General features: G+C 47.5%; 1 protein-coding gene across 2 annotated transcripts; it reads right to left on the bottom strand.

Annotated features, from left to right (window-relative positions):
* Positions 1–12,990: 12,990 nt before the first annotated feature.
* Grhl1 (grainyhead like transcription factor 1) lies at positions 12,991–58,532 on the bottom strand. 2 transcript variants are annotated; one of them, XM_028777761.1, is made up of 16 exons: positions 58,362–58,532; positions 54,787–54,973; positions 52,939–53,009; positions 49,453–49,843; positions 48,184–48,260; positions 46,667–46,823; positions 46,130–46,241; positions 44,866–44,960; positions 27,359–27,517; positions 22,708–22,759; positions 22,236–22,375; positions 20,674–20,711; positions 18,509–18,600; positions 18,157–18,242; positions 16,155–16,219; positions 12,991–14,858 (listed from the first exon to the last, which is right to left on the bottom strand). In XM_028777761.1, the coding sequence occupies exons 1-16, from the start codon at positions 58,379–58,381 to the stop codon at positions 14,744–14,746; spliced, it is 1,857 nt and encodes a 618-aa protein (XP_028633594.1). In that variant the 5' UTR covers positions 58,382–58,532; the 3' UTR covers positions 12,991–14,743. The 2 variants fall into 2 exon arrangements, with proteins under 2 accessions (XP_028633594.1, XP_028633595.1); XM_028777762.1 differs by lacking the exons at positions 52,939–53,009; positions 54,787–54,973; positions 58,362–58,532 and adding an exon at positions 50,416–50,468.
* Positions 58,533–71,504: the final 12,972 nt, after the last annotated feature.

Below are 71,504 nucleotides of genomic sequence, written 5' to 3'. Positions count from 1 at the left end.
TGATTTTGGGCTACTGGCTCTCTGAAGGGAGGTGACCACTCTTTTGGGTCTCTGTGGATGATAAGTCCTCAGTATGGTTTCCTTCCTGCCTTCCTTTCCACAGCCTAGCCTGGGTCTCTCATCCTCACAGTGAGGTTAGCTTGGGCCAGACATCAGTCTAGGATAGGGGGCCCTGCAAGTGTGGATCACACATGAGCCTGAAACTCACGGCTAAACTGTGGCTTAGCTATCCATACAATTGGGGATGTGACAATGGAGAACAGACCCTGTGTCGAGCCAGTACACTGAGCTAAGTGAATGTCACCTAAACTCGAATACCTCATCCCATGGGCTGGGGTCCAGACTGAATAAAAAGCAAGCTGACTATCAGCATTGTCTCTCCCTTCTTGCTGACTGCAGAGGCAGCGTGAGGAGCCACCTCAGTGCCTGTGTACCTCCCCATCACATTAGACTATTGTCTTATTTAGGGTCACTATTGTTATGGTGAAACACCAAGACTAAAAGCAAGTTGGGGAGGAAAGGGTTTATTTGGCTTGCACTTCCACATCACTGAAGAAAGTCAGGATAGAAACCCAAACAGAACAGGAACCTGGAGGTAGGAACTGCTTCCTGGCTTGCTCTCCATGGCTTGCTCAGCATGTTTTCTTATAGAACCCAGGACCACCAGTGCATGGATGGCCCCACCCACAATGAACCAGGCTGCACTTATGGGGCATTTTCTCCATTGAGGCTCCCTCCTCTCCAGTGACACTAGGTTGTGTCAGGTTGACATAAAACCAGCCAGGACCCACACGAATAGACCACTGATAACATCCCTGCTCACTGCCTTTCTCTAAGCCTCAGACCACTCTGCCTCCTTATCCTGTCAACAGTCCCAGATGTTAAGCACATCTGGAGGAGGAGCGGGGCCTCTGACCTGCAGGCTCAGCTCTCTTGCATGTAAGTTCTTTGACTTTAACAAAGTGTTTTGCTTTGGTGACTGGTAAATTCAGTCTGGCTCTATTACAGATGGTCTTAGGTTAGTTTTTCTTTTGATTCATTTTGTTCATTTTGGTCGCTGGCATCAGGCACTTCTGCTAGGCATCTCAACTGCAAAGTGGTTTTTCTTATAATGTGAATGAAACTGTAGAAGTATTTAGTGGGGAGGTATTTTGAAATTGCATACATTTCTCATCACAAATCTAATTTGTATATTAACATCATGTCCTGTTTATTCTGCGATTTATATATTTAGAATAATTTATTTATTGAAAATTAAATTGATCCCTTCCCCGCATCCTGCCTTTATGTGTTTATAACCCCTGTGTGAATTAATTACGATTTGAGAAAAAAAAATTCCAAACCAAAAAAAAAAAAAAAAAGAAAATTAAATTGAATATTTTGGGCCGGGCGGTGGTGGCGCACGCCTTTAATCCCAGCACTTGGGAGGCAGAGGCAGGTGGATTTCTGAGTTGGAGGCCAGCCTGGTCTACAGAGTGAGTTCCAGGACAGCCAGGGCTACACAGAGAAACCCTGTCTTGAAAAAAAAAACCAAAAAAAGAAAGAAAATTAAATTGATTTATTTAACATTTTGTTGTTGTTTTGGTTTGTTTTTTTGAGACAGGGTCTCATATATCCCAGGTTGGCCTCAGACTAGCTATGTAGCTAAGATTGACTTGGAGCATCTGATTTGTTTTGCCTCTACCTCCCAGGTGCTGACATTTCAGGCATGAGCTACCTGTTTATGCAATTCTGGGAATCAAACTGAGGGCCCTATGCATGTTAGACTATCACTCTACCAACTGAGCTGTAATGGTTGGCTTTTGACACACGGTGTCATATAGCCCAGGCTGGTCTTGATCTCATGACCTAGTAAAGTCGACCTTGAACTAATTGATTGCTCTTTCCTGTGTCCACCTTCCAGGAGCTGGGATCACAGGCACCAACACCATCTTCACACAAACCCTTGAGGTTGGATATCTGTGTCACTGTCAAACTGCGGAAACTAGCTCACAAGTAGGGGGGCCAACTCACCAGTCACATGGCCAGCAGGAAGGGACAGTTTTCAGGCAGCCTAGCTCTATGTATCTTTGGATACATCTCTCTGAGCCCTTGAGCTTTGAAGCTTCCTCCTTGGGTATAACAAGGTTTTAGATCAGAAGCCTTCTAAGGTAATCTCTCAAGCTGGTGCTCAAACCCTGCTCCTAGGCTGGACAGTAGTAGGCCATCTCAAGAGGGACAGCCGCAGGTAGACTAACACTGAAGGCAGCCCAGGAGCCTCAGCCTGGAGAGGCCCAGGTGCCCAGAAGCTGGAGGTTAGGAAGGCCTGTGGGGAGCCCCTGAGATAGCACTTCCTGGGTTGCTTGCTGAGATCTGCCTCAACTGAAGCATGAGAACTGCCTCTGGGCAATGGGGTGATGGGGAGGTGGTGACTGTGTCTGACTCGGGCCCTCTTACTCTGTCACCAGCGTGTCCTCACCATATCATTGTGCCATCATTATGGCATTATCCTGTTATGACATCTCCATGGTACCACCAGGCTATATCACACAACTCTGGAGACTCCAGCTGGGGTGGAGAGTTAGTTTCCTTTCACACCCTCTTGTCTTCTCTCTTCCCATGTCTGTGTATCTGTCTGTGTGTCTGTCTGTCCATTCATGTGTAGACATGAGTGGAGACTAGAGGTTGAAGTTAGGCATCTTCCTTAATTCTTCAATTCATTTTTAAAATTTTTAATTATTATTATTAGTTTTTTATGATTCTCATTGTGTGTGTGTGTGTGGGGGGTATGGTGCCCATGTGGCGGTCAGAGGAATATTTACAGTTTGTTCTCTCCTGCCACCTTTGTATAGTTCTGTGGTTGGGCTCAGGTATCCAGGCTGTGCAGCAAGGGCCTTTACTGGCTGGCTGAGCCATCTCTCTAGTCTTCTTGTTGTTGTTTTGAGATAGGGTCTCTTACTGCACCCAGAGCTCACCAATTTGGCTAGTCTGTCCTGCTCAGCCTGTGCTAGGGACCCTCCTGTCTCCAACCTCCTAGTTCTGGGATTACAGGTATGCACACCTGCAGCCATCTTTTCCCTGGATGCTGGGGTTCTCAGTCAAGGCTCTCCTGTTTGTGAAGCAAATGGATTTCCAACAGAGTCATCCTCCAGCCATGTGTGGACTGGCTTCTACCCATGACCTTCCTAAGAAAAAAGAGAAGAGAAGAGGAGAAGAGAGGAGAGGAGAGGAGAGGAGAGGAGAGGAGAGAAGAGGAGAGGAGAGGAGAGGAGAGGAGAGGAGAGGAGAAGAAAAAAAAGAAAAGAAATGGCACACTCCTGTCCTCATCAGAGGCCCTTGCTGATGAAGGCATGAGTAGGAGACAGTTGCTTTGGTGCCTAAGCAGACTAGAGTCTAGAGTCTCAGGTGGATCCTCCAGTGAGGACAGAGCCACAAATATAGTGGCATTAGCTTGAGGCCCTGGCTAATGACATCTAGTCAGAGCTTTCCCCTCACCTCAAGGCTGCCTAGGGTGGAAAGCAGTGGTGTTAGAGTGGAGCTTAGGGCGGAGGGCTTCTGAGATCCCTTGCAGGTAGGATGCCGTGTGCCCAGCTCAGACCACTGCCCAGCCCTGCAGGTTACTCTTGTCCTGCAAGTGGGCCTTGCCTGCTGTGTGCTGTTCTCGAGCGCAGCTTGCCAGCCCAGAGCCAGGAGCAGGAACGGGTGGGAGGCCTTTGTGCCAGGAACATGTGATATCTGCAAACTTCAGAGGCCAGACTGCAAACTTCTGGAGACCAGAGCAGGAAGTAGGAGAAAGGTCAAATGTCTTCCAGCTGTACACCCAGGCCAGTATGAATAAGGCAGTCACTACCCAGTTGGCCCATACACTCACAGGCTAGCTCCTGGCCTGACTGTCAGCTACTGGGAAGGTTGTAGTTAGCCCTGGCAGGTCAGCTGGTCTCTGGACTGACAGGCAGGCTGGGCCATGTGTGGAGGACCCCTCTTTCTCCTTGCATGGATGGGGCTCCTCCAGGCTACAGCCCTGACTGTGCTAGTGGAGAACATGTTGGGGTTGCTGCTGTGCTCTAGAAGGCAGAACAGAGGATCTAGCTGCCTGGACAGGGTTCCGATGGGTGTGTAGCCTCCCAGAACATAAGCTAAGTTCCAGTACTCCTTACCTGGAGCCAGAGGCTCTTAGAGATGCAGATGGAAGATACAAATGCTTCCTCTATCCCTCAGGCCCATCTGGGCCTATCAAAACAGGCTGTGGCCAGGGGCCTGTGGTGGTATGTCCATATGCCTACTAGGAAATAGGTCACTGGGTGACCAACTTATGACCTAGTTATAAGATATTCTAGTTATCTTTAGTTGTCCACGTAGCACAGCCTAGAGTTGTCTGAGAAGAGAATCTTAATCCAAGAACTGTTTGGTCTGTGGGTATGTCTGTAATATCTTATTAGTTGATGGAAGAGGGCCAAGTCCACTCAGGGTGGTCCCATCCTGGGCTGTGTAAGAAAGCTAGCTAAGCATGACCTGTAGGTGAGCCAATAACTGTGTTAATCCACGGGTTCTGTCAATCTCCTGCTTGAGTTTCTACCCTGACTTCCCTCATGGATGGACTGTGACCTGGAAGATGAAAAGAAGCCTTTCCACTCCCAAGTGGCTTTTGGTCAGATTGGTTTTGTTTGTTTTGTTGTTGTTGTTGTTGTTGTTTAATCAGAGAAACAGAAAGGAAAGTAGACCACAGGGCCTCCTGCCTCTCATATCACGTCTCCCCCACCAGGCCAAGGCGCCTTCATCTCAAGGGCCGTGGCTACACTGCTAGATGCCAAGCCCTTAGTGACTGGTTGTTCCCACATTTGCTGAGTTTTCTGAGGTTGACAGATACTTAAGCCAGACTCTCCCAAAGTACTTTTTGGAATCTAAAAGAGAAAGCCCAGCCTTCCTACATTGCCATGACAGAAGATTCTGGTATGAAGAGGAATGAATGGGGTCTTGGGAGAGCACAGGGCTGGGCCTGGGCCATAGTTGTGAGGTTTCAGATGAGTGGACATGGAGTAGGTAATGCTAGCCAGGGAGAAGGAAAGAGGGGGTTATGGTGGAAGATACTGGCCAGGCCAACTTTTCTATGGAAAAGGCCCAGGGGCAGGTAAGGGTTAGGACTTGGGAGGGAGCCTAGTATTAGCCAGGGTCTTGTGGACTCTGGATGAGGGAGGCTGGAGCTGTGAGTACTGTGGTGGGGTAGAGGGCAGGAGTCAGTTGTCAGTAGGCAGTAGATCTAACTTTCAAATACCTTAACTTGCTGGACACAGTGGTGCACACCTTTAAACCCAGCATAGCGAGGCAGAGGCAGGCGGATCTCTGTTGAGTTTGAGGTCAGTCTGCTCTACGCTGATTTCCAGAAGGTCCAGGACTCTACAATGAGACACTGTCTCAAGTAAAATAAAACAAAGCCAAAAATTAGCAAAAGGTAGCTTAGCTTTAGTTACATAATTACGTATAAAACTGCTCTTATTAAGTGATGTGATTTGGCCAACTTTAATGAGTTTTGTCTTATCCTGAAACTATGCTTCCATTCAGGATGAACTGTTCCAGACAGCTACAGATCTTTCTTTAGCAGTAGATGGGTTTGCATTTCCTAGGATTTTATGTGAATGGGACTATTCAATACGTTCGTTCCCTTGCTGGTCTGACTTAACTCTTGAGGTCCATCTGAGTCTTTGTGGTGTCAGTTCTTTGTTCCTCCCTTTATGGCTGTGTCGTAGTTCATTGTCCTGTCAGCTCCCAAGGGCCCAGCTAGCTACTAGAGTGGGAAGGCTGGGCTGGAACTCCGAGAGAGCTTCAGTTTGGGAGAAGAGTTATCATTTGACTTGTTGATGGTTCTCTGGAAACCCCACTGGCAAGGCTGCTTTTACTTGACCCAACTTGAAGCTCACCTGGTATTCCCCAGAGAACTTTTGATAAAATATATTTCAAAGTGGCCTTATTTTCATGGTTATGTGACAGAGCATACTCTAGACTGACCAAGAAGCATAAAGGGGTGGGGTGGCGGGGGTGCTGGGGAAATGGCTCAGTGAGTAAAAGCATTCGTCATGCAAGCCTGAGGACCAGAGTTCGGATACCCAAAACCCGTGGAACTGCTGGGCGGGTGTAGGAATCCGCTGTAATACCAGGGCTTAGGAGGAAGAGATGGCTGTCTAGCTACTACTACTGAGAATAGCAAGCTCTAGATTCAAGTGAGAGACTTTGTTCCAATACACAAGGTGGGGAGTAGTAGACAGAGACATATGTTATCAACTTCTGGCTTCTATATAACAAGGCCACAGGTGCACATGTACCACCCTCACATGTGTGCCCCTATACATTTAAACACACCTACATGCACACCATGTTCACATGTAAAGAGAAGCTAAAAAGGGAAAGCTGGACAATGAAAGGGGCATGGGTGCTTTGCAAAGCTCCACCACGGTTCTGGGAACCTAGAAAACCATGCACATTCACGAGGCACATGGTCAGGAAAGGACCCTGGGAGGCCCTGAGATCCCACCTCTAGCTGACCTTCAAGCCCTGAGCAAGAAGAAATCAAAGGCTAGGCGGTGCTGTCTGTGGCTTGTGCTCTGTCCCCCCACAGAGCTCTTTAACAAAGCTCAGGAGACTTCGGTGTCTAAGCCTACGAGTCGGCTAGTGAGCAAGATCCAGCACAGGGAATGTGGACAGCTCAGAAAAGCCACTTGGTGAGCAGACATGGCACACGGAGAAAGGGAGGAATCTCATTCTAGAGGTGCCACACTGGTCAAAAAGACCCAGTATGAAAAAAAAAAAAGACATAAAGAAATGAGAAAGTGTGGCCCATTCAGAGGTTGGAAACAGGAGACACCGATCTGAGACTTCCCAGACTAACTACACAAACTCAGGTCTTCACTCATACTTACAAGGCAAGAAGTACTTTACCAACGAGGCCACCTCGCCAGCCTCACCAACAACCTGTTTGGATGCTTGGCACGTTACTCCTAACCATTCACCCTTTGAAAGCTGCCTGAACATGGCTGCTAGGTTGAGAGGCAGGCTGGGGAGGCTCCGTAAGTCCCCTCAACAGCTAGCCTGGTGCCCACAGAGCTATGGCAGCAGCCGTAAAGTAGTGATGAGACAGAGGGATGCCTTGCAGTGTTTATTAGACTGAGCATGCATTGTTTGGAGGGTGGGCTCCCAGAGAATAACAATGGGAAAAGAGCCAGCTACTGTGAGAAGATAGACGCCGAAAAGGACACTGTGTCTTCACGAGAAGGCTCAGCCGATGGTGAAGTGATGACAGCTCTGGTTGAGTGACAAATATGGCCCCTGGGGATGGAGATGACCTTGTTCAACCACCCTGTTTCTAGACTCTAAGGCAGAGCTGATAATGGACACAGGCTTTGCTCTCTCCCCTGGAGACTTCCTGGATGGAGGCTACTGGTCCCAGGAGCACTGCTGTCCTCTGGAGTCACAGCCTGCAGGATGTTTGCTTAGTCTTCTCATTAGCAGCCATGCAGATGAAGTGTGCCGTGCTGGTCCCTGGTAACAGCATGAGCGCAGGCTACTGGGTACATCACGTACTCCGTCTGCACTGGCAGAGCAAGAAGTCTATTCTCTTCCTGGTATAACAGAGACCTGGGGGTGAGGCTAAAGAAGAATCCGGTCCGTTGGGGTGGGAAACTACAGAAAAGAGGGATCCTGAGGCTCCAGGAGGCCAGACAGGGGGGCTGTGGAGAGCAGGGCTTCCACCCGTACAGCGGAGCCAGGCCCCAGGTAGCCTAAGCACGTGCAGCATTTCCCTTGCACACAGGGTCACCCCTACACACTGTCTAGGCTAGGAAGTAGGCAGGAGGGCTGCTCAACTGGACACGAGATCTCTGTGACTTCTGATGCTCCAGAGAAGCAGAATGAGTAGGAGTTATTGAACTGAGATCGAGGGGAGATTTGATAGATGATAGACATCAGTGATAGATCAATTGATAGGTAGATAGGCTACACATGGGTAGTCAATCCCATCACTGAAATGTCATCCCACAGGGGAGACCACAGAGGAGATGTAAACAGTGGCTACCCTTCCTCCTAAGGCCACCAGTCACAATGCAAGGTCTGAGTCCACCGAGGTTCGCTTGAGTTTGTTGGGCTTCCTCACAGAGCATCAGTGAGGGGCAACTTAGGAGTGAGGGTGTTCCTTCCACAGGATGCCACACTTGAAAGTCTTCATCCAGCAGGGATAATGATGGCTTTTCCATAGCTGCACAGATGGAGCCCCCTCAGACACCTCCCCCAACTGTATACTCTAGCTCCTCCCTGAGGCCACGTGATATGGGGTAGATACTCAGATGAGGGTCCTGTGACCTCACTATCCATCACTGAAGGGAAACAGTAAGTCCAGCTGGGTGATTGTTACCTGTTGCAGAGGTATAAAAAAAAAAAATCTGTTTTCCATTTTTTACACCCTGCTTCCAGAATGACAACTCTGAGTTTAATTGTTTATTGTTAAGTGCCTAAATTTTGGCTCATTTCCTGACTAGCTCATAATGTATTTAACCCATTCAAACGTTTTCCACATGGTTAGTTACCTCTCCATCAGTCCTAACCTGCTTCTTCCACAGCATCTCTCTCAAATCTTCCTTTCTTCTCTCACTATTTCCCACAATCCTCTCTCTTCCTGCCAGTGTCCCACCTCCTATTTCCTGTCTCAGTCCATTGGCCACAGGCTTTTTTTTATTGACAGGTGATGCTTATAAGAGAGTCTCTCTACACAGAGGACTATAGAAGTTAATTCTGGTTCTTCCCCCTAGTCCCATGCTTTCAGAAATAAGACTTGAGACTCAAAATATATTTATAAATACCTTAGTCATATAGCTAGGCTCTTCTCTGATTAGAATAGTATCTAAAATAACCCACTTATCTTAACCTACATTTTGCCACATAGGGTTTACTTGTGTTCAGGTACCATGTATCCATCTTGTCACATCTTCCCGGATGACTCCTGTGCCTGGCACTATCCTAAAATTCTCTTCGCCTCCCGGATGTCTCAACTTCTATTCTACAGGTGATGCATCCACACAATACATAAGGGTCTCCCCACAGTGGACAGGCCTGTTCATCTCTATATAATCATATGTAGTTATCGTCCACAGGCTCTTTAATGCATACACACACGTAAGGGGGGCTAAGGGTGGGGAACCACAAAATTATCCAGGCAGAGTTGTTCATTTGCTTACTGGAGACCCAGGGGAGCTAATTTGGTCTCAGTCCAGAGGTGGGGAGGTAGAAAAGGCTGAGCAGTAGTGTCAGTGTTGGTCTGGGTTTGAAGGCCTGAAAACCTGGAGCGGGGTATCTGAGGGCAGGGAAAGAGGCAGCTACACCAGCCCAAGAGGAGAGAGTGGATCTCTCCTTCCTTCACCTCCTGTTCTACTCAACCTCTGATCCCAGAGGGCTGGATGGTGCAAGCCCACATTGGTCCACTGATTCATACAGTACAATGTGGGATGTGACTAGTTAAGGCCACACGTAGCCTAGACTGGCTTTGAACTCACCATGTACCAATGACCTTAAACTGTTGACCCTCTTATCTTCCCCTCCCAAGTGCTGGGATCACAAGTATGCCTCCATATCCCCAATATTCTTCTAGAAATGTCAGAGGCTGCTGGACGTGATGTTTTGCCAGACCCCCGGGAAATCTTAGCTCCTGTTCACCCTTTGACAATTTAGTAACCAGACTCACCACCTTAAGCCGCACTTCATCTCCAGACAAGCCATGCTTCTTCTCACACAGCCCAAGATAGCCTAATCCCCTCCCCCAGAAGGTGACAGCTTTGAGCCATGTATACTCTCTTAATAATCCATACCTTAAAATACTATGTCAAAGTGCAATTCTCAAAGACCAAAAAAGTCACTACATCTTACATTATATATGTATATGTGTATATATATATCTGTATCTGTATATGTGTGTGTGTATATATATATCTGTATATGTATATGTGTGTATATATATATATGTATATATGTGTGTGTGTGTGTGTGTGTATAGATAGATAGATGATAGTACAGGAGTAAGCAAGGAGAGGAAACAGATTTGCATCACAGTTGTAGTTATGATGAGGAATTATGGCTATCACAGTCCTCGGTTTGGCTATAGGTGGTAGCTGGCATTTATATATAAACTACCTTCTACATGTTCTGTATTTGCTCGGACTGAGCCATGTACAGAAAACCCTTTCTCTCCTCAAGAGTCTGGGCCTTCATAAAGATTAACTTTGTCAAGGGTGAAGGAACACCTAAGGCACTGATGAGGTAAACCACATCTAGGTGTGTCTGTGAGGACATTTCCAAAGAGCATTAGCCGAGACGGGAAGAACTGTCCTCAATGTGGGTAGCTCCATCCATGGGCTGTCTGAGTGTCTTAGTCAGGGTTTCTATTCCTGCACAAACATCATGACCAAGAAGCAAGTTGGGGAGGAAAGGGTTTATCCAGCTTACACTTCCACATTGCTATTCATCACCAAAGGAAGTCAGGACTGCAACTCAGGCAGGTCAGGAAGCAGGAGCTGATGCAGAGGCTGTGGAGGGATGTTACTTACTGGCTTGCTCAGCTTGCTTTCTTATAGAACCCAAGACTACCAGCCCAGGGATGGCACCACCCACACGGGGCCCTCCCCCCTTGATCACTAATTGAGAAAATGCCTTACAGCTGGATCTCATGGAAGCATTTTCTCAACTGAAGCTCCTTTGTCTGTGATAACTCCAGCTCGTGTCAAGCTGACACAAACCCAGCCAGTACACTGAGTAAAATGCTAGGTGGGAGCTGTCCTGTCCAGCTCAGTGGACTCCTGTGTGTCTTTGCCTTTGCATCTAAGACAGACGGAGTCAGCAGGGCACAGAATAACAGAAACAGGAACAAAAGTTTTGTTTTCATTTTTCAAAAGGCTTTAAAATATTTTATTTAAAAAACTCTGTGTATGTATGTGTGTGTATGCATGAGTGCCGTTAGCCACAGAGGCTAGAAGAGGACCTGGAACTCCTTAGAGCTGAAATTACATGTGGCAGTAAGCTGCCAGTGTGGGTGCTGGGAACCAAACTTGGGTCCTCAGCAAGAGAGATGTACACTCCTGACTGCTGAGCCACCTCTCTAGTTCTTTGTTATTTTTTGATACAGGATCTTGTAGCACCGGCTTGACTATCTATGTAGCTGAATCTGACCAAGTCCTCACTCTCCCCCCTCCCAAGTGCTAGGATTAACCATGTGCCACCATGACTGGACAGAAAGCAGTTTTTCTGGGAGGTCACAGTGGTACCATTGCCACTTCATCCTTTGACTCCTGGATGGGAGGGATCTTGATATAGCAGAAACCTCAGCACCTGTCCCCATGTTGATCCAGAGCAAATGCAGCTTTCTGGAGAACCTTGTTTTAGCCCTGTAAGGACTAGGTGGCCTTGTAATGGAGTCACCAAAGGGACAGTATGCAGTTCTATTAAGAAAGCCCTTGGTACAGTGAGGAACATGGTGAGACATGAGGATTCTGTGAGTGCAGGCTCACTGGACGATGTCTTTGGCTGTGGAGTGGGTGTTTTGATCAGAGGCAATGCTGTGTGGAATATCGTGATAGTGGACAGGGCACTCTGCAAGCGTGCAGGTGGCAGTTTTAGCGGGAGCATTAATCATAAAAGGAGGGTGAAGAAACTCCAGTCTGGATTCCAGTAAGCATCAAACACTGTCCCTTCTATGATGGAAGACGGTGTTAGCGCTGGCCTGTGCTCGTGGTTGACTGGCACTCAGCAGTAGCCACAGCTACATGAGTCTTCGGCTCCTGCCAGCCCAGACCTAAGAGCTCTGGGTCTACATGGCACCTGCCCTAGGTCTCTGGATCCCAGAACACATCTTCTCCTCCATCCTTTTGTCTCTTAAGACCAGACAGACACCATTCTATTTCTCGGCTCGTGCACAGCCACTATTCGCTCTGTGTTTAGAAGCACTCACCTGAGTGTCCAGTGGTGGGACTGTTCACATTCCCACTCAGTTCGCGCCTCCAGTGTTCACTGCTATGACCATGGTGGTGGAATCAGTGGTATCTTTAGCCCTAATCCCATTAAAAGAGCTCACTCCAGAAACTCTTATCCCACAGGGCCTTCTCAGTGTTCCTCGTGGAGGACTTGGAGGTGTCTAAACTCCAGTCACCTTCTCACAGAGCCGTGATGTTCATTCTGGTAGCTAACTGGATTTTTTTTAAATGTTATTTGCATTTGATTCAGAGATTTGAAGCATGTAGTAGCTACAGGACTTTGGGACCAGGGGGTCATGTGCTTAGAGTTCCGGATCAGGAGTCCTCTGCTTAAGACAGAGGAGACCTGAGCACAGCTGGGATCCCCTCTGAGCACTGGGTTTAACCCCCAGGAGGCAGGTGTCAGTGATCAAAGCCTGTCTGCACTGCTGGTGACCTCAGGTGGGGTGCACATGCCACCATCATGAGATGATAGTCACACAGTTCTTTCCTGGAGCACTTGCAGCCATAGAAATAAAGGACACCGTGCACCCTGTCAACACTTCCAAGGCACAGCTGGTTGTCCACGTGCAGGGACCCACTCAGCCTTCCTCTCAATGCCCACCCTCCCACTGGGGTCTCTTGCTGGAGACCACTCTCTCAGGTATCTCTGCTTTAGCCATTGCTGTTCACTGGACAGTTTTTACCACGTGGTCCAAGTCCTGCCCAGGCTCATTTCTGAGCGAGAAACTCCATAAAACCCTCTGCTTGTCTAAAGGTAGGAAAAGTTACTACTATCAAGTTTCTTGAATGTCTACCAGGTGCTGGGTAGGGAGGCTGCCTCTTGGGCAATACCAGGTTCCAAGGCGTAGGTCAGAGTTGAGTGGGGAGTTGAACCAGGGGCAGACTGGGGGCCGGGAGGAAGGGTTCCTCAGGCTGGACCTAAGCCACTGATGGCATAGGCTGCACTGTGGGCCTAAGGACGTAGTTGGGAAATGCTTAGAAGTTACAGAACTCTTCCAGGCCAGTTGACTTCATTAACTGCATCATGTTCATTAAAAGCATATTTTACACATGGTGGTACATGTATGCAATTCCAGTGCTGGGGGTGGGGGGCTGAGGCAGGAGGTTTATGAATTCCAAGTCAGTCTGAGCTTTACAAATGATGCTGGGAGTGGCGGGGCGTGCCTTCAATCCTTGCACTTGGGTTGCAGAACTCTTGAATCCTAAGCTGTCTGGTCTACATAATAAGTTCTGGGTTAGTCAAGACAAAGGAAAGGGACGCGTGAAGGAGTTACGCTGGATAACAGGATCCGGCATCTTATGAGACAGACATATAAAATTCAATCCCTTTGGTTTAAAACACGTTCAATGATACAATTAAGACAAGTAAAACTGATTTCATAACACAAAATAGAAAATATTGTTATATGACCCGTATCCCGTGTCTTAGAAAACCAGCTATTTTGTTCACATACTTTCATTAGAGTATTTTCACCTAAGTATACAGTTAACAATCCCACTCATACAATGACCTATTCTAGTTCCCTGAACCTAAAGAAACCCGCAATTGTATTTCTGTTACAGGATTCATTATAAAATTACATTGTAAAGTTTTGTTTTTAAATATTTAAGTGTGTACAAAACATTCCCCTGCCACAGTAATGTAAATCCATGAATGCTTTCTAGTTAAAACACACGGTAGCTGACGCTTGGAAGCTCTGAAACTCGGCACTTGTAGAATCGGCCCATTTTGGTTTGCATCGCTGGCGCATGATGACAGCTGTGTCTCTGCATGGGCACAGCTGGCTGAGACCCGCAAACACACCTCATATCGTAGCTGCAGTCCAGTCTTCCATCAGTTCCACTCAGGGTGTAGAAACCCACACAGTGACAACATTCACAAGAGCAGATGGCTCTGCCACACGAGATGGCTTTTTTGCTATGCTAGGGAACACTTGCTTGTGTTTTGGGAAAACAGTGTTCTACCTGCTTGGTCCATGTTATCAAAAATAACTTAACCTCTTCTCTAAGAGGGTTTTCAAGGTAGATCTTCCTGTTTGCCTTCACTATCTGTACACAGACACCGTATTTATATATTATATATTTATATCAGACATATATGTACACATTTACAGGCAGACCTTCAAAAAAGATATTGCACTTATATACAACACAGCTTTACCTGAACTAACTTCACACTGTCACTCATGTAAGTTCTTCATCAGAAAGGCAGTCAGTATGTCCAAGGAAGTTGCAAGGGAAGGTTCCAGTAATGCACCCTATTTAGTAAACACTGGAGGAGGAGAGGCGGAGGGAGAAAGCTCAGCCCTTTATTGCTGAGGGCTGGGCCCACTCCTCAAGGCAGTCAGAGTTAGACTGAGGTCAGGTGAGAACACAAAATCCTCAAAGACAAGCTACCGCCTTCCCATCTCTTGCTAGCCGGCAGCCCACTGCTCTCATGGACACAGGCAGATTTTGACAGGTAGTGTAGCAGATAACCCAAAGGTTCCCACGGCCTGTTAGATCCGGTACAAAGTTCTCACGCTCCACTTTCTAAGCACATCAGAAATTCAAACAGCAACGACAACAACACATGGATTTCTAGCACAAGGAAAACATCAACACAGCACGGAGTACACAGTGCCATTTCCTACGTGAAAGGTTCCTTCCCTGATATTTAAGGTTCTGCAGGGTAGGTGCCTGGGCTCCTCAGCTGGCCAACTATAAGATATATGGAACACTTTCACCAAACTCCCACGCCTGGGGGCTGAGTGCCCCCCACCTTAAATCTCCGTCAGGGTGAGCTTGTACGACCCGCCAGCTTCTTCGATCTGCAGCTGGAAGGTGTCTTCATTGGAGTAGTGCTTCACAATATTGTCGTCCATGTTCACCAGGATCCTGGAGAAAGAGAGGGCATGGGTCCCCATCATCCTACTTGGCTATGGAGCTAGGCTTAGATTTGCTCATCATCGGGTACTGACTGGCTGTGACTTGTGGGGACACTGCCCACACCCTCCCCTGCTAGCAGCTGCCTCATCCAAAAGACAGAGAGTCCCATGGTGCCTGTGGCCAGGTAAAGGATCCCAGTGGTGGAAGCAGGTGACAGACAGGAAGCACTGCCCATTTGATTACTTCTGGCCTAGAGTGTTCACTTACTAAGTGGTACCCGATATGGAAATATAAACCTGCAGACTATCTGTAGTTCTCTACTACAGAGATTCAGTTGGACTCATCTCCATGGTAAGCTTCCTGAGAAGCTACCCTCCAAGTTTAAACAAAGTAGTTAAAGCTTAACCCTTCCTATCAGACTTATCTAGAAAATTCCAACAGATCTAAAAATAGTAATTTTTCTGGGGCCAGAAAAATGGCTCAGCAGGTAAAGGTGCTTGCAGCCAAGCATGGACCTGTGTTCCATCCTTGCTACCTACATGGTAGAGGGAGAGAACTGGCTCCTGAAAGTTGTCCTCTGACCCCACAAGTGCACTGTAGTATGGAAACACACACACACACACACACACACACACACACACACACACACACATGCAGGCGCGTGCATACACATAAACAAACAAGCAAGCAAAATTTTAATTCCTAGACAAGAAGTAATTTTCCACAGCTTGAAAATACAGCCTATGGTAGAGTGCTCAAGAAGAAAGAGAAAGGCTGTGGATCAGACAAAACTGGTTTGAGTCAGCCCCGCATCACCAAACCACGTGATCACAGATAAGCCCTCAGACGCCTCATTTATGAACACTCAAACCCATCTCAAAAACTAGGTGAGAGGCACGGAATGTGCTAGCCTCGACCTGGCTGGTAAGGGGATGGAAGGGTCTGACATCCTTAGTCAGGTTTGTCATACTCCCTGGAATGTGCAGCAACCTCATGCTGCCAGGCTTGGGAAGGGCAAACATATGATCTCCAAACGAAGATCAATATTAGTAAGCAATTTAATAAAAGAAAGAAAGAGAGGCATGATGTTTCACACCCACATTCCCTGCACTGGGGAGGCTGAAACAGAAGGACTGCCATGAGTTCAGAGTTAGCCTGGGCTACAGTGTAACTCTGACCTGCTCTTCCACTTTTTCCCGGCTTTACCACTTGCACCTTCCTGGAGGCCTCTGGACGAGTGGCACGGAAAGCAACCGTGCTGCGGATGACTGTCTTCAGGGTACACAGGACACCGCCAGTACTCACCCTTTTTTGCACTTCTTAAATATTTTCCCAATCTTGTCATGGGGGACATCATACTTGTCTGAGATCTAAAAGAATAGGAGAGAAAGAATGCTGTTGCCAAGGCTTCAAAAGACACCCACGATCGCACTCATCTTTCCTTTCACCTTGTTTTCTTTTTAAGATTTCTTTTTACTTATGTGTATGCCTGTGTATGTGCATTAATTTTACACTTATGTGTATGTGTTTTGCCTGCAGGTGTACCTGTACACCACATGATGCTGGTACCTGTAGAAGCCGGAAGAGGGCACTGGATCCCTACAGACAGCTGTGTGCCATCATAGGGGTGCTGGGAACAGAACTCAGGTCCTCTGGAAGAACAGCCAGTGTTCTTAAGCACTCAGCCATATCTCCAGTGTGTGTGTGTGCGTGAATAAGTCAACTGAAAGAACCAACCATAGCTAGGACCCCGTAAGAGGCGGATACGGCAAGGCTTAGCTTGGTGACAGAGGCATGTGTTCACAGGGTGGATCTAGTTTCCTGTGCAAACTCCTTGATTTCTTCTGTCTCACCTGCTCTACCCAGGAGCCAATGCTGGCTCAGCTTTGCTCACTCAAATCCCAGTGTACACCAGGCCTGCACTGTGCAGTTCACGGTGCTGATCTGAGAAACGCATTCATCCTTGAGAGTTATGGAAACGACATGCAGGTATGAACTGAAAGTTTGTGTCATCTTTAAGGAATGCAAAAGCCGGCATTATGGGCCTGCCTGTAATCCTAGCACTCGGGAGGCTAATGCTGGAAGATCACTGAGCTGAGGCCAATCTACACAGGAAGGGTCCCCCTGAGGGGTACCAGGACCCACTGTCACCTCAATTGATTTATGCTCCTTCACTCACTTCCTGTATCTGAAACCTTACCTATGAGTTTCCTGCTTATTCTGCTCCCTTCTGTTTTCCCAGCTGGGTAACCTACTCCATGGCACTGTGTCATTACTCTGGTGGTTCCAGGGCCTACAATGGCACCAGGAAAAAGCTGAGTGTGGTTGCCTGAAACCCCAGCAATAGGGAGTCTGAGGGCAGAATGGGCTATATAGAAAGTTCTAGACCAGCCTGGACTACACAGTGAGACCTTGGTTTTTGTTGGTTTGTTTTTAAAATATTTGTCAAGAGGCTTCAGCACACCACAGTTGTCAAAGTGTCAAAGTTGTCAAAGCAGAGGGACACTTCTAGTCCAATTCAACTATGCTTCACTTTGAGATTAACATGTCCATGATCTGTAAGGGTTTACGGTTGGAAAATGTCAGGACATATCACTGATAATAGAAATCTGGCCCAGACAAGTCAGAGGGGAAGTCTGAATGCACCTCCCTCCTGTGTTCCTCCTACTGACACCTCCACAGGGACAGGAGCTCGGCTGAGTGCAGTCTCTGCCAGCTCCCAGGGCTGGAGGTCATCACAGGTCACACCTCTACCTCTGCTCAGATGAGCTCTGGATGAGGTCTGGCACTGTTGGCAGAGACAAGGAGGAAGCTGGGAACTGGAGTTTTTGTTTTGAGACAGCCTTGTCTCTAATTCTCAGTTTCTGCCCTGGCTTCCTGAGTTTTAGAAACTACAGATGTTGCTATCAAATCCAACTGAGCCACTATTTTATGGATGACATCTTTAAGGTTTTACTACTGTCAACTTCTAAGTGGTTTGCTACATGAATTTTCTTTTTACTCAGGAAGATAAAAGTTAAATTCCCCCCTCCCCACCCCCACTGGGCTATTACAAATTCACTGAATGTGGCAGAGTATACATTTCAGAGCGATTCACCTGCCAACTCCAGGCCAGTCACAAGGGACAAGACAGACCTGCAGTCAAGCGAGGATGCCCAAGGCAGGTCAGATGCAGGCAGTGCTACAAGTATTCACAAAGCATGGCTGGGAAAGAGGCCAAGGTTTCAGTGTGACAGAGAAATAGGGTCTAATAAAATGCTTCAGTGGGATGCTATGAGGCTCTGTAGAGGGTGGGTCTCCTACTTACTGCCTCCATCAAGCCCTTCAAAGATGGAGTCTTGAGCATCAGGGCATCGAAGACTTCTTCTGATTCCTTTCGGACATAGAGGAGCACTGTGGGTGGTTTGGGGAGGAGGGAGAGAACCGTTAATTCACATGAGCAAAACATGACAACAGATTACGGGTACCAGTACCATAAGGGATAGCAACATACAGCACGAGTGTGAGCCCCAGGATCTAACTGCAGCTTCCCCGAACGCTGCCTCCCCTCATACTCAAGGAGGTGGTGGCCTGAGGGGAACATGTAGGGGTGAAGCCAGATAAGCCACGTCCATGAGCTCACTACTTAGCACTCCCACTTGGCACAGCAGCCAACACACCTCTCTTGGGTTCTTCTGTCCGAGACAGCTTAGCAGGGGGAGGAACTCCAAAGTCATCTTCGGTTCCGAATGGCCCCCTTTTCAAGACAGACCTGTGGGTGAGGCAGAGTTAGGTCAGGCGTTTCCAGTCTGACTGACTGTACAGGCAGGAGTTCTTTAGAGCAACAGCTACACTCTAGACTCTGACTCCCTTCATTCTCTATGTGGGCCAAGCCCGACGACAACCAGGGCAGGGCTCATGAGTGGCAGGCCTAGGCCACCCAAATGACATGCAGGATGGTGCCCACTGCTGGACCTCTTCCCACTAACTCAGCACCCAGTAGGAGAACACAAAGGCTTGGACAGAAGACAGCCTAGGCGGCCTCCTTTGTCTGGCTCTAAGGAATCATGGGTTTTATGTCATGTCAGAGGGAATTTCTGCAACTTTTGTCAGGTGGACGGCTGTGCCCAAAGTATGTGGTCTATGTATGCTGCAGTGAATTCCAAGCCCACAGGTAGGACAGCGTATTCCAGGGCTTGAGTGACAACCACAGTGTGGCTTCTAAAGCCTTAACATACTGTGGTGTCCACAGAACACCAGGGGACAGTGAACAAGGAGTGCGAGAGGAAGATGTACAGGTCTGAGCCTCTGCTAGCAAAGGCATGTATACTGGGGAGAGCCTGTGAGGCAAGAGCGAAGGAAGAGGTAACCAGAAATAAGGGCAGCAATGCTTATTCAGAACAGGCTGGAAAGCACCAGTGTATCTCAGCTTCATGCTCCCAACAGGCACTTGGTGAAGGTGTCTGCAGGAGCCATGTCTGAAACATGTCTGAACCAGTGGCACAGGTCGAGGAGTGGGATAAACTACAGCCAGCAATGAATGTGTGCTGAGGGAGTCAGAGAGGGAGGAGAGCAAAAACAGAACCAAAAAGCCAGGCATGGGGCTGCAATCCCAGTACTCAGAAGCCCGAGGCAGAGAGCTCATGAGGTGGAGTCCAGGCTTGGCTACACAGTGAGCCTTAGGCAGCCTGGGCCAGTGTACGGCCCTGTCTTAAAAGGCCAAAGCCAAAACACTGAGATGAAGGGAGAGAGGGCAAAGGATGGGCTGACAGTTGGGCGTTCCAACTCGATGTACTTTTGTGTAAGGGAAAAATGTAATTACCAAGGCAGACTCTCCTGTTCTTCAAAATCCAGCCCCAAAGCCACAGTGAAGGATGAGCCAGGTGGGGTCTGCTGTAGTTAACTGCAGGGGACTTCTGGGTACACAGCCCAAAGGAGTAGGCAGGTTATTTACAGAGAGGAGTGCTAAGACCTCAGAGAGACATCTGGGATTCCATCCTGGATGCTACAAACTACCTCTCTTAGGGGGAACCAGAGACAAAGACCTGGGGCTGCTCCAAGGGAAAATAGCTCCAAGGTAACAGAGGCCATCAGTGACTTCTGGTGACCAGCAGTGATGGGCTCAACTTAATGTAAGAAATGGAGTCCTGTCCTATATAAATACTGAGGAAACGGGAAGTCTGGAGGTGAGTGAGACATTCACAGGGTACAGTGCAGTCTCCACAGCACTCAAAACAAGAGGGGAGAAATCTAAGCAGGGAGGCTCAGTCATGTGGTCACTGTGGGCACAGGAGTGAGATGAACTGAGCTGGATGCCAAGTGGAGGAGATGTCAGGGGGCAGTGTGGCCAATCCGCACAGCTGGAGTACATGGCAAGGCCTCAACTGAAGACGCCCTGAAGGTTAAGTAAAACCAGGTTGCTTCAGACTGGGAATGGTGTTACTGTGCAGCCAGTGAGACCTGAACAGAGTCTGCAAACGAGTCAACAGAGCTCCCTTCCATACTGTGGGATCCAGGCCAGGTCCTTGTTTATAGGAGACAGGTACCTGATACTCAGCAATGGTGGGCTCTCGGTTGGCTGTTTATTCTTCTATTGGAAAGAGGGTCCTACTATAACATGCTAGCCTGGAACTCACTGTGCAGCCCTGGATAGCCTCAAACTCACATCCTCCTTCCTCAGTTTCAAAAGCACTAGGATGGCAGGTGGCCCTACCCCTGGCTGAGAAACATATGCTTAAACAGCTAGGAGGAAAGCACGTTCTTATTGTATCTCAATGGGTCTGTAAGTTTGAGATTATTTCAAAGCCAAGTGAGTTTACTGGAGTGAGACAAAGGGGGACCTTACCCTTCACCTTCCAGTTCTTCAGAGGGCAGGGAAAGAACCTAGGAACAAACACACATTCAGATTGTTTTCCAAACATGTTCAAATATCTCAGAACATAATTAGTCCTAAAACAGAGATCATTTTGCATGTGACCAGTCTAACTCCAAAACCTTCTTTCTAAGAGACACAATCCTACAGCCATATCTTTCTCTCTCTCTCTCTCTGTCTCTCTGTCTCTGTCTCTGTCTCTCTCTCTCTTTTTTTTTTTTTGGTTTTTTGAGACAGGGTTTCTCTCTAGCCATGCCTGTCCTGGAACTCACTCTGTAGACCAGGCTGGCCTCGAACTCAGAAATCCGCCTGCCTCTGCCTCCCAAGTGCTGGGATTTAAAGGTGTGTGCCACCACTGCCCGGCTCAGCCATATCTTTCAATGCCCAGATTTCTAGTTTTCTTCAACTTTGTTGAACCAGGCTGGTCTCTGTGAATGTGGGCTAAACCTGCAGGAGGCCAGATGACAGCATCTAGTAAGAAGACGCCCCGCTAGCCAGGCGGAGGTGGCGCACGCCTTTAGTCCCAGCACTTGGGAGGCAGAGGCAGGTGGATTTCTGAGTTGGAGGCCAGCCTGGTCTACAGAGTGAGTTCCGGGACAGCCAGGGCTACACAGAGAAACCCTGTCTGGAAAAACCAAAGGAAAAAAAAAAAAGATGCCCCTCTCGCTCATCCTCTGTTTTAGGACTAATTATGTGTGGCTGTTTCTGCAACAGAATGTCAGAGTGAAAGAGCCAACAGGAGACGGCAGAGATCAACAAGTCTCAGGTATTCACTGCTACAGGCCCCTTCAGACTCCAGCTCGCCCTGAGGCTGCTCACTAGAACCACAGGTTGGCAACATCTCTGAAAACTCATTAGTCCTTACAAACCTGTCCAGTGAGCGCATGACAGGGTCTCCTTTGTGATATTTACCTGACCTGGGTATAAAAAGAAAAGCCACATTCTCTTGAAACTCCTGTACCACAAAGCAGGGTGCAGCTAGTTTTTAAGTTTAGCATGAATTAGCCAGGAGGTGATGGCAAACGCCTTTGATCCCAGCAGTTGGGAGGCAAAGGAGGCAGATCTCTGAGTTCGAGTTTAATCTGGTCTACGTAGCGAGTTCCAGGGCAGCCATGGGTATACAGAGAAACCCTGTCTTGAAAAACTAAAACAACCATCATACTAATGATAATAGTAAAATTTAGTCTGAGTTGCTAAGCCATGGCTGCAGGGCACATGTTGATGACATACAGCAATGGTGACTACAAGAAGAGGGCCTTCAGACACAGGTGTCACCCAAGCTGAACTTACAGACGACAGGTTCAAACCCTAGTTGTGATGCTATTCTCAACACTTTTGCATGAGCTACAACATGGAAGAATATAAGGGGAAGCCAGGTGACAGACTCGGTATTGTGTATGGCATCACTGTGACTGAACGTTTCAGAGAACTCAGTAATGGGTTAAGTGCCACCGTGGTCTCATTCTATGAAAAATGGCATGGAGCTTCTTTTTTTGCCAAGCTTAGCAGCCTCTCCCCGGAGGCTGGTTACCTACATGACTGCCCCGCTGCAGGTTGGTAAAATGCACATCAGGAATGAAGAGGACAGGCTGAGTGTCGAGATCCAGGAAGGGCTTGAACACTGTGATGTCCGTCCGTTTGTGTGAGGGAAGGAGTTGCACTTTAACATCAGAAACTGGAGAGAAGAAACAGAAGCCACCGAGAGATTATAGTTATGGACTGGCCAGGTATGGTGGTAAATGTCTTTAATCCCAGCATGTAGGAGGCAGAAGCTGATCTATCTCTATGACTTGAAGGCCAGCATCCCAAGAACCTGAACAGAGGATAACCCACGACATGGGCCTGCAGTTCTATGAGCGGGGCTCTGCCCTCATCTGCCCAGCAGCAAACCACAGGGCTCTTGCTATGTCAGCACCATCTCTGGTCTAGCCTGTACTCTGCAGGGCACAGCAGGTCACAGCAGGTCACTATTAGGCATTTCCTGGGAACTGGGGTCAGGGCACTTGCCTTTTCTCTTGCTCTGTTTTCGTTCTTCATCCCGAATTTTCCGTTCAGCTCCCTGCAGACAAAGGAGACAAGAGTCTGATCAGATCCTCTGGGAACTGCTCGGCTCTCTCCCCTATGGCAGTGAGTACCAGCATGGGCTTGCCACATCCGTTTCCTCTCAGAAGCCCACCCCTCTCATTGAAGAACATCATAAGCTTGTATGGGAATGTCACTCGAGAAACTCCTTTTGACAATTAACATATCCAATTACATTTTAAAAACGTCTTAAAATCATTTCTAACTATCAATCCCAGCAAACATCTATTTTAAACACAAACTGAAATTCCTCTTCATGATAGACGTGGCCAGGTTAAAGGTAAAGCTTAGAGAACATGCTAGCATACTCCGATGTCCACCAAGGTGTGGGTGCCTTCTCCCTACCTCATAGGAAAGGACCATGAAAGAAAAAAAAAAATAAAATTTGGCCCTGTGAATATTCCCTGTGGAGCGAACGTTAGCACAGAGAGGGGTGAATCGGTCCAAAGTCATGGTGCCTGTAAGTGACAGAAACAATCAGGTGTCATTCACAAAAACAAAGATGACACAAGAAGTCGCTGTGCTCTGTGTCCTATAAAAGGACTTATATTTGTACCATGTATGTCAACTGCTGAGTAGCAGTGTCACGCATCTGAACCCACAAACATATTCACAAAACCTCACTAGTGAAACCATGACCTGAAATGGGATAGCACGGAGCACATTAAAATGTAACACTGATTCCCTCTGCGTTGTTGAGCGACAGTGTCTCTGCGTGCTGAGGATGACTGTTCAGTGGCCCAGCCAGGTAGGAAGGGTTGGCTTAGGTTTCTGATACACACACTCTCTGATAGGAAGGAGGAAGTGGAGGGCCTCTCGCTGATCTCTGACATCATTACATGATAAGATCAGCTCTGAAAGCAGAACACAAAGCCTCCTGTCTGCTCTAGAAGGTGCTAAACACAGCATGCTAAACATGCTAAACACAGCATGCTAGACACATAGCCTGCTTATGATTGCTGTATATGGGACTGGAGAGATGGCTTGGCAGGTAAAGTGCTTGCTGTTCAAGGGTAAGGACCAGAGTTCAAATCCCCCAAACCCATGGAACTGTGGGTGGGCACTGCAGCCCTGCCTACAAACCCAGTGAGCTGAAGGCAGAGACAGTGCATCCCTGGAGTAAGGTGGCTTGCTAGAGCTGCCAAACTGGTGATCTGGGTTCTCAAGTGATTCTGCCTCAAAATATATGGTGGGAAATGAATAAATAAGATATCCAACATCAAACTCTGGCCTCCTCACACACTTGCCCACACACAGCCTCTCAGATGAGCAACCACACACAAACAACGACAACCTAACAACCTAACTGTAACTTCAGTCAGAAGAGAAATCACACCTCTATCCCAAAGGCAGCTACACCAAATGTATTATCAGCCGTATCCAGGAATAACAAGGAACTCAGCTCCTGCCAAGATAGAGACTCACACTCTACTCTGAAATGATGGAACCTTGCTAGACTCAGGAACCAAGCATTCTGATGGCTGCTGCAGAAATGGAGGGAGCAGGGCAGGCCCTTTACCTGCAGGCCCTGGTGCCTCCAGGGTCCCAGCTGAAGAGGAGGAAGGACAACGAAGTACCAAGGAGACTCAACCCAGACAGCACAGCAGCTCCCAGGTCCTCTGGTGCAGGGGTTGTTCCAGACCAAAGAGAACACACCCCAGCAAGTGGAACACCGTCCAAAATACAGGGTAAACATACTGTCTGTTCTCACCAATTGGACTAGAAAAACTTTCCTCTCACTGGGCACTGAGCCAACACCCAGGAAAATCCTGCTCACTGGTGTAGAATAATTAGCCTGACACGGTGTGGCTGCAGAGTAGCCTCTCAGATCAGAAGATGACATCTGAACAAAGCAAACCATTTCCAAGGAACTTAATAGGGTCTCAGGATGAACCTGAAGAAGAGTTCCAGGAATAAAAATATCACCTATCACTCAGCAAGGCAAAATGCACAAGGTTCAGCACCCTGCAAGACAGTCAAGCAGTCTCCAAACAGGGAGGAAATCAAACCACTGAGGGGAACCCAGGCACAGACATTAAGCCAGTATCCCAACTTTATCCCATATGTTCAAAGGCTATGGGAAAGCTACACCTGGGCTCACTGTGTGGCTCAGTGGGACAGTAGCTGCCTAGAGACACGACCTAAAAAGGGTCCCGCCTAAACTTTCAGGGATGGAAACTGCCATGTCAGAGATGCAAACACCAATGGATGGAGTATAGTTCAGCAGTTCAGACCTGGCCACAGATCACCAACCTAAGGACAATGGAAACTATCTGAAATGAAGTGAGAAAAATCAAACAACAATAATGCTAGGCCGTGGGTGAAAGCATCAAAGCATCACAGACGTAACTGGAGGACCTGAGGGGAAGGAGCAGGCATGTCTGAGGAAACAACAGCCAGACATTTTCCAAACCCAACGGCAGCCACAAAAACACAGATGCTCGGCAAACTCAAGAACACGGAGCCTCATCAGACTCAACTGCTCACAACCAGTGGAAGAGAAAACCTTGGAAAGGGTTATAGACAAGAGGATCTTACACACAGAATAGACCTGGGTGGCTGCAGTCTCCTCAGCAGTACCAGCTCCAAGTCCGTGCCGCATCTGTGACCTGACAGCTGGACCTCACACCAGCACCAGAGCCGAGGGAGAAATGAACACTTCTCATGCAGAAAAGCTGAAGGATTCATTCCTAGTTCACAGATACTGCAAGATGTTAAAGAAAGTGCTGGAACAGTATCGGGACATCTGACCATAAGCTCTTCGGACCTCTCTCTCTCATCATCACCTGCTGGGAATGTGCTTGGGCACAGCACGGCTTGTCTCAGAACATTAGCCTAAAGCCCCTGCAGCCTGTCAGGGCTAAGATGACTATGACCCTGACAGAGACTGACTTCTGTTCGGACTGTATGAGATGGCAGCAGAGGCCTTAGGCACAGAGAAACAGACAAGAGGGTCAGGAGTTCAAGGCCAGTCTTGCCTCTATAATGGGCATCAACTACATATGACAGTATCTCAGAACCTAAAGGGGTGGCCCAGGGGGACATACGAGCTTATGGGAAAAGCAGCCACCAAGTTCCATCTTTAGAAATCCAAACTTTGCCCTCATATTCTCTAAGAATGTGCTGAGTAGCACATTCTAACAGCTCCTGAACGCGAAAACCTGTCATTTATCAAATGACACTGTCAGTTAAGCAGCTCAGAACAAAGAGACAACGAAGTGCAGCTTCCTTAGGAAAGAGGTACACTGTGGATACACCAAAGGAAACCCCAAAGTGCCCTACTTAGGGTTTCTAATGACAAGTTGAGACAAGACTCACAAAGTGAGCGTCCTGAGAGCCAGGAGCGGGTGACCAAAAGACAAGTGGCGAGTGGCAAGTGGGCCAACCAGGGTCAGGGATACGGGTGGGCAGCAAAGAGCCGAGGCCTTACTAAGAATAAACCTTCTCGGCACTCAGAAAAATGAATGCGTGAATTCTCAAGAGTGTGTAGGAAAATTATTAGCCAGGAAAGATGTAACAAAAACATCAGATGTGGAAAAAAAATGTTTGAGTAAAAGTGCAGTTTCTCTAGTATTATAAAAAGAGCACAAACATTCTGACAGTTCCTTCTAAGGTGTTTTTGCTTTGTCATTGTTTGAGGTGGGGTCTCTGTGTATAGCCCAGGCTGGCCTCCACCTCCCGATTCTCTTGGCCTTCCAGGTGCTGGTGCCACACACCTAAATCATCAAGGTTTCTCGGGCACCAGAGGAATGTGGTCAGCTGGGAAGAGACTGGCCTAGGTCAGAGGTACTGGTGCCCACTAGCTGTGAGTCACTGTTTTCAAGTGCAGCCCACGGGAAGCACCTGTGTTCCAGTAATCCCCACACCTGATCCTGGGGCTGGAGAAGGAGCAGGTTACATGGCAAGGGGGAGGGAAGGCTGGAGGTGATCACAAGGGACCAGGAGGCACAACAACCAGAGGCAGTCTAAAGATGCAGAGGAGACATCTTTAGCAAAGGAACGCTGCTCACACCTTCAATGTTGGCCCAGCAACACTGAGCTGTAAACCACTGACTTTGTGATAATTTGTTACAGGTAGAGACCCTGGCCTGTAGATGTGTCCAATCTGACAGGCTGTTGAGAAAGGTCTCTGAACTCAAAGGTTCCAGGCGCCCTCCAGTGGTCAGATACAACAGCCCTTCCAGAGTTTCTGTGATTTGACAGAGAAACCTTGGCTCTGCACCTGGTAAAAATGTGTTTCCCAGGAAGAAGGAGCTGCAACATAGAAATCTGGGAGATGGCCTGCCAAAGAGCCTTCAGGGCAGTCAGTCAGGTGGGCAGTGAGTCAGGTGGAGCGTGATCAACACAGTAGTTACTGATCTGGGCCCAGGACCGGGGCCACATCCTTTTCTTTATCAGACACAATCACAAAAGGCAGCATCAAATCTTCTGTCTTTTTTAGTTCAGTATTTCCCCTTCCTTCTACAGTGCTGCTTTCCCCACAAGGCTAAGACAGTAAGCGCCATTAGAGGTCAGCTGCTCTGTGTGGAAGGATGAGCCTGCATCAGGTGCCCTTCCCTGAGCCTGCTGCTCTCACCTTGTCACAGAAGACCTTGATCTGGCAATAGGCCCGGTGTACTGGCTTGTTGCTGCGGTTGTTATAGCTGTACGTGTCAATTTGGATGTTGAGCGGCAAGCCCTTCACACCCTTCTGAGAAGAGAAATCTGTGCTCAAGCAGTTCACAGAGATGAAGACCTGTGAAGGAAGAGAAGGCTCCATGAGGGGTAACTCCAGAGGCCCAGCCTTGCAAATGCTGACATGACAGACACTCGAGACTCTCCTGAAAGCCGCCATTTAGAGGCATCGAAGGACCCTTCTAGAGAGGAGTGAGCATAGGCGTGCAGAGGAAGAGAGGACCATGGAAGCTCTGTTTATTCCCAGGATCACTCTTGGGCATCAACCAGGACAGCGGACAATGAGGCTGTCGTGGCTGATGTCATCTGCCTGGGACACCGTAATATGTCTCTTGGCTGCTGGGGACACTTCTGCACACTCTCTAGAACTGCCTGTACCTTTGGGGTCACCTTTTAGGATAGTCTGTAGCAGCCTGTGTCCTTTTTAACAAAAGCCGAGTCTCCTAATCTATAGCTTGACCGTAAAATTTCAGCAGAGTTCCCTTGCAATCCAGCCCACTCATATGAAAATACCTTCATTTCTTTTTCTTGGAGGTGTCTGGTAACAGAATCACATTGGGCCAAGTCCTCAGAAAATAATTTAATTCCAGTGATGTCTAAGACACTCCTTTCCAGGTGGCCTTTCATAATTTAAATATAATTTGGATTCACCACATGTTTAGGTAGCCACTGCACTTGCCAAAGTTTTTCACAGGCTTTAATTTTTATGCTGGTCTACTGAACAGTCACAAAACACTACCACACTCCTCACTGAAGGAGGCCCCACAGACATGTGGTTGAAACCTACGAGAAGCCATGAAGCCACTGTGCTGATGGGGGGGGGGGCCTCTACACAAGGGAGACAACTGTAACTGAGTCAGCCATCTGTGGCCATGCTTCCTCCAGACAGTCACGGGGCACTGCAGAGGTCACACCTGCCGGTTCACAAGTCCGTTTCCTTTCACCAGCATCTGAAGTACCACTGACCCACACGGTCAGCTCCACGGAACAGCCGGCCTGCCCTTGAGCCACATACTAGATTCTCCTTTTTGAAGGGGAAGCCGGAAGGTGGCCCACCCAGCCCCACCCTGTGTCCTGTCTCCCACTCAGTTACCCCATATTCACCTTCTAGCGAGTTTCCTCAAAGGTTTAAACAAATGGAGACGCACAGTCGGTGTGGTACAGCAAACTGTTACTCGGTGCCAATGGTGGAGCTTTGTGTGGTTGGCGAGCACGCTCCATTCCCCACCTTTATAGTTCTAAATTTTAAGATGTCTAACATGTTCAGGTGCTTTTGGTTTCCCAGGCCACTGGCTTTGGAATATTTTTTTTAATGGTTACCACACAGTAAATAGTATTAGAATCAGTTTTTTTTGTTTTGTTTTTTTTTGTTGTTTTTGTTTTTTTTTTGAGCAGTTTCAGAGATTCAAGACCCTTGTACCAGATAACCAGGATTCCTTCCAATGCCTAGGCCCCAACAGTCAAGGGCAGGTTACCCAAGGAGCACTGTTCAGCCTTGGGTTGTAAATGAGTATGTGGTGGGGACTGTGTGCTATACAGGGGGACTGAATGGAAGAAAAGCTGAACAGAAGAGAATTAGCCCCACAGTAACGACGAGCAAGTTCTAGACGCTGTCCAAGTGGAGAAAGACCAGACATCCTAAACAGACTGGGACATGTTCAATTACAGATCTGAGGATCACCCCTCTCTTGTTCTCTCACCAACTCCCCCCAGATCTTCTTTCTCACGGTCCCTGGGCACTGTCAGTCCCCTCTCGGCTGACCCTGCCAGCTCCTTATTGATCTGGTCAGGTCCGCCCCACAGCCCTCCTCTGTCTCCCCAGGTCTGCAAGGGCCCCGTCGGATCCTGTCCTCCATGTAAAACTTGTCTCTTCAGACAGGCCCGGGCAGCTGCCACACATGTGCTTAGGACCATGCTGGGCTCTTTAGACACTCAACAGAGCTATCCCTATGTCCAGAAGAGGGCGCTGTCCTTCCACAGTTGAAGCTCCAGAACTGATAGGGCTGTCCCAGGTAAAAGGTGAAGATGCTTTCCTACCATGGTGAAGCAATGGCTCATTCCCACAACCATCTGTTTCCACAGACTGTATCCTCTGGTTGGATACAGTCCTCTGAATGGAGGATGCCCAGGTGTGCCCCTTTCTCTAGACTGTCCACACCCTGGCACTGTGGTATCTTGCTTCTAAATATTTTTCTAATCATTTCCAGTAAATAAACAAAATCAGAGGTCCTGAATTCAATTCCCAGCAACCACATGGTGGCTCACAATGGGATCTGATGCCTTCTTCTGATGTATCTAAAGACAGCTATAGTATACTTATATACACAACATAAATAAATAATTCTTTTAAAAAAGTGTGTGTGTGTGTATGTGTGTGTGTACACTTCAGGTGTTATCCTTTGAAATACCATCTAGTACCTTTAAGATAGGTCTTCCATCGGCCCAAAGTTCAACAATTAGGCTAGACTAGATGGCCAGGGAACCCTCAAGCATCTTCTCGTTTCTGCTTCCCCAGCACTGGGAGACAAAGGCACACTACCACACCCTGCTTTTTCCATGGGTGCAAGAGGCCAAATTCAGGTACTCGTTCTTGTGAGGCAAGCGTTTACTGACTGAGTCACTTTCCCAGCTCCTGCTTTCAGTTTTTTAAGACTTAAGTCTAGATATGCAAGCAGGAAGTGGCTCGCGGGATTTCTGAACTGCTTTGCAGAAAGATCTGTGCTTTGACTTGACACCTTCTTGTACATAAATATTTAAAAGATGTTTTATATTAATCCATAAATATGTAAATGAGACATAGGAGACAGTCTACAGACCAGGGGCCATTGAGACAATTCATCATCAGGTAAAGAAAGGGACTTGCTGCTAGGCCTGATGATCTGGGTCACACAGTGAAAGGAGAGAAGTGACTCTGACCTCTGACCTCCACAAGCATTCTGTGACATATGTACATGTGCATACACACACACACAAACAAACAAACGAACAAACGTAAAGAGAGACAGAAATCTGAAAGGGGAAAAAATAACACTAATAAGAAAAAAAACGTTTTTTAAAAAACCACAGTCTTTGTAAACAAGAAAAGTTATTTACTAACCCATTGTATAGTTCACCTTCCAGTCAGATGGAAAATCTAAGCCTCTGTCATTCTGGACCACGGGACACAATTCCTAACTCAAAAATGGCTGCCTGAGAAAGTACACTCTGGTGCACCAATCCCAGGAAGTCTCTGACCCAAAGTGCCATTCCCCTGCCAAGAGGATTTCACAGTAATCCAACCCAAATCTGCCCTCCCCCCTGATTCCCGGCTACAAGTCTCTGCTCAAAGCAGAAGCCAGACGCCAGGACCAGCCTGAGTACAGAGCCTCTGGGAAGAACGCCTCACACCAGAGCCTCCATGTTCTCAGACACTTCTGCTTCCTATTTATCAAAGTTCCTCTCAACTTAGGAAACTTCAAAAGTTATCAGGAAGGCTGACTCATCCGAACTGGGCATTTAAAAACTGCCCCCTCAGTCAGATGGACACACAAGCACACCAGTGAGTGGGACCAAGGGATCACATGCACACTGTATGAAGGGCAGTGAAGACCTCAAAGAAAACAACAGCTCGTGCAGTAATACAATATCATGGAAGAATGTGCTGGGCCATCATGGGCATCCTGGGCTAAGCCAAGTGGTACCCATGATGGTGTAGGCATTCACCGAAGGCTAGCGAGAACATCAGCATCTCCCCTACCCTCTGCTTTCTGCTGGGCAGGGTAAGATGGTCAACAGAGGCAGATTTGATCTGAAAATCAAAGCAACCAAGTTTGACACCAGCTCTGTCCAGTAACTTGCACTGTGACCCTGGACCCTGCTGTCACATGACCAGCTAGGGCAGAAGAGCTCCAGGTGATGTCCAACTCCAGTCTCTGTGATCGTCTCTGTGCATAGTGGATGAGCCCCAAACCTTACTGTCATGACTGCAGATAAAATGATCTGAGTAATTCAGGTGCCAGCCTAGCAGCACTCATGAAAACCGAAGTTTTATTCACACCACACACTTAAAACCTGGGCATGACATCATGGACTGTAAGTCCAGTGCTGAGGACACAGAGTCAAGAGGATACTTGGGCGTCTGCCCACCCTCAGCCAGATTCAGTGAGAGACTGTCTCAAAATATATGATGGAAAGTGATTGAGGGAAATGCCCAGTATCAACCTCTGGCTTCCACACACATGAGCACACATGTGCACATAAACACACACACACACACACACACACACACACACACACACACAAAGATATAAATATACATTTACCAGTCTACTTTCTATAAATGCTGTTACTTTAAAGGATGTAACCGCATTCACCTTGGCCTGGGAACTTGGTAGACATGTAGATCGCTTGCCTCCTGCCTCCTCCCCACAAACACTTCAGGAGAACCACTGTACACAAAAGCCCTGGGAGCTTATCTCTCCAACACTGCTTCATACCACAGCCAAGCCAAACCCCTTACATCCCAAACCCACAGGGACAGGCCATGGGCTGGGGATTTGGGACACCTCAGCTGGGGTAGTTCACACACCAAAACCGACTTCAGGTGTTCCCATGTGGTATTCACATGATCAACCAGGATGGTGCCTCCCTGTGAAGAGACTGGTCTCCTACAAGCTTGCATGCTTCAGTGCACCCAAAGGTCTCCTTTCACTCCAAAACTCTAAGATTATGAAACCTGTCTTAATACATGATTTCTTCCTTGAAGAGTTCAGTTCCTCTTACATGCATTTTTAATTGAAAAAGTATTTTGCACAGGCACTGACCTATGAAGTAGGAATATTCACTATCCACAGATCTTGGAATTCAAAAAGGTCATACCTGTCCTCAGGTACTCAAAGTCGATATGACATTTTCTCAGGATTAACAGCTCTGTGTGAACCCATGTGCTTGGTCAGAAGCTCCATTGTGACTCTGTACTGTCCAGCATGAGATCCTTTGAGATCCACCTCAGTCACCTCTGGGGAATGCATGTGGTTTGTTTTGGGTTTGGTTTTTTGTTGTTTGTTTGTTAGTTTAGACAGGGTTTCTCTGTGTAGTCTTGGCTGTAGATCAGGCTGGCCTCCATCTCAGAGATCCACCTGCCTCCCGAGTGCTGGGATTAAAGGTGTGCACCACCACTGCCCAGCCAGAAGATTTTGGTTTGTTTTTTTTTTTTTTTTTCCGCTATTTGGGGATTGAACCCAGAGCCTTCTGTACAAGAGGCAAGGGTTCTACCATTGAGCTACAGTCCCAGCCCTTGTGTATGTTGTGTGTGTTTTCATAGTTCAACATTTCCACTTTCTACAAGCTATCCATTCTGGGCTTGAGATGTACCACTGGGTCTTGGAGCCACACCATCCATCTGTCAGTCTAGCTATACTCAGAGCTGAGGGAGAGCTGAAGGAAAATATCAACCCCAGCTGTCTCTGCACTTAAGGATGTGGCAAGACAGCCAAACACATAAAGTAATTTTTTGTTTGTTTGTTTGTTTGTTTGTTTGTTTGAGACAGGGTTTCTCTACATAGTCTTGGCTGCCCTAAAACTCACTCTGTAGACCAGGCTGGCCTCGAACTCAGAAATCCGCCTGCCTCTGCCTCTCAAGTGCTGGGATTAAAGGCGTGCGCCACCACTGCCCAGCCTAAAGTAATTTAAAAAGTGATTGAATCTATATCCTGAATGAATAAGAATGGACCAAGGCAATCAAATCTATAAAATAAGCATTCCAAGCATTCTTCCGAGGCAGACAAATTTTCTCTGTTGATATGATCACAAAGTCTCTAACAGAAGTCATCAGAGGGATAACAGTGAGACACACGGTTACACACCCAGCTTCTCCTCCACAAAACAGGTGTGGATGCACATGAGTGTATAGACACAAGCAAGCATGTACATGTACACACACACACACACACACACACACACACACACACACAAACACACACCACTTCCAGTTCTATTACTGCTAAACTCTTCAAACAGACTGACTGACACATTCCCTTCCGTCGAGTGCTGGGAAGGTCTCTACTGTGGAAGGAACCTTCGATGCTAACTTTTCTGTTTCTACACTTCCTTGCTACTTATCTTGAGAAAAAAGTATGATGTTATTTAACTAATCAAAACATTAATCACAAAAGATTGCAACTAAAGTTCCCACCCAAAATAGTTATAAGGAAAAAAAAAAACCTAACCACAAAAATCATCTACCGAACAGGCCAAAGATGTTCTGCAAGATTCTTTTTAAACATCCAGGCCATTTGTCTAGGACAGTTCCTCGTTCCTGGCTGAGAATTCATGCACTCAGAATATTTCAAAAAGATTTCAGTTGGTTGTAAAATAAAGCTTGAAAGCAAGGGATGCACACTAGGCTGAGGATCTCATCTCTATCCTCTGCCATATCCTGAACTACTGTGCAAGGATTCTCCCAGAAGCACCTCGCAGCCCCGTGATACTGTTCACAGGGCTGGCTGCTCCTCCCATGTCTGTCCTCAAAGGAAGGGGAGCAGAAGAGACACAAGGAGGCAGAACACTCACTCAGAAATGACTGCCCAGGAACAAAGGAGAGTAGACAAAGAATAAAGTTTGTAAGTGTCTGACTATTCTGGGGTCAGGATTGTGAGAGCGAGTCCAGTGTCCAGACCTGGGATGTGTCTGAAGACACCGTGTGTGTTATATGGAAGTGAAAGACTGAGGCTGGCATGATGTGGGGCCAGAGGCAGCACAGTGACTCTCCCAGGAACCGTGCTCTACCAGGTCACTTGAACCTCATCCCGTGAAGAGCCTGTCTCTTTGCCAGGTCTGATGGTATACATCTCTTACGTGGGCTCTCAGGATGGAACGCAGGTCCTCACATTTGCAGAGTAAATGCTTTACCCACTGTGCTGGTCAGTGTTTTGTCAATTTGATACCAACCTAGACAACCTGGGGAGAGTGAACCTCAATTGAGGATCTGCCTCCATCAGATAGGCTTATGAGCATGTCAGAGGCCATTTTCTTAACTACTAGTTGATATAGGAGGGCCCAGCCCACAGTGGGTGGCATCATCCCTAGGCAAGTAGCTGAACAAGCCAGAGGAATAAGTCAGTAACCACTGTACCTCCATGGTCTCTGCTTTGGTTTCTACCATGGTTTCTCTCAATTATAGACTGTAACCTATAGATGAAATAAACCCTTTCTTCCCCACAGTGCTTTTGGTCATAGTGTTTCTCAACAGCAATAGAACTTTAATTAGGTCACCAAGTACACCGTCTCTTCAGCCCTTGATTTTTCTTATTAATTGTACTGGCTGGTTTTATGTCAACTTGACATAAGCTGGAGTTACCTGAAAGGAGGGAACCTCAATTGAGAAAATGCTGCTGTAACATCTGGCTGAGAAAAGGCTGCTGTAATATCTGGCTGAAAGGCATTTTTTAAATTAGTGATTGATGGGGGAGGGCCCTCCCTAGGCTTGTAGTCCTGGATTCTATGAGAAAGCAGGTTGAGCAAGCCATTGGGTACAAGGCAGTAAGCAGCACTCCTCCATGGCCTCTGCATCAGCTTCTGCCTCCAGGTTCCTGCCCTGCTTGAGTTCCTGTCCTGGCTTCCTTCAGTGATAGAGTCCAATGTGGAAGTGTAAGCCAAATAGCCCTTTCCTCCTGAACTTACTTTTGGTCATGGTGTTTCATCCCCGCAATAGAAACCCTAACTAAGACTAATTTCGGACAGGTTACCCCATACCCCATCACAGTGCAGTTACAGACAGGCTAAGGACTATAGCTCTCCCAGTCTCCAGTGTGATCTTGGAGTTACAGAAGACAAGTCTACCATTGTTTCTCCATCCCCTATGCCTGCTGGGCCCCCATGTCAGCTCCCTCTTTAGACTAGGCTCAGTTGCCTCGTTCCCACCTAAACTCACAACAGGTGCTCAGAAAGGTAAAGACAACGGTCCAATTCAAACATGCTTTGCTGGAATATTCAGCAGTCAATGAGTCACTGGCTGAAAATGCATCTTCCTTGGAACTCCTAAGAGCATGGTGTCTGGCCTTGCTGATGCCAGACCTAAGAACCTGGTTTTGGCTTCACTAATGATCAGCATCACAGTCTGGAGAAGGCCATTGCTAATGCCATGCTGCCTGATCTGATATGTCTGTCCCCTCCCAGAGCTGCTGGCTCCCAGGCTCGCTGTTTAGGGAAGCGAGCTTTTTGTGATATCAAGCCAGTTCTTCTGCCCTAGTAGCAAAGCACTGGAAATGTGTGTAGAATTCCCTGGAAGAATGTTAGAAACACGTCATACCTGCCCAGAAAAGTTCAGGGGTGAACCAATTGTGCTCTGTGCTTACACTCTCGACTGACTTGTGGGGAAGACTTGGTTTCAGAGCTGAGAGCTTCCTTACTTGTTACTTGTGTGTTAAGATGCACTTAAAATGTTCTGACTGCCTGGTACACGAGAAAAACCCCATGGAGGGGAAAGAGAAAAGTAAGAGGTTCAACTGGGGAAGATGCTTAGGGTAAGGTTACCATGGTAACTGAAACAACTTGACATTCTCTTTTCTTTTTTTTTTTTTTTTTTGGTTTTGGTTTTTCAAGACAGGGTTTCTCTGTATAGCCCTGGCTGTCCTGGAACTCACTCTGTAGACCAGGCTGGCCTCGAACTCAGAAATCCGCCTGCCTCTGCTTCCCAAGTGCTGGGATTAAAGGCGTGCGTCACCACCGCCCGTTGACATTCTCTATATGCACTGATCCTCAGTGTCCCCCTTTCCATGGACGCCACACTACCCATGGTGTCTGGCCCTCATTATCTTTTCACTAGAGACAGACTGGGCCTCAGGGTTAGAGGGCATTGATGAGAAAGACAGAGAAAACAGATGGCAAAGCTCTAGCAGGGCCAGCTCCCAGGACTCCAGAGCCAGCCCATTCCTGGCCACTCATGGAGAGGCACCTGTGTAAAACTGGAGACGTGGGAAAGCGATGAAAACGGACGCCCAGACAGAAGTCACCTTGATCATGAGGCATGAAGTTAAAGGTCTCCCAGTTTCAAACCAAGCAGATAGTCTGTGCCAAATTCCTGCTTGTTGCAAACAAGTTGCAGGCCTTAGCTGATGGCCATATGGCTCCAGGAGACACAGAGACAGTCATCTTGGATACAATCCCAGTGGCCTCTGGGAATCTCCTTTGTTTTTACTTTTTTATTTTTTTATTTTTTTATTTTTTTTTGTTTTGTTTTTTGTTTTTCGAGACAGGGTTTCTCTGTGTAGCCCTGGCTGTCCTGGAACTCACTCTGTAGACCAGGCTAGCCTCAAACTCTCAAACTCAGAAATCCGCCTGCCTCTGCCTCCCAAGTGCTGGGATTAAAGGCATGCGCCACCACCGCCCGGCTTCCTTTGTTTTTATTTTTCTGTATCAAAATTCAACTTAGTCAAATGCAGACAACATTGATAAGCTCCTTTCTAGAACGTAACCTATCTTCTAAAAGGAAAGTAGAAACTGTAGGATAAATTCAAATGTAATCACCCAAAGCAGTCTAAAGATCTTTCTAAGTAGCTCTTCACCGGGAGAAATTGTCCAACAGCTGAAATGAAAGCACTAGTAACATTTTCCCCTCATTTCCAATAGCGCTAACTAGAGAGAGTAAAAGCACCATTTTTTCAGTCAAAGAGGCTAAGAACCTGAATTGAAGCTGATAGCGTAAGATTTTAAACTATAAATCAAGATCCAGTTCTTGGCCAACTGTCTAATTAGTAGGGATCATTTATTGGGCTTTACATAGCCCTCCCCACCCCACTCCCACCAGGACAAACAAACTTGTCCTGTTCCCCCCCCACTCACCCCGCCCCCAGCTCTGTGCACCTCCGCTCCCTGGCAGCCCACTCCACGTGCAGTTAATGAGTGTGTGTAGCTGAGACAGTATCGAGACTGAGTCACCCACTCGGCAGCATCCAGTTCCATTTCTGATGCGCCAGATAATAAAGGGTGAGCCACACTGCTCCCTGCTCTGGTGGGAGTTGTAGTGTCCTAAAGACACTACTACAACTACAAGAACACTGTCACCAGGAACTGCGAACTGCTCCGAGGGCTTCAAGGGTGCAGCTGAGCATTTTGGTAACTTCTCAGACTATCAAATGACCATCAAAAGAAAAGAGCCGACCGGCAGGAAGGGGTGGGGCGGGCAGGGACGTGGGAGGAGAAAAAGTACTGACTCGCAGTCTTCCCACGGCCAGGAGGGGCGTTCCCCGAAGGGGAAACAAGCTCCAAGTCAGCGCGCTGTTGCTACAGCCGCTTCCCACACCGCCCACACAGCGTCTCGGTTTCTGTGCCATGCAGAGAGCCAGGGGAAAAGTCACTGAGATAAAAGGGAGGCACGGAGGAGAAAACACGTAGAGGGACCTACCTGCTCCCCTTCCCTTCTGTCATGTTCATTGCCTAGACTTGGTGAACCTAAGGACCCTTGGCAGATGCTGTGATTTGGCACTTGCTGTCCCAAAGAGGCAGAAAATGTGCTGGGAAATATGCAGAATTGGATGGGGGCGTGACTCAAAGTAAACACAGACCACATTCCATCCATGCGGCACAGAACAGGACAGGTGAGCGAGCACATGGGTCACAAAGGAGACTCAGCAGCAAGCCGACTGCCAACCAAAAGTTCTAGAAGCAGGGGAAGGGCTAAAGGCGAAGTCTGTGGATTAACAGAGGGGTCAAGGCCGGGGAGACCTTCCATTTACAAGAACCCCTGACTCCCTGGCCTCACACGGCGTCCAAATACCTACTCCACGTCAGGCCAGAGCCACAGCTGCTCCGCTTTGGTTTAAATGGAGCAAAGATATGAAAAAATTAAAAATCAAAACAAAACAGGAGTGGCGCCGGGGACTGTAAGACAGAGAAAGCCACAGGTGGGGTTTCCAGGAAGGAACACGAGGAGGAGAGTTAGGGTGACAAGCTGTCAAATGAGAAGTCTCCACAGAGGAGCTTATTGTTTCCTGGGAGTGGCGAATGGAGGAAGGGTAAAAATTTGCTCCACTCCCCACCCCCCAAAGAAAACACCTAACTCGGGCAACACCACCAACGGTGGCCAAACAAGGCACGGGTGCCTGAAACTCCTTCCACAGGATACAGGTTTCACTACCAAAGTGAGGCTTTCTTCAGCTGCCAAGTGTCTCTGCGGCAGTCAGAGACACCTTTAACTGGCCCTCCCCCTCAGGCATATGGTGAATAAATGCTCGCTATTGTTACCTGTGGGTTCTAAAGACCTGCCATGATTCCATCTACGCTACAGAGTACACACACCTTGAAACACTGGTGCAACAAAGCCTCAAGGACCTAGCTTTTAAAGATACCTCAAAGAGGAGTCATTCTTGTTCTAGTACCCAAAGCAGCAGTCGCCTCAAGGAAATGAGCTTGGTATTTCTAACACAGCACCACTCTTAGACGCCTCACTCTACAGAGGCATGTGGCTCTTTGGTGGATATATTTTTAAATTTTCTACTTTAGTGAGTGCTTTGTTGTACATATCTATGTATGTATACATGCATGTATTTTTGTTTTTTCTTTTTTTCTTTTTTTCTTTTTTTTTGGTTTTTCGAGACAAGGTAGACTGTGTAGCCCTGGCTGTCCTGGAACTCACTCTGTAGACCAGGCTAGCCTCGAACTCAGAAATCTGCCTGCCTCTGCCTCCCAAGTGCTGGGATTAAAGGCGTGCGCCACCACCGCCCTACGTATTTTTGTTTTTTCAAGACAGGGTTTCTCTGTGTCACTCTGGCTGTCCTGGAACTCATCCTGTACACCAGGCTGGGCTTGAACTCACAGAGATCTGCCTGCCTCTGCCTCTAGAGAGCTGGGACTAAAGATGTGACCATACCCGGCTGCCGTGTTTTATTTTATTCATTTACTGTGTGGAATTGTTGGCATGTGCCAGGGAGGCCAGAGAAGGATACTCTGCTCTGTCAATATCCTGCCTTATTCCCTTGAGACAGAGTCTCTCCCAAATCTAGAGCTAGCCCAGCAACAGGCAAGCCCCAGCAGTCCTGTCTGCTGTTCAGACCTAGTGTTACAGGTGTCCACAACCACACAAGGCTTTTGCTGTGGGTGCCTGGGATGTGATTTCAGGTCCTCAAGCACTTTATCCACCCAGCCATCTCGTCACCCCAAAATATGTGCCTTTAAACTGCATACATGAAAACCCTTGACCATGAGCATCGAGCAGGTGGCTACCTTTAGTGTTGTTGGGAGCAGAAGGCTAGTGTGTATAGATAACCCAGTACAATCTAGTTAGCGTCAGGGTCTGCCTAGATGCTGAAACTCGATTCTGTGATGTAATTTTAGGACTATTTATTATTTAGGATATGGGTATGGGGTTGCAACTAGGTCAAAGGAGAGAGTAGGGGTCTGTTCTCTCCTTCCACGTGCGGATCCACGTAGCTGATCTGAACTGTGAGGCTCTGCAGCAAGTAATTTGCCTGCTGAGCCATCATGCTGGCCCATGGCCTTTGTTTTAAAAGTAACAGTGGTTCCTGACCAGTCTTAGGCAGCCCAGTTAGTACACACTTTAAGTTCCTTGCATCTAATTGCAATTACAAGCACAATATTTGACTCATTTCTCTCTTCCCTCTCACCCTCCCATTCACACTGGAAATGAGTTGTGAAACAAACCAAACCTGGCCCAGCTTAATACAACCAAACATGGCACCGCCTTATTTTAATGGCACCCCAGATGGACGTTTCACTAGAATGGAATCCCTTTAAATGCAAGCAATGTGTTCAGTCCAAAGACATTAAAAAAAAAAAAACACTCTCACAATGAATTCCAAATATTATGCTTAGACACACACACAAAAATGGCCATTAAGCTCATAAGCCATGCATCCCACAAGCACACACAAAACATCCCAAGTTCAAGTTACCGGAGTGGACACACCCCTTTTACAGCCTCCAGCCTTGATGGCCCCGCCCCAGGAACTCCACTGGCTCTTGCTGAGCCAGGGAGACTAAAGGAAAGATGCTACTCCACCTAAACACAAGAACCTCATGGTGAAGCGTATGAGACCTCAAAGTAGGCGTCACTGTTTTAATCCTCTTTGTTTTGTAACGTGAGCCTTCCCATGACAGAAACTTGTATTCTAGAACGAGCGTGCAGACTCCTGAGTTCCTTCCCTGAGTGGCTGGACTATCACAGATGGCAAAAGCATATAGTCTGACCTACAGCTCTTGAATGGACAAGATGCCACGCCTCTGACTGTCCTGGCCCCCGCCCTATCTCCTCAGCCTAAGGCCCCAAATGGAAGGCAAGAAACGGGAGGAAGCAAACTAGAAAGAGATGAAAAGTGTGTTGCGACTGGTCTGTCACACCCACAGAAGGATCGCAGCGCGGAAAGACGCAGTTCCATTGGTCAGCGCGAGCAGCCTGGTCACACACGGAGACTCAACAGCCTTTGTTTTGGTCTGACAGCAACTCACAAAGAGCACAGGGGCTATGCAGCCTTAAGCCACAGGAGACACAACCCACAAAGCACACTAGGCTCTCTGCAAGCATTTTTCTGGTGTGGCCCACTCATGGGGCCTGGCCCACGCTTGACTGCCACTCCTTTACCATTCTGGTTGTCATCAGAGCCACTCCCCAGCTGCCACCACATAAACTTCCTTGGTGCTGTCCAGAACCACTGGACTTCCGGGCAGTAGCTCTTTGGTTTATAATTTCTACTCCTCTGCAGCAGATTATCATCCAATATAAACTTTTGGTTCAGCAGCTAAAGTGTTTCTAGAGTAATTTCAATGAGTTGCAATGAGTCTGCAATGCTGTCCTACCGGTAACAAGAGCTTCAAACAGTAATACCCAGCCCGGAGCACTTACGATCCAGTTCAGGACCCAGCACTGGTCTCTCGGGTGCCTGGTTTCTCCAGGCTGCACACAGGCTCTGGAAAAGGTCAAGCACTGGTATGGTGTATGGTGTATGGTTCTGGGTAAAATGTGAACAGGGCAGGGCACCCCGCCACAGCACTGCCTGTGACAGTCACCCAAACACTGTGGTTCTCCCTCTAACTTCTCTTCCCACTATTTATTTTTAGACTCTGCATCTCCTGCTTCCAAATCAAATCTCAATGCTGCTGTAAATGTAAACCCTTAATTAAGGTTTATGAGCCAAACCAGATAAGAGTAGAATCTAAGCCAGGAGTTCCAGCAGAACCACAATTCTTCCCTCCAGTTAGAACTACTGCAGAAGAGAGACCTTGATTGAAAACTTTAGCCTCCACATTTCATGTGTAAAGTACACATTATCCCTCGGCAGGGTGATGCTACACTCAAGATCTTAGGCTACTACACAAAAGTCCATTTAACACATGACCTAATGTGAGCCTCAGTCCTAGTGGTATAGCCTGGACCCCAGAACTGGAGTTACAAGTCTGCAGCTAGCCTTGCTAGTAGCATCAGCTGCTAGCTGGATGAAGTCTGGCTCCTGCAGGGTGTAAAGAACCTGCCTGTACAAGGGGACTGTCCATGCAGGCAAGCACATACCCACCTACCTTGTTCTATGCTTGTGCCTTACCGTAGCCTGTCCTCTCTTCCCTGGGTGAGAGGCCCCTCATATCTTACCCTACGAATCCTACACGTTAGCACCTTGCTTACCATTTAAGGTCCAAACGCAGATGCTGCTTTGTCCTTTTTAACATACACCGAAGCCGCCCAGCTTGGCTACAGAGTGTTCAGGTACAAATCGGGGGGTGTCTGCCTAGTGGAAGGTCAATGGCTGAACTGTAACCTGTCTGTAGACTTCTGAGTCTTTAAAAGATGCCCAGCTGCCAATGAATGTCTTCACTGTGGAGCCAGCCAGGGACTCGCTATGTAAACCAGTCTGGCTTCAACTCAAAAGGTTTACCTGTCTCAGCCTCCTGAATGGCTGGGATAAAAGGCATGCACCACCACACCCAGACATTCCTTGTTTTCAAAGTAATTTCTCTTTCTGCTGCTGCTTTAAAAATGAACATCTTTCCCCTTGATGCCTCCATGGCTCCAGCAGGTTCCTGCTTGCATCCATGACCTGCTATGCAGAGGCGCACTGTGAATTGAGCCCAGGCTAGAGCAATGTTTTCCCAAGTAGTCCACGAGCCAAGACATTCATGATTTGCCTTTGTTTGTTCTCAAAACAGTGACATCAAAGTGAGAGGCAGACGCCTATGTATAGGAACATACATATGTATAGGACTCACAGGAAGATACTGGGTGAGAAGTCTGGATTTACTCATACTGGTATGCCAAGAGTGTCTGTGTTACCATTAGAAATCAGAGCAAAAGAATTTCATACATTGTCCACCAACCTGGACGTCTGTGGGAGAGAATCAGAAATTAACATATGTTGGGCTAGGGTATAGCTTGCCTAGCATGCATGAAGCACTGGGTTGAATTGTCAGCACTACTAAGAAAACAATGAATGAATTAAAAACGAAGTGAGAACAGGAAAGGGAGCCACTTAAGTCGGTAGCTGCTTGCATAAAATAAGTAAGTAAACAAAAACCCCCGACTGTACAGGATTCTGCACGAACACCTACTCACTCTAGTTACCTTGAGGCATTAATTACTTTAAGTTTGAAAACAGAGGCATGGACTTGGCTGGGGAAAGCTAAGAATCTGCTTGCTGGATTCCAACACATGCTTGAAACTGATGTCTGGTGTCAGCTTCAAAAGGGAGCAACTTCATTAAGAAATGGCACACCACCATGTCCAGGGAGTCGGAGAGGGCTGAGTGCGGGCTCTGGATTGGGTACAGGAGGGCGCCAGCTCTGCCTCCCTGTTTTAAGGAGACCGGACTCTCCTCAGGGAGTACTTGTCTCTGGAGTAAGTACCTGTCAGCCTCCAGCACACAGCCCGCTGTCCCTGTTTTCTCAGCCCTGTTACTCCCACCCTCGAGAGTGACACATCATGCACACAAAGCACCCTATCCATATGCAGGTCCTTCCAGCCAAGAGCTCCAGGCTCTGACAAGTGCTTATTAATCCTGGCCACACCCAACAGACGGCAGAACTGGCCCCACCAGCCTTTTGCTTTCTCAGTGGTAGTAAAGGTGCAAAACAAAAACAAAACAACAACAACAAAAAGCCCACAACCAACCAAACCAAATGAAAAGCATAAAAACCAAAACTGATCCAGATGGCCTAGGTCAGAACACAGAGCTTAGCGTTTTACCAGTAGCTAACTGCTTCACTCCACCGTTTCCCAGTGTGAAACAGGAAGCACTTCTCAGGAGCCTGAGACCAGAAGCACCCAGTGAGCACCGCCATCTCCTCTTACAGGGCATCTTAGAAGTCATGCGCTAAAATCCTACCGCAGTTTTAGATTTCCACATAACCGAGACAAACATTCAGGAAGTGGCATGCTTGCTTCCTATAGCAGCCCCGCTAAAATGAACCCAGTACCCAGCTCTGGATGGAGTGGCTAGCGGACGCTTGCATGGAGCAGTGTGGGCTGGCAGGAGCGCTGTCACAGCACCAGAGCTTCCTGTAGACTGTCTCCTGTAGTGGAAGCATGTGCCTGTGCCTTACATACAACCAACCACCATGGCACGGGAGACGGGAGACAGAACAAACTTCACACCTCCCTCTCTCTCTCTTTCTTTCTCTCTTTTTCTCATTCTCTCTGTCTCTCTGTCTCTGTCTCTGTCTCTGTCTCTCTCTCTCTCTCTCTCTCTCTCTCTCTCCTTTTTTTTGAGACAGGTACCCACTATGTAGTTCTGGCTGATCTAGAACTCTCTATGTAGAGGAGGCTGGCTTGGAACTCACAGCAGTCCCCCTGCCTCTGACTCCTGAGAGCTGGGATTAAAGGTATGCACCGCCACCAACTGGCAAAACTCTAAAAATTTTAATGAAGAGAATAGAGAGACCACAGTGGGAAGGGAGACAGAACTTAAGAATATGCTTGCTTGTCCCTACAGGGGTTGGAAAGTCCCAGACAACCATCCAAGTGACCCTCTGAATCTGAGGCAACTGTGCACTGTGTGAGGCAGGAGAATCTGGCACTGCTGTTTGGTCACCACTGGCAACGTGGTTTTAGCCCCCGTGTAGGAGCTGTGCCTGGCTGGAGGAATGCTGCAGCACTAGTCCTTGTATCACCGTGCAGGAGGGAGGGGAAGATGCAGATGCTACTGTGCAGATGAGGAAGGAAAGCCAGATGAACGGGCCCCGAGTGAGACTGGGGGTCAGACAGGAGGGGGCATTGCCAGGGGACAGCTTAGCCGGAGGGTTCACATATGTGTTGAGGGATGGCAAGAAAGATGCAGCTTTGGAGGGGGTGGGACCTGACTGGATAGTTTCATGACATCTAGGAGGGACAGAAAGGTAACACTGCAAAACCGATCAGCTGTGAAATCTTGAAGCTCCTCCTTTTTTTCTAGACAACTGGAAGGGACGAGACGCACCCTGGACGTTGTGACCTACCTTCGCCTCGTCGTTGACGTCCCAGGTGAAGGAGATGGCGTTGTAAGCAATCTCCTCGATGGTGCTGATGGTGTTGAAGCTCTCTTTGTAGTCAGCTGTGTAAAGCAACCGACAAGGAAAAGAAAGTCACGACGGTTCGGTTCAGTGTGAGCTCAGAGCAGGCCTACGAGTGCTCAGTTCTCTGCATCATCCTCTGGCTGACTTAAGTGAGCATTTTGTTGGAATGAGAGAAATTGAAAAATAAAGGAGGAAAAAAAATCACAGAAATATTTCTTTTCTTTTTTTTTTTTCAGTTGAGGCAAGCTTAGATATAGTTAACCCCATATCGCTGGGTCAAAATTAGGAAGTTTAAATCTAAAACATTAAACCAATGGCCCTAACATCCCAAAATGTATCTGTGGAAGCAAGACTGGAACTCAGTTTCTCTAAGCTGGGTGTGGAGGCAACAAGCTTATAACCTAGAAATTGGCAGGCCGAAGCAGGAAGCTTTTGCTGTGAACTCAATGGCAGCCTGGGCTACGCAGTAAGTTTGAGCCCAGCCTGAGCTAGATCTAACGACCCTGTCCCAACAAATCCAGCTCTTTTTGTTCTTACAAAAAAGAGAGCCTGAGAATTTAAAAAGCTGAACAGAAGCCCTCGGATGGACGGCCGTCTGGGATGTAGACGGTGGTGTTGTGTGAGACTGGAGACCGGAAGGGAACAGAGGTGGTGTAGAGTTGCACCCTGGGCATCCATCACTGGGTTATCACAGACTAACAGTATGAGCAAGCTAGCTCAGGGCAGAGCTGAGAAGTGGTTTCTTTTGGTCCATTTGGAAATCTCTTTTATCATCATCTCTAAACAAAAACCAGGTAACAAGCTAAAGAAGACATTATCCTCTCACAATGTGCGGGCTGGGCAGGGAATGGAGCTCTGGGGTTGAGGGCTTGCCTGCTATGTGGGCAGTCCTAGGTTCCATCCCTAGAACAGCAGAGAAGGGATAAAAAGAAATGTAGGCTGAAAGTTGGATACTCTTATGCTAGCTGGCTAATGTTCCTGGCTGCAGAGTCACATGGCAAGCCACTGCCTGGGCACGGGCCCATGGAGGAAGTGAGGACAGGGCCCTAATTCCAAGAGCCACAGGACACTGCCTGGAACCCGTCTGTGGCTGGCATCAAAATTCAAATGCTTTCGGCAGGAAGTTCATTATTGCCAAAAGTAATTGGATTTGGCAAGCTGGGCTCCGGAGCCTGTGGGGAAGACGGTGGGCTTCTGGGCCACTCACCAATATCAATGCACCTCTGTTTGGCCGTGTGCTGACGGGAGTGCCAGTACTTCCAGTGTCGTAGCTGGTCTTCCCTGCTTTTGTCTTCAGCAAAAACCACCATGATCACACTCTGGGAACGAGAACAAGGTGCAGCATGAGGACACCAGGGGTGAACAGCTTCAGGGAAAGGCATGTGTTGTTAGATCATAGAGTTACGGCTTAAAGCAAGACTGTGGGGGACTAGGGAGATTGACCAGTGGTTAAAGACAGTTGCTGCTCTCCTAAAGGACCTGAGCTCTGTTCCCAGCACTCAAAACAGGCCTCTTACAACAGCCTGTAACTCCAGTTCCAGGGAACCCAATGGCTTCCAAGGACATCTGTACCTATGCACAAACACTAAAGAGACATAGGAAGAAAAGTACAAATAATCCTTAAAAACAAATCACACAGCTCGGCCCTTTCCAGCCTTTATTCAGTTAGAAACACCTGGAAGTATCACAACCTAGTGTCAGCTGACCAGGCTTTCCTGGAGAAGAGAAGAGGTATAGAACTTACTCGAACTTTGCTGATAGGGTGATGGATCCCTTCACTGCTGCTCACGTCCTTTAAGGTGACAGGATAGAACTGGCCTTTGTTCAGGTATGTCATAGTGCTGTCCCCTTGCTTCTGTCGAAGTGACTTTGAGGCTTCTAGGGTATACTCAAAGTTGTTCCTATAGGACAAAGAAGCAACAGGTCTGGGCCAGTCTTTTGGAAGCTTCCTGGACACCTTGGTGCAGTCCTAAAGTGCTATGGTGTGTGTGTGTGTGTGTGTGTGTGTGTGTGTGTGTGTTCGAGGTGGGGGTGGCAGTTCTGACAATAGGCCACCAGCAAACATCCAGCTGGCTGTGCTATGTTAGGAGAGCACTTTTCTCCTTCACTTGATCAGCAGGATCCTAAACCCAAGGGCCTAGTGACCGGAAACTCAGTGGGCTACGAAATACTGATCAGAAGTTCTATTATGATGTAAGGCTAACAAGTAGATATTTGGACACTTGGGACACAATATCAGGAACTGGGCAGGTGGTGGAAGGAACCTCATGGGCCTTGCTGCCAGTCTGGAATTTATGGAGTAAAGGTTGCAATCAGGGGCGGAGAGTCCTGCATTCAGCCATTTAGCTGACAACACTCTCTTGCTGCTTCTGCCTGCAATCTGTCTCTAATCGGGTACTCCACAACTGCCTATGTTTCCTGCTACTTTACACAGCCACTCGGAGCTTGCCTACACTGGAAATGGGCCATTACACCTATGCTTATAAATAAAGTTTTATTCGGACATAGCCACGCCACTTGCTTATGTCTTATCTGTGGACCACTTTTCATTATGACAGCAAAGCTGGGTAGTCAAAACCTATAGAGAGGCTACAGAGCCTAAAATATTTACTATCTGATATGTCATTGAGAATGCCTGCCAGCTTTATCCCAAATCCTCATGTTTTTGAGTCTGTGATTCTTGTACTTTGGGACATGCTTATAAAGGAAGTCTAAACACATAAAGTGAAAAAAATGAAATCCTAGACCTTAAAAAAATCTTGAGGTGTTTATATACTTCTCATGAACCCAGAAAGTGTATTTCCAGAGTATGGTGCAATTTTGCTAAGCTAAAACCAAGTTGCCAAGTCAGAGGGAAAAAAAAGTTACATTTGTTTATTTTATCATTAACAAGGATAATAAAGTTCTCTGTCCACTACATTTACCCCTGTCAAGCTATCTGCATAGTTTTGGAAGCACAAGGGTCCACAGTGATCTACCTTAGTCCCATCCCTCCCTTCAGGTCCCATCCCTCACACCACAGAAGGAGCCAGGGAAGGAAAAAGTAACCAACACCAGGAGCTGAGGAAACCGAAAACCAGAGTCCCACACCGAATCACCACATCCAAAGTCCCCTACCCAAGATAAGGCTCCAGCTGGCGGAGTCAGAGGAAGGTGAGAGCAAGCCAAAGCCACCTCAGGTTTGTCAGGACCGATACACCAAAGAGGGAAATGACCACAGATGCCAAGAATCCAAAAGTCAAACAAAAAGACAACAATTACCCAGAAACACTGTCAAACACATAGTCCTCTGAATTCATGCCCGGCATCCGAAGGCTGAGTTCCGAGGGGAAGAAAACCTGAAATATCAATGGGGTGAGCCGCAACACTATCACCAGGGCTACTAAAGACCAGGGGCTCATTTCAAAACAAAAATCCTGAATCTATTTTTAAAAAGTAACTATCAGTCAGGCAGTGGCGGCACACGCCTTTAATCTCAGCACTCAGGAGGCAGAGGCGTGAGGATCTCTCTGAGTTTGAGGCCAGCCTGGTCTATAGAGTGAGTTCTAGAACAGCCAGGGCTACATAAAGAAACCCTGTCTCAAAAACAAAACAAAACAAAACAAAACAAAACAAAACAAAACAAAACAAAAAAACCCAAAAAAAACCCACAACAAATAAACCCATAAATAAATAATTAAATGAACGAACGAATGAAAAATAATAGATAGAATAAAAAGTAAATATCTAATTTTATATACCATTCATGCCACTATACACACACATAACTATATCTATATCCATGTATACGACACACACACATACACACACACACACACTCCACTAAGTCCGTGAGATGCACTCTTTTTCTTTCCTTATCTTTCCCATATCACATGTTGGGAGTCTAGAATCTGCAGCCCAAATACAAGGGCCATGTGTCAAGTTTGCGCCAGGACTGGGCAAGCCTGCTACTCTTTCCAGTGCAGTGTCGGTTTCTATACCTAAAGGACCCTGCAGCAGCAGTAAGTACTGCTTCCAACACTCTATGTGCATGGCCAGACCCTGAGAACTCTGCAGAACTCATTTGTAAAGTCTACAGGATGTACCAGGGCCCACCTCCGATTCTGGATCATGCCACTAATTGAGTAGCCCACAGCGGGCACATGGCAGAGCTGCCACGCTAGGCTAGCTTCAAGAGCTTGCATGGGCTTAAGATGAAAGCTGAAGAAATCCTATGAGGATGCACTAGAGTCAGTGGAAGATTACACACGGGCTCCCTCTCTCTCTCCCCTGCAAATCTCTTAGCAGAAACCATAATTGTTAACTCAGCTGTTGGTAAGATTACCCATGAGCCCTTGATGATAATTTTTGGATTTGTAGGTTTAGCTTACAAATTATACCTACAGGCCTTTCTCTTAAAAAAAAAAAATCTTTTATTCCTGATCCACACATTCTGGGCTAAGTTTCAAGCTTACATAACCAGGAAAAGGTGGAACTCAATACTTAGACAAACATGCCGCTGTCTTAGGAAGATGTTTTTGTCTTTTGTACCTCCTGAACGCCCTCCTTGAAGGTCTCGGAGAAGGTGGAGTCTGGAGTTCTCCGCTGAGCACTGGGAGGCTGAGTGCCAGCGCTGAACTGGTCCGTGCTGAGGCTCCGGTCAAAAACCACCACGCGCTCGGCAGGCTCAGAGTGGTACACAGTCGGGGGGATTCCCACAGCAAAGCCATGCGGCTGGATTTCTGTCTTGATGGAGTGGGTAGGCATGGTTGCTATGGAGACAGTGACTGTTGTATCAGGAGCTGTCAGATGGCCTCTCTTATCAATGCCCAGCTGGTTGCTATGGGGGAGGACGATGTTGAAGGGTACGTTTTTCAACACCTGCACCCTGTTTTCTCCAGCAGAAGTGAGGGGCTGCTCCGTCACATTTGGTATGCTGTTTCTTCAGGAAAGGAGAAAGGACATTGTAGTTTCAACCTTGATGATACAGTGCTTCAAAAGGACCTGGGAAGAGTGGGTGTTGGGGCCCGAACCCAGGGCTTTATACATACTTGGCACAAACTCTAGGACAGATAGCCACACACCCTGGTGATCTGGGCTCCCCACCATAGCAATACATTTGACAGAAGCCAACTAAATAGAAAATGGATTATGGGCCCAGTCCTGGTGTGAAAACATCAGTCAAGCAAACCCAAAAGCAAAAGCTTTTCACTGCTCTGAAAGGCAGGGACCCAGAGCTCTCCTCTAGTACCTGCTCTCCCCAGCAATCCTAATGCAGATCCTTGTGTTTTATTATAAACCTGAAGCTTTAACTGCAAATGATCAGTTGGATTAGAATCACAGATCCTGGAGCAAGACCACCTAGGTTCAAATTTTGTGTCAGCTTGAGCAAGCTATTTTTCAGGACTCCATTCTTATCTCTGAAAAGTAAAAACAATTTGTCCCAGCTTGCAACTCTGTTGGCTGTGATAAAAACACTAAGACCAAAAATAACTTGGAGGAGGGAAGGCCTGCAGGTTACAGTCCATCATCAAGGGAAGCCATGGCAGGAACTCAAGGAACCCATGGAGGAATATTGCTTACTGGCTTGCTTCCACTTGCCCAGCTACCTTTCTTTATAAGAAAGCCCAGGTCTGCCTAAGGATGGCGCCACCCACAGTGGGCTGAGCCCTCCTACATCAATCAACTACCAGCAAAGCGCTTGCCCCAGAAACATGCCCATAGGCCAATCTGCTGGAGGCAATTCCTCACTGAGTTTCCCTCTGCCTAGGTTTATGTCTAGGTTTGTGTCCAGCTGACAAAAACTAACCAGTGCAGTAGGTGTCTATCCTCTCAGATGGGCGCTGAGGATAGGATTCAGGGAACACCATCTGGTAAAGATGCTCACAAGTAAGCCTGACTGAGCATCACTTTCTAATATTGATACTGTTGTTTCCAAGGAAAACTCATTATCATACTTTATCAATAGATGTTTTATATAAAATTAATTGTGGTTACTATTTGGGTAATATGAAGGTTTAGTTTAAAAAATATTATTTTGTGTATGTTTGCGTGTATATGTGTGTACATGGTTGTATACTTATATGTGTGCACGCATATGTGCATGTGCACAAATGTGATGTATGTGGCAGCCCACTGAGGTCAGAAGTCGTCTGTGGAGAGTGCTATCTTTCCTTTTCTCTTTAGCTGGGTCCCACAGAAAGAACCCAGGCCAGTGGCCTTTACCTGCCACGCTGTCTCCCCAGCCCCAAATGTGGAGGCTTTTTAAAAATGTGTTTGCTTTGTCTTTTTTTCCTGATCCTGGGAATGGAATGCAGACCCCTGTCCAGGCTTAGCAAGTGCTCTGTCACCAAGCTTCTCTGGTCGATGACTGTGTTTTTAAAGTCCCCTGAAATATTACAAACTGAAGGAACATAAAGGAACAAAACAACGGTGATTTTATACTTCTCAAGATCAGCAAAACTTATTCAAACCCTGGACTGTAAATCTACTCCTGAGGAATGAGCCTAAAGAAAATGTCAGGGAGCTGAGGCAGGAGGATTCAAAGCTCCAGGCCAACCAGGACAACTTGGGACAAAGAATCAAAGGTTTCACTGTGGCTTTGTCAATGCAAAAGACTAGAAATGGCTGCAAAAATAAGTACATTTTTCAGGACGCTCCAGCAAAAGGACATAAAATAAAACATACATTAATTTGATTGTTAAGAAAGAGAGAAAAATTTCTTCAGCATTATAGCTGTTGAGCCTGGCTTCTACCATTTCTCCTGTTGCTGTGCTTAAAAAGATTCATAATAAAAAGTACAGAAATAGATAAAACCTGTAAGTAAGCCGCTGGCCAAAAATAATTATTAAGATTTAGACAGCAATAGCTAAAATATTTATGAAACAATATTTATGAAATTTATGAAATTATGTGGAATAAATGCTTACTTCCAAAATTTATCTGCAACTGACCACAACCACAGTACAGAACTAGTTGGAGTATGGAATATTATTGTTACTCATTCCTTAAGTCAATTTCTGTTGTTCTCCCCAACCCCAAGACAGAATCTAGCGACACAGCTCAGGCTGGCCTTGAACTCCTGCTTCTGACTCCCTAGGATTACAGGTATATGCTACCATGCCTGGCTGTTTTATTCTTCATTACTAATAGAACATGGGTCAATTTAAAAGCTGTTTTTAGGGCTAGCAAGATAGTTCAATAGGTAAGGGTGCCTGCCCCCAAGACTGATGACTTGAGTTCAATGCCTGGCAGCCACTTAGTGGCAAGATGGACCTTCCCGTAAGCTATTCTCTGACTACAGTATGTGTGCCTTGGTATGTACAAACAGGTTTATGCACACAAAATAAGTGCAAAATGTGTCTTTTAAAATGTTTCACAGTCATACAGTTGAGTCTTAATTAATTTATGAAAGTTTTAACCTAAATATTTAAAAGACTCCTTCAAGTGGAGTTCAGACATTAATTCATTGAGTTTTTACTCTGACAATCATTCAAGAGCCACTGGTACTTAACTTCTCTTTTTTGCAGATCTGGGATTGAACCTAGCACCTTGCCTTGCACGGGCAACTGCTCCACCATCAAGCTGCATGCCAAGCCTTGCTTTGTCTGCAAACAGGCTCCCCCAAGAGTCCAGGCTAGAACTCCTGAGCCTTCTGCCTCCCAGGTCCAGGTGCTGGGGTTACAGGCATATGCCACCACACCCAGGTTTATTTTCTTGTAAAGATACATGCCTGTCTCATCTCCTGTTAGAGGGTCTCAACACAGATGAGCAAACACTTCCGGCTTTTATTAAAACCTCCCTCCAGACAGTAGAGGTTGATGTTTATGTTGTCTAGGAGGGGGGACACAGTCTAAATAAACCGATAATGTCTCAGAGTAACAGAGGCAAATCAGCAACAGAATCTGACCCTGAGATGACAGGTTACTCTACCGTCTCATCCATCAGACCCTCCCCGGGTTTCCGTGGTAGCTCCCGCCTCTTCACTTGTATCCAGTGTATCCACCTGTCTGCTGTGCTGCCCTACGAAGCTCTTACCTTTTGCTGTGCTCTGGTTCTGGGTGCTCTCCCTCAGGCTTTACAGCTGATGACCGGCGCTCTCTGGGAACCTAAAGTGTTAACACCAGTGAGAGGGACTCAGTCCTTATCCAGGTGAGAAACCTTCACCTGAAGGAGCAACCTCTTATTTCTCAGGAGGCTGGTTTGCTCATCTCCTGACTGTCTGCTGAGCACTGGGCAGCATCTGCCCCTAAGGAGCTAACAGTCTGGTCACCACAGCAATCGGTGAAGAGCAACTGCCGAACAGACTCACAGTATCACAAACTTACTTTATAGCGGGAGTAAAGATGTCTTTCTTCTTTAAAACTGCGAGATATGTGTTTTATTTTGTGTGTGTATATGAATGTCTGGCCTGTACCTACGTCTGTATACCACACGAGTGAATGGTGTACAGGGTCAGAAGAGTACACTGGATGCCCTGGAACTGGAGTTAGTGGTGGCTGTGAGCCACCACGTGGGTGCTGGGAACTGAACCAGGGTCCTCTGAAATAGCAGTCGATGCTCCTAACTGCTGAACCATCTTTCCAGCTCCATTCCACTCCTTGTCTGACTCCTCTTTGCCTCAGAGCTGAAAAGCTGACAAATGACACTGGGTACACTTGTGACATTAACCCACCTGAGACACGGTCTAAACAGACGCACACGTGTTGCTGAGATGTGTGCCGTGCTTGGCCCTGCAAGAATTCCTTCATGTTTCACCATTAACAACAAGACAAAGGGGCTTGAGAGATGGCTCAGGGGTTAAGAGTACACATCGTCCTTGTGCAGGAGTTGGGGACCCAGCACTCACAGTAGGCAGCTCACAACCACCTGTAAGTCCAGTCCAGGGGATCCAACTTCCTCTTCTAGCCTCTCAGGGCACCTGCACTCCTGTACAGAAACTTGTCCATATATCCTCATATGCACATGCATAAGTAAAATTACATAGACCTTTAAAAAAAGATAACGCTAAGTACTGTTTGATTGATTAGCAATCTGTTTTTAAAGCATTGCTAGTTATCAAGTAATAACAACTGATGCCTATGACCAACCAACTCAAATGGCCACCCCTGGGTATCCGCTGCTGGACAACGGCAAGGAGAAAGCAAACGCAGGCCACTCTCCAGCACCAGACTGTGGCTGGAGATGGACCGGGGCTGAAACCCTAACTGAATGCATCCGCGCTGCTGGGCCTGAGGGTCAAAAGTGACACACGGGCTGGCCTTACATCCTGTGACCAGTATGACACAGGTCACCAGTGAGTGGCAGTTCAATTACTAGAATTCCATTAAGAACCATGAGACAGAATGGTAGAAAAACTCATACATAGTCCACATGAGAGTTAAAACTAATTCAACTGTCTAGAAATGAGCGAGACAATGATCGTAGATCCAGGTCCCAGAATTGTAAAAGCGTACACTTCCCCTACCAGCTCCTAAGACTTCACAAGAGCAGCTACAGAAAAGGCAGTCACCCTGACTACCCGGAAGGGGAGAGCACAGGTCTGTCAGCAACAACCCCTTTCCATGGCACCAGGAACCAGGTTTGTTAAAATATTCAAACCGGAGGGAGGCAGTCTACTGCCTTCTTTTATTAGCAGCGTCTCCTTCAGCGAGGGCCAGAGCAGCTGTTTAAAAACCACCCTTTGATTCTATGATCGTAGATGCTCGGCTTTGAACTACCAAAGGCCGGGGGACTCATTAAACTATTTATAGTCACTAGAGAAGCAAGCAGCCTGACATTCCACCAACAAATGGCTGTTTTATAGGCTGCTGAGTCAGGTGCGTCTGAGCAGGGCGCGCGCTCGCTCGCTGGCTCGCTCGCAGCTGTCAAGGGCCCGCAGCCCACCTTGTAGTAGTCATAGAGCAGGCCCAGGGCCGCTGCGCTGTCCTCATCCCCGTTGATGCTCATCATCGCTTTGGTTGCGGCAGTGAGAGGGTTTTCCAGGAACGACTTCCAGGCTTCGTCCTCGCTGGTGTAGGAGCGCCGCTGCGGGTAAACGGCTTCATTCTGAAGAACCAGCACTGGCCGTTTGCTTTAGAGGAAGAAATTCAAAAGTTAAATCCATACTTCCTACAGTAAGGTAGCTTACAACCCGTTTAAAAAAAAAAACAAACGAACAAACAGTTCTTTGACATTCCTCTAAAATAGGACACACGGCCCCGTGCCAGAATATAATTACAAGTGGGAGGCGGCCCAGAGGCAGAGCCACTCAGTGCTCAGCACGGGCAAAGCACTGGGTTCCATCTCCTGCATTGCAGTCAATTAAATACCAACAGCTTCTGAAAGTCTGTCTGAAGGAAACTCAAGGTAAGTGAAATGGGTGTCCACATTCCTCTTAAAGATCATTTTGAAATGAATAAAAAAAAAAAAGTTCAGAAAGATTCAGATTGGGTTTACAAAACACTTTCTAAAGGTGTATTTTAAATTACCTTATCTCATGTTAGCTACATCAAGAGCCTTAGTCAGTCAGACGACGACATGCTCAGAAGGCAAGGCAGAACTAAGGACTCCCGTCAGAGACACCGAGATCATACTACTTGTCAAAATCCACAACTGGCCCCAGGAAGACACAGGGCTATTTGAGTATGTTCCAACAGCACACATGGGGATACAGTGAGGCATGGATACTGTGCAGTCACACTCGAGCCCGCTGCTGCAGGTCACTCCCCCCTCCCACAGCTCCTTCCGAGAAACAGGCAAGAAGAAGAGACGGAAAGCAAAAGGTACGTTTCACTTAATCCTTCAGGGTATATGAGAAAGTTAGAAGACTCTACTGTTACCAGCAGAAGGCGCCTGGAATGTAGCCAAAGGGGACAATAAATCAATAAAGCAGCATAATCTTTTAGCATGGGAGTGAACTGCTCATCTTAGAGATAAACACTTAGCCTATAACAAATGAAGACACGGAAGGAAAATCAGCATTAAAAAAAAAAACAGTGTACAGTTAGGATTTTAAAATCTTTACATGGGCCTGGGGAAGATGGCTCAAGGAGTAAAGGCATTTGCTCATGATTCTGATGACCTGAAGGTCCATCCTGGGACCTAAACAGTGGAAGAAGAGAACAGGGTCCTTCAAGTTGTCCTCTGACTTTTACAGATACAGACACAGACATAGACCCACAGACCCACAGAGACACACACACTCAAGTGGCAAATTAATCACTTAAAAATCTTCATTGGCTGGTAAGATGGTCAGTTGATAAAGGTGTTTGAGTTAAATTTCTAAAACCCACATGGTAGACAGAAATGACTTGCTATGAGTTGTCCTCTGTGTGTGTGTGTGTGTGTGTGTGTGTGTGTATGTGAGAGAGAGAGAGAGAGAGAGAGAGAGAGAGAGAGAGAGAGAGAATGAGAATATGTTGGGAGGGTGAGGGGAGTGCCAACACAAACTCATAAAATAAATAAAATGTAAAAAAAAAAAAAAACACCTTTCCTAGGTTTTAGGGTTAAACACCATAGCTAAGGTACTATGCATGTGACTTCTCTGCTCCGGGTTAGGGGCTTCCTGAGCTTAATCCCCAGTGCTCCCTTCCCCCCAAATAAATAAAATCTTTATTAGTTTTTCACACCAGGCAAGGACTATTTCATGTTAACAGTGCAGTTTGTGGGAAAAATGCAGAAAATGAATGGTGATTTTAGTGGCGCTTTACAGGAGATTTAATTTAAATGATCCAAGCAAACACTACTGATTCCAAAAACTGGAAATGTCAACAGTCTCAACAACTGTACTGCTGGTACTATTTAATAAGTCAATAGAAAGAAAAAAAAACGGAACATTGACTTTAGCAAGACGAGGCAGTACTTTTTCGTGTGTGAGGGAACAAGAAAGGAGGTGTCTGGAACTTATCTGAATGATGGCTGTCCAGGCCCAGTTCTCATTGCAACACACAAATTAAACATGTAAACGGCCTAGAGGTGACCTACCTTTTCTAAAAGTGAGTGGAGAAAGTCTGATTATCTTCTCAAGTAATCAACAAAGGTTAGGGCTTGGCAGTCACCCAAATCCTTCAAAAACAGATATAGATTTAGAAGAAGGAGGGGAAAAAAGGACATCTTTGAAAAGGGGAGGAAAAAAAAGACAAATCTAAGGGTTTACATCTGAAGGTAGCTTATTATTTTGAAATATTAAAAAAAATCAAGAAGACTTATCTTTACAAATCTCAAGTTTTATCCAAAGAAAGAAATACACAAACTGACATTCCCGGCAAGCCTTTGGGTCCTGAGGCCGACAGAGAGATGGTGGTGGTAGTAGTTCCCGGGTGAGAGTCCCTGGTGTACTGCTGAGCTATTATTAATAGTGTAATAGCCACTTCCAGAAGACTCTGACAGCAGTTGGCTCATTCAACAGTAGTAATGCTAGTTTTTCAAGCTTCCCTTCTCCCATCCCATCCAACATTGGTACAAGCATCAGAAAATAAATATTTTCCAAGTGGCTTTATGTCTGCAATTACCCTGAAGGCATTTTATATTTCCAAAGTATGCCTAAAGCCAAGAGGCTAGCGCTGGGACTTTTGCCTAGTCAGTAAGTAAAGAAATAAACACACGAACAATTGCACCCCACATCTTCAAGACCAACAAGTTGTTGCTCTGGCCCTGAAGGTTCATGGGTGTTTTCAAATGAGCCTCAGACCTTCAAGAGTCATGGGTCAGGATTCTAAAAGGAGAGCCGAGGACTAACTGAACTTCATTTACTACAAGACAAGATTAATCTCTTGCTGAGTCCACACTCAGCTAACCTCCTTCAGAAAACAAGCATGAGAAAAATCCACCCTTAACAAGTTAACTAGGAAACCAATTTCCAGATTTACTGAGCCGAGATAAGATAGACTCTATCTTTCAGAACATCTTCATATTTATAGAAAAGTTGCGAGTAAAGTCGAGAACTCTCCCCTGCACCACCATCACACACACAAGTCCTGCCAACTTCGGATCACACCTTACATAATCACTGAACATTTCTCGCTACTTTCTTATGTCCCAAACTCCAAAAAGCAATCCCGATTCGAGAGTCGTCTCTAGCTTTATCACCCTGCTTGCAGTTTCTTCCTTTTGATATTCCCAAACGGCAAAAATAGTCTTCTGTAATTACCGTCGGTGATGCAAGGGCCCAAGAACACCCACAGCAGATTTCTCACACAGCAGCCGCAGCGAAGAAAACGCGCGGGCAGCGGACACTTCAACCTTCCCCTAGATCTCTCGTTCCGGGCAGCTCGGCAGGTGACAGCAGGCTGCCCGGGGTCCACCCGTCCCCACTGGTCCATGAACACGGGGTCCGGGAGCCTTCCGACAGCAGGTCGGGTGTCCCCTCCGCGCCTCGCCCCGCCCAGCCCGGCCTCGCAGCTCCCGGAGCCCGCGCCGTCGCGGCGGCAGGTGCGGTGGCCCCCGGGCCCTGGCCGGACTTGCGCCCGCGCCTCACTCACTTGTCGTACTCCTGTGTCATCGCGCTCGCTCGCCGCTGCCGGGCCGCAGAACTGGACTTTCGGGTTGGGACAGTACACCCGATCCGGGGGGGAGGAGGCGGCGGCGGGCGGCGCGCGGCGGCAGGCGGTGGGTCCGGAGCGGCGGCCCCGACGGGTTGGGTTCGCTTTTCTCGCTCTGAGCCGGCTCGGCGCGGGCTGCGCGCACTGGGCGCTGGGCTCGGCCTCCCATTGGCTGGCGGCGCGCCGGCCCAGGGCGGGGCTTCTGGAACTGAGAGGCGGGGAGCTCCTCCTGATTGGTGAGATGGCGGTCTGGGGCGGAGCCTGAGGGCCGGACCGGAGGGCGGGGGCCACGCGGTGCTCGGCGGTGCTCGGCGGCGCTGGGGAGCTTGCGCGCGGCTGGTCCCGGTGGCGCCGGCCGGTAGTGCCGCCGGCGCCGAGAGGCTTCGACGCGTACCCGCGTGGGCGCGTCTCACCTTCCAGTTCTCGCTCGCGGTCAGTTCCCCGGCCCCAAGGCCTCTCTGCCTGGGAAATACCTAGGGAATCTCTTTGCAGCTGTGCAGGTTTGGAGGTTTCCTTCTGGTTCGGCTCTCAGTGTCCACTGTGTGACAGTCGCAAATCTGCACAGCCCCTTAATAACCCCATCTTTCCCCGGCCAGCGGTCCCTGTTTATTGGGCACCTACCAAGTGTCAAGAGCGTCAATCTAAACCACCTTCCCAAGCTCCAGGGGTCCCCGCCAGCCTCCTGAAGGCACGTGTACTTGCTTGGCTCTTTATCTGCTCAGAGCTGCATTTGGGTTTTAGCGTCTTCAACTAACTACTACCTGTGTGGTCTTTCTGTTTGGCCAGCTCCAGATTAGTTTCCACCTCTGCCTCCCCTCCCATATCCTTTGCTCTTTCTCCTTCTCCTTCTCCTCCTCCTCCTCCTCCTCCTCCTCCTCCTCCTCCTCCTCCTCCTCCTCCTCCTCCTCCTCCTCCTTCTTCTTCTTTCTTCCCCCCACCCCTTCTATGGGTTGGCTTCTTTAACCTCAGCCCCAGGCCTACTACAGTGCAGACAGGGTTCTAGACACCGAGGACAAAGTCGAAACAAGAGCAAACCAATTTTCCTGCTTCCTAGAGCATCCTAGTTTGGGAGTCACGGTGATTCCTTTGGTGTGCCAAGAGATGGCAATCTCTGCAGGTGGACAGGGAAAGTGCAGAGTGGAGCTCTCTGGGCTTAAAGATGAAGATGATGAGGGGCGGGCATCCAACATACTTCATGAGGGTGAAGGCACAGCCATGGGCCGGGATAGAGGAGGCATCAGTGTGTCCGCTGGAGAGCTGGGAGAGTGTGGCCAGAGAGTAACTGGGCAGGGGTGCAAACTGTAGAGCCCCTCGGGTTTCTGTAAGGCCTTAAGTGAGGAAGCTTTGAAGGGCTTGGGGTTGGGCATAGGCAGACTTCACTTGTGTTTTAAAATAAGCTGGCCACTGAATAGTAGGGAATCAGTAGGAGGCAATTTCAAAAATACAAGCAAAAGATACATAGTAACCAGAAGCATGACCTGAGATGGTGGAACACTGAGAAGGGTTTGAATTCTAGATGCCTTTGTGTTCAAACTAACAGGATTCTCTGAGACCCAAAGAGCAAGTTTAAGAGTGTCTCCAAGGTCTGGGGAGATGACTTAGTGGTTAAGAGAACTGACTGCTCTTCCAGAGATCCTGAGTTCAATTTCCAGCAAACCACATGGTGGCTCACAACCATCTGTAATGGGATCCAATGCCCTCTTCTGATGTTTCTGAAGACAGATACAGTGTATTAAAAAAAAAAAAGTTAAGAATGTCTCCAATAGATAGTGCGCTTACAGTCCCAGGAGTTGAGGCAGGAGGCTTTCCAGTTTCAGGTCAGTCCCAAAGTGAAACTTTGACAACAACAAAAAAGTCATTCTTGCTAAGAATGACCAGGGGTTTTCAGCTGAGCAGCTGGATAGAATGGCTGCTGTCCCCTGAGTTGGTGAGGAGGGACAGCAGACATAGCAGTTTATAAGTGGGCAAGGGACTTGTTTAGGATATTTTCAGTTTAAAGTTCATTTTCCTTCTGTGTACATGAGTCATGCAGATGGATACTAGACTGGTCCAGGGGAGATATCTGGACCAAAATTGACCTCCTGGGCATGGTCATCCTGAGAGCAGAATTCAAAGCCTTGGAATGACTGAAGCCCCAAGGCAGAGAGGAGCATATAAGATGTAAAGGTCCCTGAGTCCTGGAGCCTCCAACATCAAAGGCTCAGAGGGAAAAGAGCCAGGAGAGGAGAGAGGGCAGGCAGGGGAGCTGGGAGGAAAATGAAATCTCAGGGCTAGTGAGAGATGATGGACTAGGAGGCAGGTGTGCTCTTACTAAGGGCTAACCTTTGTCCTGCACTAGCTGCCTCTCACCTCCCCACCCTGTGTTCTCAATTCTTTGAGGCACTAACACCCCAGTCAGTAACCACAGAAATGATGCTCAGAGCTGTTTCCAGACTCTGTGCTCAGCCCTGGTGCAACTCTGGGGCCTGGGGCCTGGGGCCTGGGGCCTGGGGCCTGGGGCCTGGGGCCTGGGGCCTGGGGCCTGTTCTTTCTTTGATAGTTTCAAATTTAAGAAAATTATATGTGTACGTATACACACACAGGCACAAATGCACACCCACAGACATGTCTCCATACACTTGCCAGGGAGGTCCTTTCTAAAGAACAACCCCATGTTACCCCTGATAAAACCTCCCCTTCCCACATCAGCCACTATCCTGGAGGTTGGCAGACAACACTTCACTCAGATACCACAGACTTGGGAGTACTTCCGCTCCTCTATCTGGCCTTACCAAACCTTGGCCCAGTGAACCATCCGGCATACTCCCAGCACATTTTCCATGGCCTGTTTTTCATGTCTGAGATCGTATGTGAGCTTTCCCAGAGAGGGTATTGTTCTGTCAGTGCTTGGTCCCCAGCACTGGTGTGTACATGGAAAATGTCCTGGAGTCAGTTATTGAACAGCACAGTTTTCTGTAGGCCCCCAAGGCCCTGGAGTCTAGTCCCTTTGGCCTATTTGTGGGGCTAAGTTAAATGTCCCTCTATTATAGAGGACATTGAGGGTCATTGGTCCTTTGGATTCAATGTCTGACACATGGTAGGCGCCAAGTATACAGGACCAGTGAAGACAGGCTAAGCCATAAAATCAGACACAGAACAGGAAGGCCCACTGGTATTAGATCATAGCTATAATAATAATAAAAAATAGGTCTTAGGTATGGTGGTGTACAGTTGTAGTTCCAGCACGTGGGAGGTGGAAGCAGTTGTCCTCATCTGTACAGTGAGTCTCAGGCCAGCCTGGACTACAGGAGACCCTGTAACAAAACAAACACTGGAAAAAAAATTAGGTCTTGTTAGTAAACAAGATAGGTTTATTTTGCTTATTTCTAGTGTACTCTGAAATTCAAGTCCACATCTTTGAGCTGTTATATTTATGTCTTTATTTTTGCTATAGATTATTTACACATATGCATTTGGGGGGTATATGTGGGAACATGAGCCACACACAGTATGCATGTCGGTGAAAGGACAACTTCGCATCATATGAGTTCCAGGGATCGAACTCAGATCCTCAGGCTTGGTGACAAACTCCCATACCGACTGAGCCATCCTGAAGGCCCTAATGTTATTTCTAATCCTAGAAAGTAATATGGACTCACAGTTCAAGAAAAATAAACTAAGAAACAAGTAAGTAAGGGAAGAAAGACACTTAAGCAACACAGAAGAGCTAGAGTTCAAACAGGCTCCTCCACCCACCGGCCACAGCTCCCGAGAGAAGGGTAACTATCGTGTGTATATTCCCAGATTTTTCTATGTGATTGCAAGCATACATGGTTTTCGCTAAGACAACTACTCACTTCTTATGGTTTCCACAGTCTTCAAGTCAGAGCAGTGAGACCTGTATTTCTTTGATCTGGTGTGTGACAGAGGCTCGTGATGACCCTTAGCTTTTCACAATCACAAACATTTACAAAAAAACATCACCCCCAGTACATTTTTGCACACTAGGCCAAGTATGGTCATAGGATAGATGACTGGAGTTGTAATTTTAAAATTAATATTTTTACTCTTTTACATGTCTGCACATGATGTGTATGTATGGGTGTGTGTGTGGGCATATGTGTGTGTGTGCACACATGCTAAGGTACACATATGGCAGTCAGAGGACAACATTACTGAGTCAGTTCTCTCCTTCTGCCTTTATTTGGGTTCCAGGGATGAAACGCAGGGAAGAAACTCAAGCTCCATTGATCTACCTCACAGCAGCCCATAGGTGGGATGTTTTAGATCTTTCCAGACCTTTTCCCAAAAGGCTGTGCTTTTTAGACAAGTAACTGCTCAAACTGGCCCAAGCTATGACTACATCAGCACCAGGCATTTGTCAGAGATCGATAAGAAACAGTGTCTTACTGTTTTTGAGTTATTCCTGGAGCTTATCTTTTTGGAGAGCCTTCTTAAACTTAATGGGATAGCGCTAGTGGTTTCTACTTTGTTTTTCTGAGATAGAATCTGATGATTGCATGGCCCTGACTGGTCTCAATCTTCCCCCCTCAGGCTTCTGAGTAGCTGAGTCCAGGCATGTAGCAATACTCCCAGCTGCTGTCCTTCTGTTTGTTTGTTTGTTTATTTATTTTGTGGGGAAGTGCTTATTGCTGTTTTGTTTTTTGGAACTCATTTTGTAGACCAGGCTGGCCTCGAACTCAGAAATCCACCAGCCTCTGCCTCCCCAGTGGTGCTGGGATCAAAGGTGTGCACCACCACTGCCCCGCTGTGGCTTGGTTTTGTTTGTTTGTTTGTTTGTTTGTTTGTTTTTTAGACAGGGTCTCACTGTGTACCCTTAAACTCATGATTCTCCTGTCATAGGCTCCCTAAAAGCTGGAGGTATGGAAATGTCACACCACCCCCAGTCAATGGCACTGCTTTGAAAAGAAGATTATGTCCTAAGTGATGGGTGTCAGAGTAGGGGACTCCATTGGACCTCCCCTACCGAATGCAGATTGTGCGGCAACTAAGTCTGAAACAATGTGTCAAGTTTGGCTGTACACTAAGAGGGTCTTGGCATAGATACGTCTCCTGGCCTAGTAAGTTTGCTTACAACATTGTTTCTTTTCTCTGGGCTTCAGGAAAAGAAAACTGTTGGACAGGTCCTGTGTCCCATCCCTGTATCCCAGGGCTATAAGAACAACTGCTGTGATCAGAAGCACCCTGGCCATTGCAATTCCTTTCCCATCTGTCCCCAACCTGTTTCCTAATTGATACCCCAGTTGAAAGCTTCCTACACACTGTATTCTTATTACTGTATCCTCTGGGCACGTGTTGAGTTTTAGCATTTCTCTGGCTTTAAAGGCCAACCTGCTGTGCCACTAGAATTACTCCCAGGGGCTCTGCTTACTGTCCCCTATTAGACCCACCTCAGGCTGCTTTGCACTCTCACTCAGTTCCACACAACTCTGAGAGACCAGGATTCAAACCCTAGGTCTCATTCTAGCATCTCATTCTGTCTTGAGCAGGCTGCACCCCTTATGGCCCTCAGATTCCATTTGGAACGTGAGCAAAGTCTTGAGTGTTGTGGGTTAACTGGAATGTTGTGGGATTTCAAGCTTCCCCACAGTGGAGGCTGTGTGAGAGAACATGACCTCAGAGCAGAAGTAAGACTATTTGGGAGAAGGAAGTGATCCAGAGAGAGGGGACAGTAGAGGGGGCTCAGGCATTGAAGGAAAGCTGAATGACATGTTTGTATAAAACATCATAATGAAACCCATTACTGTGCGATAGCTTTAAACAGTAATAAAGATACAATTAAACTTCTTTTTTAAAAAAAAAAAATCTCACATTGCCTGGCACATGGGCATTTAAAACACATGGCGTCTATCTTCTCTAAAGATCCTGAGCTGGCTGGAGGGTAGCACAATAGTAGAGCTTGCCTAGAAAGTGCCAGGACTGGCATTCAGTCTCTGTAGTACTCTTTCTGTACTCCAGCAACACAAATATTGTAAGAGCGGGAACCTATGTACTTAGTGCTTGGGAATGCCACCCCATTGCCTCCGGTGGCCATTTGTGGGGCTCACTGCCTTCAGTGATGTCAGGCCCGAAGAAAAGGCTGCTGAGGAAGGGACATCTTAAGCAGCTCAATAATAATGGTAGAGCCTCTGTGCCAGATCTCCATCTGCCCCACCCAGCTCCCCGTCTCAGACCTCTGGTAGTGGAGATGGAGGACTTTCCACTCCGGGGAACAGGGTGTGGGAGGCAGCACAGTTTGACTCTCCCCACCCTCTCCAGCCTGAGATGTAGGAAGCTGCTTAACCTTTGAGTCCCCTGGGAGTAACCGGGCCATAATCACTATTAGTATTGAAGATTTTGGCTAGTTTTAAAAGGAAAATATCACACATTGTGCATAGTGGGACAAACCTGTAGTCCCGTCACGTTCAGAGGCTGAGGCAGGAGGTTTAGCAGGTCACTGCTAGTCTGAGTGGTACAGTAAGACCCTCACAAAGAACAGGAAAGTAAAGTTAGTTGTCCTGTACAGTTTCAGGTATGTAATAAGAGCTTAGTGAATAATAAACTTACAACCTTCTGGAATTTTCCTTATCCTCGCACAAGCTGTTTAGAGGACAAAAACTTTACCTCATATGTATATATTTTAAACTATCAAGCATATTAGCATCAGTGGTCATTGTTATTCAGGACGGTAATGACACTGGTCCTCCTTAGGGAGTATCGAGTGTCCCCGATCAGACACACCCAAGAGCCTCTGATTCTTGAAGCTTTTGGAGGTACTTTGAGGCCATCTCTCATAGATGGCGACGTCGCTGTAGAGAGATAATTAGTTTCAGAGTCTCAAAGCTGGGAAGAGTGGGGTGTGTGCTCCAGCATCTTGTTTCCTAACAACACACTTTTTAAGGTTTTGATGTTTCTGCCTGAGATTCCAAGATTAACCCATGGCCCCATTGTAGAGCAGCCTGGGCATGTTCAACACAGAAGAGCTGCAGCTGGCACTTTCTAGTGTTGGTACCTGGCTCTGTGGTTGCTCAAGCTGTCTCAGACCTTGAGACCACTCACTCTCAGGTTCGTATTCAGTTTTGTCATCCCTATGCCCTCCGTTCAAATGTGACCATTGTCATGAACATGCTTGCCAGAGGCTTGCCCTCTTCCCCCACCCTGCCTGCCACTGCCAGGTCTACTAATCTTGGGTGAATCTTGTCAGGTACCTGGGACTTCATCCAGACTCCAGTCACCCAAGCAGTCAGCTGTGCTCCTGTTTGTGAATGGAGAAGTGGCTCCCTGGGATAGGGCGTCACCCGCTTGTTGGCAACTACAAGAATCAGGATACCTCACATTCTTTTGCTGTGGCTTCGCTGTCAATTGATCATCCCAGCAAGGTCTCAGCAGTTGCAACATAACTACCAGAAAGCCCTAGGCTCAGAAGCACAGGCCTCAACCTCCAGAAAGCCCTCTGACCTGTGACTAACAGTGAATGGGCGTAGCCATCAGATGCGGTGGCACTTGAAGAAAACTCCCAAATGGGATCTGAGAGGCCAAGCTGTGCTGGTAATAACTAGTAATATCTAGTGGTCAGAGATATCATACAAAGTACATATCCATGCCATGTCTGATTGATGTCCCTGGGAGCCCTGTCCTTTTCTAAGGGAACCGGAAGAGGAGTGGGATGAGAAGGGGTGAAGTGGGAGAGGACTTGGAGGAGAGGTGGAGAGGAGGGGAAACTGCAGTAATATATGAGAGAATAAATTAATGAAAACAAAAAATACATATCTATTTAAAATCGTTGGAGCATCACATAGAGCCTTGGACAAGGGGCAGGAGGACAGCCTTGCTTTGTAGGTGGAGAACAAGCAACGATCAAATGAGTCAGATGGCTCAGATGGCTCAAAGTTCATGCTTCACTGACTCAGTTCTTACAGTGATTTCCCTGCGCTGACAATTTCCTTTGCTTGAAAAATCACTTTTTTTTTCTTTCAATTTTGTATGTCCTCTCTGGACCATGAAACCACCCAGCCCAGTGTCTGGGATATTGAGTGACATCTGTTGATGCTGACTGGAGACAGAGAGAAGTGTAGGGCATTTGACAGTAAGCATCAGCGAGGAGGAGGCTGTTGGAGGAATTTCGTGAAGGCTGTCAGGGAGCCGGCAGTGCTTGGTCTGCAGGAAGTGTGAGCACATGTCGGGCTGCTGCTTTGGATCAGGGAGTTTGCCTGGCAACACTCAGCTTAGATATGCTTCAACCCTCTTTAAAAAAATTTTAAATCATTTTATCAGTACTGATGTTTTGCGGGTATGTCTGTGTACCACTTGTATGCCTGGTACCCACAGAGGCTAGAAGAGGATGTCGGATTCTCTAGAGCTGGGGTGACATATAGCTGTGAGCAGCCACGTGGGCACTAGGAATTGAACCCAGGTCCTCTGGAAGAGTAGCCACACTCTTGATCACTTGAGTCCATTTTGACTTAAATGTGTGGTGTGGTGTGGTGTGTCCTTGGTGCCCACCTTTGAACGCTGCCTACACTCTTTAGGAGTTCTAGTTCTTTCTCATACAAGGTCTTGAGTTTCTTAGCCCAAAGTCTCCTGGACCCTCAGAGCCGTGGGGATAACATGCTGAGCTGACCTACCTGGCCTGTGGTACTGGACTCACATGTGTGCACGGCTGATACCCACTCTCCAGAGCCATATACTGCACAAATGTCATTTATTCATTGACCATGTGTGTGCTCTGAGAACAAGGAGCTCCCCCCAGGGAGCTGAGGTGGGGGAAGGCTGGCTGGAGATGACATCGAGGCAGGGTTTTCAGGGAGGAAAAATATTCTTCTGGGAGAGGACAATCCTGACAGCAAGAGCCCAGGGCAATGAGATGTCATGGCTTGCCTGAGCTGAGCAAGCATGTGAGGCAGGAGAGGGAAAGCCATGGTCCAGTGACAAGCCACTGGGCCTCTAGACAGCAAGGAGCCACCAGAAGATCTGGGGCCCCAGAGTGCTAGTAAATCTATTTTTGGAAAATTGCTGGCTGAGGTATGATAAATGCCTAAAGAGACAGGAGGTTTTGCAATCCCCCTTGAAGAGTGGTCTATCTGCACTGGGCAGTGACATTGTGGGGCTGTGTTGGGGGCGGGGGATGGAGATTGGTACCACAGGCAGGGAAGGCTAGAGTTATAGCTATGAGTAGGAGGCAGGGGACACCTATGAGGGAGACCATGTTTGGGGTGAAGGTGGGTGAGGTCCTGAGGATTTCTGTAGATAGAGGCCAGTGTTCTCATCCACACCACCCCCAGATGAGAGAGGCAGCTCTGTGAGTAACTGTAGCCCAAGGACTCTGGAGCCTGGCTGCCTGTGATGAGATCCTGGTTCTTTGGCTTCCTGTTTGATCCTAAGCAATCAATGAACTCAGTGTCTCAATAGCCCCACTCGTAAAATAAAGGGGAGCCACGTCACGGTAGTTAAGAGGCTGAGCGTAAATAATGTGGTGCCATGTCAGACTAGGAAGAAGGCCAGGCAGTCTCTGCACAGGGCCTTGGAATGCCAAGTGGGAGACAGCTATTTGATGACCATGAAAGCAATGCCAGTTTCCCTGACTCTTAAAGAGCTCAGAGTGATTCCAAACCAATACCTGGAAGGGCCTGGATGAGTCTGTTCATTAAACAAGCCAAGTACCCTGCAGTGACTGACGGGGAGAGGAGCAGTGAGCAGTGGCCCCCTTTAGTCATTACACAGTTAGAGCATCTACCAGCTACAGGGCTCTCTAAGGTACCTCAAGAAGTGACCTTGTACAGGAGGACACAGGCAAGCAGACAACGCTAAGTGCGCCAAGCAGGATGTACTGTAGGTACTGAGTAAATCAAAGATAGGCGTGTTCAGATGTCAAGAAAAGGTCCAGGAGCAAAGTCGGATGAGAGTACAGTATGAGGCCCCAGGGGAGGTGCTCGCCTACAGGTCCTGAGAGAGCAGGGACATGCGGGGCATGTGCAGGGGACACACTCTGTCCTATCTGCTGGATGAGCAGGACCAGGACTCGGGATTGTTCTTCTCTGTGCCCCCTTCCACAGATGCAGGGCTGCACTGTGGAAATTACATCAGCTAGAGGATGGGGGCCATTAAAACCAAGCCACAGAAGTGGCTGCACTGAGCATGGAGAGAAAGGACAGAGTGCTCCCACAGACAAGGGCCTTTCCAGAAAGACTTTTCTCCTGGTATGAATTTCTAAGAAGAGAAAACTACAATCCTCTTCTACTCTCCTGCTGCTTCTAGGCTTGGGGTTAGTTTTCTTCCTAGGATTTAGGAATCTCTCTCTTCCCTGCTCCACTGCCCTCTCTCTGGTGTATGTATCCAGGCAAGCCAGTGAGGCCTGGGGAACCGCCTGTCTAGCCTCCCACCCAGCATTAGAGTCACAGCTGTGTGATGCAGGCTAGGCTTTTACCTGGAAGCTGGGGATCCGAACTCAGGGCCTCAGGTTTGTGCAGCAGGAACTCCTACCATCAAGCCATATCCCCAGCCCAATCTTAGAAGCTTTTAAATTAAGAGGCAATCTTTTCCACCTTAATGTACTATTTAATCACATAATACAGTTAATGTGAGCAACAATGGTGGCATGAGGTCATTATATTTGAGGGGTAGTTTGGCTTTTAAAGTCCCTTGGGAGTACTCCCAAGCCACACAGTTCCCTGCAAAGATTCATAAGGCACACACTGATTGTTCCAGAAGAAAACACTAGCCCCAGAAGAGCAAATGGCCAGTAAGCCCAAACACAGGCTGTTTGTTTACTGAGTCTTCTTGGCTACTGGTATTAGCAAGTCAACCTGGCACTCCACAAATGCAGCAAACAATTGTACATACAGAAAAAAACTTGAGTGTGTATTGTAAGAGACTGAACTGTGAAGCATTTCAAGTTAAAAAATAAAACAAAACTAAAGTAAACCACCTCACCAGCTACTTGGAATACAAGTCTCCACTATTCACTAGCTGCGACACTCAAGGACCTCATGCCACTTTTACAGCAGCCATGCTTAGGGACTCTGCTCAGAGTCTTCTGGGAGAGCTGGGTGCAGAGCCCCTTCCCAGTGGCTTTGTATGTCTACACAGTTGAATATGTGCCAGTGAATGGGGCTGCGGTGCAGGGCTAAGACCTATAGGCATCCTACAGGGGAACTCACCATCTGTTGGCTGCCAGGAGGCAGGGGCTGGGTCCTGGCCTTTCCTCCCTCTATTTCAGCTTTTGAAGTGGTTCCTCTGTGTGTCAATGGCAAGCAGGCTCGTGGTGTGGCCTCGGAAGCTGCCCTTCAAGGAGATGAGGCTCTTCCCCCGCTTGAGCCAGCACTGCAGTCCCACAGTCATGTCCACTGCCCCTGAGCATGGAAGCCAGTGCTGCAGGAAGGCATTCTTTTTTTTTTTTTTTTTTTTAAGGGCAATGGGAAGCCTCAAACTACAGAAGAACACATGTATTTCAGAGTGGGGAGATCACTAAGGGTAGACAGTGGCATGCTGGATTCTGCAGAGGAAGCGTCTGAATTGACCTAGTGCACACGGTTGTGTTTGTGAACTATAAACTGGCCAGAATTCATTTGTGAGGTTAAAATGCAGGAGAGTTGGGGTCTTTGCTGCATGGTAGCTTGCGTCATCAGCGTTGAAAACTTTTACATTTCGGAGGCTGGGTGAATTGGTTCCTTAGGTTTTGGGATGACACATGCTACTCCAGACCTGAAGCCGCTGTGCCCAAGGGTCAGTGCACTTGACTGTGAGGTGAAGAGGCCAGTGCCTCCAATCTGTGCCATGTGGCCATCTTGGGTCTAACTCCTATTGATTAGGTCAGGGCTGAGGACTGTCATAGTCCAATCGATGGAAGCCGAACTCACTTCTCATGAGTGATGAAAACATGAGATCTCAAGAAATCCAAGACCAAACAAAAGAAAACTCCAGAATGTCCCTCATGAGCAGAGAACAAAGATCTACTAACAAAATGTTAGCAGATTAGCTATGCCTCTAATCCAGCTTGCTTTGGAGGCTTGGGAGAATTGAGTCAATGGCTACCCTGGGCTACATATCAAAATGTTGTCTTAAATAAATCTAAAAACATATTTTCCAGAAATTAGACTTAATGTATAAAGTAGATGATGGGTTAGAGCCAAGTGAGAGGTACCTTAGGAATAAAAGGTTGATTCAACATTTGAAATTCAACAATGTAAACTACATTAACTAGCTAGCATGAGACCATGGGATTCCCCTCAGAGATGCCAAGAGCATTTGTTTACAAAAGACAGGGTTTATTACTGATTGCCAAATCAAAACCTGAAACTCAGCAAATGCAAAACGAATTTCCTCAGGTGTTTGTTGATATTTTCTCCAAAGCTTCTCGAGACAAACGCAGGATGAAACCCCAGTTCTTACCATGGGTTGGATCACATGCCCACCTCTTCTGTCCTGTTGGCCATGTTCGTCCCTCCTGTCACTCCAGAATGATCTTCCCTGGGAATACAGCCTGTTCCCTACACTGAAATTCATGCTAGTTGGTGTCTGCTCAAATGTTACTTCCCTAGAAGGTCCCCCTTGGTCATGCTTTGTAGAGTACCTCTTCTTATCACGGTTACCCCACTGCTTCTTGCTTGATTTAATTCCCCATAAGACATACTGATTCAGCTCCCAACTAGATCACATGACCCTTAAAGCAGGCAGGTTGCTTGATGCTGTACCTCTGATGTCTAGATGTGACCAGAACATGGCAGCTCTCAGTGTACATTGAAAAACTGGACTCTGAGCAGGAATGGTGGCTTCCCAATATCCTCCCCAGGTGCTACACTTCTTTAAAACACAAGCCAGTCCACTATGTGGGACAGCACTTCATGTCTTTTAGGGTTGGCCTCTGGAGTTCCTTAGTCTTTTGCCTACTGCTTTGCAAACACCTTGCTACGTTAAACTGTCTCTTTGCCCACAGTACACACACTCTGTGTGTTATGGTGACGCTGCTGACCTTCTCCTCTGCCTTTTAGTTTGAGATAGACTTAGAAGGTTTTCCCCAACCCCAGGGGCATCAGGGCATCCATACTGTTTCCTCAGAATACTTACACATATGTGTAAGTGAATGATTATGTTGTTTAAACCTTTGGT

The sequence above is a fragment of the Grammomys surdaster genome, unplaced genomic scaffold (assembly GCF_004785775.1).
Source record: "Grammomys surdaster isolate TR1022 unplaced genomic scaffold, NIH_TR_1.0 314, whole genome shotgun sequence".
Taxonomy (NCBI): domain Eukaryota; kingdom Metazoa; phylum Chordata; class Mammalia; order Rodentia; family Muridae; genus Grammomys; species Grammomys surdaster.
This window is presented reverse-complemented; position numbering and strand designations above follow the sequence as displayed.

Excerpts from the sequence above, each read along its gene's own strand:
- Grhl1 (XM_028777761.1), bottom strand. The coding sequence starts at position 58,381 with ATGACACAGGAGTACGACAA. Across the intron at positions 53,010-54,786 it reads TGCTCTATGACTACTACAAG|GTTCCCAGAGAGCGCCGGTC; the intron begins GTGGGCTGCGGG and ends TTAACACTTTAG. Across the intron at positions 44,961-46,129 it reads ACAGAGGTGCATTGATATTG|CTGACTACAAAGAGAGCTTC; the intron begins GTGAGTGGCCCA and ends TGCTTTACACAG.